Source organism: Notamacropus eugenii, chromosome 4 (assembly GCF_028372415.1).
Source record: "Notamacropus eugenii isolate mMacEug1 chromosome 4, mMacEug1.pri_v2, whole genome shotgun sequence".
NCBI lineage: Eukaryota > Metazoa > Chordata > Mammalia > Diprotodontia > Macropodidae > Notamacropus > Notamacropus eugenii.
The window spans coordinates 1929493-1988660 of NC_092875.1; the positions used below are offsets into that span (position 1 = coordinate 1929493).

General features: G+C 42.7%; 2 protein-coding genes across 3 annotated transcripts; both read left to right on the forward strand.

Moving 5' to 3' along the window:
- Positions 1–15630: 15630 nt before the first annotated feature.
- LOC140502734 (uncharacterized) lies at positions 15631–31763 on the forward strand. Its single transcript, XM_072606680.1, is given in 6 exon segments — positions 15631–15977; positions 16182–16239; positions 17774–17900; positions 23147–23242; positions 27507–29428; positions 29430–31763. Coding segments are annotated over 5 exon segments (2253 nt in total). The 5' UTR covers positions 15631–15977; positions 16182–16203; the 3' UTR covers positions 29502–31763.
- LOC140502749 (uncharacterized) lies at positions 25536–39665 on the forward strand. 2 transcript variants are annotated; one of them, XM_072606722.1, is made up of 2 exons: positions 25536–25616; positions 37793–39665. In XM_072606722.1, the coding sequence occupies exon 2, from the start codon at positions 37834–37836 to the stop codon at positions 39226–39228; it is 1395 nt and encodes a 464-aa protein (XP_072462823.1). In that variant the 5' UTR covers positions 25536–25616; positions 37793–37833; the 3' UTR covers positions 39229–39665. The 2 variants fall into 2 exon arrangements, with proteins under 2 accessions (XP_072462823.1, XP_072462822.1); XM_072606721.1 differs by lacking the exon at positions 25536–25616 and adding an exon at positions 29516–29997.
- Positions 39666–59168: the final 19503 nt, after the last annotated feature.

The window sequence follows — 59168 nt, forward strand, 5'->3', positions numbered from 1 at the left end:
TATGTGCTAGTCCCAGCAGAAAAATAGTACAATTAAATTTTAACCTTTAATTCTCATCTTCCATGTGTCAATTAGATTTTGAATGTGAATTTTGTATTTTTATGCCTTTTAAAATCCTGCTCCTATTGTGAATTCCTATCGATATACACTTCGGGCCCTTTCACATGGATGATTCATTTTGGAAGGAGACCTTGTTGTGAAATTCAGTAGACTGATGCCTTAAAAGGGATGTTCATGCTGTGGTAACAATGGTTAGGGTCACAGCTGAGCCTCTGAATCAAATCACTGGAGGTCTAGAATGAAGATAAAGGAAAATGTAGAAAAATATTTTTCACAGGTTGTTCTAAAGGTTTTTCTGGTTCATCCCCTTGCCAAAATGTCATATTGTTCATGTTGCTTTATTACATATTTCAGGGATTTCGTCATTCATTTGTCATAGTGAGACCTGGGATTTCTTGTATTCTCCATATGTCGATTTGAAGAATACACTGTGGAAACTAACTTAGCAAAAAGAAAAATCATGCACCATATACCTACTTAGGTTGCTTTCAGCTCCAATAGTCTACGATTTTCTTTTCTTTCCTATTCCATCATTGGAATGACAAGTACAAATCACTATCATGGGAAATTTCATAAAAGACTTCGCATTGCGTTTTTCTTTCCTCCATGTTTCTCCTTTACTCACTGTCTTCTAGATAGTAGCAGTAGAAGTATAGCAAGAATGATATATGTTAACAATTATAATCAATAGGTTTTTTTGGATGCGTTAAGTTAGCTCATTTGTGAACACGTAGAAGTAAAAACCTTGACTGGATGAGGAGGTTAACCACTTTTGCTCATAGTACATGACTTACAACTTATCTGGAGTGTCATGCCACACCATGGCTGTAACGTCTAGCTAATGTTTAAGATTATTGTTGTGTCCCAAGTGAAACTCATACCTCATTTGCACTTTTGCACTTTATGAAAACTTTCTTCTCTTTGAATAAGGAAAATGTGCAATTAAAAATGTAATTCATGCATCTCTCTTTTTTAAAATGTTGATATGTTTAATTATTTTCTATTACTCTTGGCATTTTAGAAGTTCATCTGATGGACAATACAAATTTTCTTTTCATTCAGAAATAATGATAGGTTAGAACTAATCTGAGTTTCTGATAAAGACCCATAAGGATATGCCCTGAGACTCACAGGTAATAAAATCAGCCCCATATTTATAGTCACTCATTTTACTTATTGCCAAGCCTAGAGGCCTGTATTGGGCTACCCGAGTCTTTCTTACCTGTCCCAGGTCTTCGGTTGGCCAAACCGGATAAACGTATGAGAGAAAGGACGTTCCAGAGTCGAACAGGGGTTGAGCTTTATTCTCAGCCCAGACCTCCTGTTCCTCTGGCTTTATTACTGGCAATTGATTCCTCATCCCTGCCCTTTTCCCAGGGGTTTGGGAAACTTCTCTCCACTTTCTCTCCTTCCGAATCTAGGATTCGGGACTCGCTTCTTTCACAGCCCCTTCCGGGTGTACCCCAAAAGCACCCAGGATTATCTATGCTCCCAATCCCTGTTGGGGCGCCAACTGCCAAGCCTAGAGGCCTGTATTGGGCTACCCGAGTCTTTCTTACTTGTCCCAGGTCTTCGGTTGGCCAAACCGGATAAACGTATGAGAGAAAGGACGTTCCAGAGTCGAACAGGGGTTGAGCTTTATTACAGGGTCTAGTTACAAGTGCAGGAGGATCTTCCTTAGGAGGAAGGGGGGGAGATTTCCTAAGGAGGCTAGGATTAAGGGATTGGAAGTAGAAGTACAAGCAGGGAGAGAGGGGGAGGGGAGAGAGGAAAGAAGAGGAGCGGAGCCTACTGTCCTCTTGGCTCCACACGTGCTAAGAGAGCTTTTTGGGCTTCCTCAATCCTACTTAACCTTCAGCCGCACAGTTTGCATCTCAATACCGTGCTGTTAGGTAACTAGGTGTGCTCCAATCCGGGACAATCTCGAGGGCAGGGAGACTCCACCCATCACGTATCTCCCGGGGAGAGGCGGAAATACCCGAGCTAGCCGAGCTAGCTCAGTCTGACCTTCTCGAACCCCCGCTGTTCATGGAGGGCCTCGTAAGACTCTAAGATTTAGAAGTCCCACTTTTACCCGCCCGAGACCGTCCACACGGAATTGAGCTTCCAATCCCAACATATCCCCTTCTTTGTTTTGCGCGGAGCGCACCTGGCTCTAGAGCAAACAGTGGCTGGAGGCTGAGTGGATTAGGAAGGCCTTTAGCATATGAGTACCCTACAACAAGACTTCATTCACACAGAAATCTGCAACTAGCACAACTGACAAAGGGAGGCATCAAATAAAACAAAGATGAAACTAAATGGCTGAGTTACAACAGGGGAAGTGCAATCAACTAATCCCAAATCATATTTTAAGAGGAGCAGCTGGTGTAGGCGCCTTACATCACCACTCCCTTAATCTTGCAAATGGATCTATACAAGTGGAAAATTGGTCACCTCCTCCCCACCCAAGTGTCCTGGGTTTGTGATATCAAAGTCCTCATTCAGCTGGCGAAAAAAGGATGCCTAGATTGAAGCTGTCAGCAGCAGTGTCTGCGGTTGTGATGAGTGCTGCCTCCTCTCTGGGCAGCAAGGTTAAAGCTGTCAGCAGCAGGCTCAGGTGGTGTATGATCCTTCTCCGGGGTCTCTGGGCTCTCCGCCTTCTGCGTCTCCATCGCCTCTGACATCGGTTCCCACCTACGGATCCTTCTAATGGAAATCCACGCATCACCTTTTCCTGTGGAGACACAAACATACCCTGGACCCCATATTAGTATCTTAAAATGTCTCATAGCTGGAGTAGTATGTGAGCCTTTTGAGACAGCTGTATCAAGCTCTGATTGTATTAGACGACCTTTTCCCCTTCTTTGTTTAGCGAGGATCGCCTTCAAGGTAAAGATGATAAGAATGCATACTGGCTCTTTACTTAGGTATAGCTGCTGCCAGGTGCTTACAAATGCTTCATTAACATCTGTAAGGAACCTGACTTTCCCAGATTTTTTCTTTTTAACAAACACAGGAGCATTCCAGGGTGCTAATTGCTCCTTAACCAGTAGCTGTAGTGCCTGGAGTTTTTCTGGAGTCAGGGGCCATTGCTCCACCCAAATCGGGGTGTCTGACTTCCAATTCAAGGGTGGGGACTCCAGAGCAACAGCAATGGCGCTTACTAAAAATTTGATAACCTCATCCCGAGGCGGCTCATAATGTCTCTGCCCCAGATGTTAAAACTAAGTCCTGGAATCACCAACGGCCATACGGTCCTTTGGCGATCCTCTGCCTCCCACTTTACTGGGTGCATTGTCTCTAAGGTATTTTGGCACCCTCCTATTCCCCACACTGGTCTTTGGCTTTCTTTGAGCTTCCAGTGCCGGGGTACTGAGCGACCGCTAAGGCAGGTCCTATCCGCTCCAGTATGGAGCGTGCTATAAGGAGGCGCAGAGGGAAGTATATGCTCTCCTGCCTCGCCTATCCCACCCGCTAGATGGAGCTCCGAGTCTATTTTTTCTTTACGCTCCTTAACTTTCTGCTTGCCTGGGTTCTCCGTCCCTCCCGTGTTCTCCCCTCCCCTCTCTCCGCTTCCACTCTCATTCCAATCCCGCCCTGGCCTCTCCGGCCCTTCCTTCCTTAGGAGGAAGAGGGGGAGATTTCCTAAGGAGGCTAAGCTTAAGGGATTGGAAGTAGAAGTACAAGCGGGGAGAGAGGGGGAGGTGAGAGAGGAAAGAAAAGAAGCGGAGCCCTATTATCCTCTTTGGCTCCACACGTGCTAAGAGAGAGCTTTCAGGCTTCCTCAATCCTACTTAACCTTCAGCCGCACAGTTTGCATCTCAATACCGTGCTGTTAGGTAACTAGGTGTGCTCCAATCTGGGACAATCTCGAGGGCAGGGAGACTCCACCCATCACGTATCTCCCGGGGAGAGGCGGAAATACCCGAGCTAGCCGAGCTAGCTCAGTCTGACCTTCTCGAACCCCCGCTGTTCATGGAGGGCCTCGTAAGACTCTAAGATTTAGAAGTCCCACTTTTACCCGCCCGAGACCGTCCACACGGAATTGAGCTTCCAATCCCAACAACTTATGATTACTTATTGATTCTGACTTTTCTTCTTTATCTATTATACATAAATGAGCGGCAGAAATTTGTCCAAAAATGTAGGAAATCCGTGGACATTAAGTAATTTCACCATAAGAGTAGCAGGAGAATTCAAGTGGTGAGTTATGCCTCATTTACCCTTTATGAAATGTAAAGATGAACACTTTCAAGTCTCTACTCTATACTAACTGTACTCTCTACTCATGAAATTGATAATAATAAGTTGAAATCCAAAGACCTGGGTAAACACACAGATCAGCTTTGTCATTTTAGTCAAAAATACTTCATTTCTTTGTATCTCAGGTTTTTCATCTATGAAACCCTCAAAGGGTTGGACTACAGGACCTTTAAGGTCTCTTCCATTTCTGAATCTAGTATCCTTTGATCTCAAAATCCCTTTCACTTCTTACCATCTAGGATCTAGAGTATTTTACTTAAATTAATACCTATATTATCCCAGCTACTGGAAAGATCCCTTCACTTCCTATAGGCCTTTTTACAGCTATTAATGTTTTTTTAATGCAAAATATAATTCTATATTAGCCATATTGCAAAAAAGGAGGACAAATTTGAAAAATGAAAACCTATATGCTTCAATCTGCACTCAGATTGCTCCCTTGTTTTGAGAGAAAAGTCCTTGGCAATCATCTTAGATCAGAATAGCTAAGTCTTTAAGTTCATCATTGTTACAATGTTACTGTTACTATTTGCGTTCTCTTTGTTTCCCTTTGCATAAATTCACATAGTTTTTCAGGTTTTTCTGAAACCATCCCTCCTCATCGTTTCATATGGGATAATACTGTTCCATTATAATCATATACCATAATTTATTCAGCCATACCCTCTTTAATACGCATCCCTTCAATTTCTAGTTCTTTGCCACCAAAAAAAGAATTTTACAGCTATTATTGTGATAAAAGGAACCAACTTAACCCTTCTCTACCATAAGAACCAGAAAAGGAGAGACTTATGGGAGAAGTGAAAAGGGGAGACTGTCAGGGAAATCAGGTATGTGTATGTGTGCGCATGTGTGGGTATATGTGTGGGTGTGAGTGGAAGATGGGCTGGTGTGGGGAGAAGTCTGAGGCAGGGAGATTGGGAGATTAAGAAGGTGTTTGATAAGTACCTTTTGACTGACTAATTGGCAAGACTTCCAAAATAAATTCCCATATTTAATATAATAATAAAAATACTTAAAGTTTTTTTCATAGAAATGGATACAAGTAAAATATTGCAAGAATAATTTAAAGGGAAAATGAAAAGGCTTCCATTCAGACTGGAACATATGTGACACAATTTTTGTGATCAAGACTATGTTTGGGGGCCAAAACCAGAGGAGATTCAGCCTTTCTTCCCTTGTTCCATTCATACAGTGTTATCTAGTGCCATGACAATGAGCCTAGTGGGCCAACTCAATCTTCATCCTCTCTGTATATTATTTAGGCCCTAGAACAGACAGATAGACAGCTTCTATATGCTCTCAGTTAAGTGCCCAAGCTACGTCCATGAGGGAAAGACTTGGGGTGATTCAGCCCCACTAGGGTTCCTTTCCTTGTTTTAAGCAGAATTTGAAATTTTAACCCCCTTCTGAATGTCTTGACCCTTGGTTCCCCTGATGTTTCATGATCTACATGGTCAGAACCGCCAATCGGTTGCCTAGAATGTTTAGGCAGGACAAGTATTCCCAGTGTTTTTCCACCACTAGGGCCTTGCTCCTGACAGTATTATCTGTCACTGACCTCAGCTGGCACATGGAAGAGGCCAGGGAATTGATGGTTGGCCTCAGGTGCAGTCACCCTGTGGTGAGCCGAAGTGAGGAGCTAGCTACACACGGCATGCCTGCTAGTTCATGGGCTCTGCTGGCTCACCAGGTTGCCCTTACCCCTTCTTTGAAGTGAAAGTTCTGAGAAGAAATCACCAATGACCTATCACTGAGACAGTGAGATGGCCCACTCGATGGAGCCCTATACCTGGAGTCGGGAGGATCTGAGCTCAAATCCAGGATCAGACATTTACTAATTGGGTGACCTAGTCACTTAGCCTGTTTGCCTCCATTTTCTCAACTGTAAAATATAATAGCAACTGCCTTACAGTTATCTTGAAGTTAAATGAGATATTTTATTTTTTCCTTTATTTTTAAAACCTTAAAAATATTTTTATTACCCCATTACATATTAAAACAATTTTAAAAAAGTTTTAAAAAGTTTTGAGTTTCAAATTCTATCCCTCCCTCCTTCCTCTCCCTCCTCTCTGATCAGATATGGGTTATACATGTGCAATTATGTAAAACATTTCAATATTAGTCATTTTGTATAAGACTCAAATAAAAGAAAAAGAATAAAAGAAAGTGAAAAATAGCCTGTTTCCATCTATATTCGAACAATATCAGTTCTTTCTCCAGAGGCGGGTAGTATGCTTCATCACTGAGCCTTTGGGATTGGCTTGGATCATTATATTGCTGAGAATAGCTACATTCACAGTTCTTCATTGTACAATATTGCTATTTCCACATACAACAGTCACCTGGTTCTGTTCATGTCATTCTGCATCAGTTCACATCAATCCAGGTTTTTTGGAAATTATTCTGCCTGTCATTTCTTATAGCACAATAATATTCCATCACAAATATATACCACGCTTGCTTAGCCAGTCCCCAACTGATGGGCATCTCTTCAACTTCCAATTCTTAGTCCCCACAAAAAGAGCTGCTATAAATTTTTTACAAGTAGGTTTTTTCCCTTTTTTTTGGATGTCTTTGGGATAGAAATCTAGCAGTGGTATTGCTGGGTCAAACGGTATGCACAATTTTATAGTTCTGTGGTCATAGTTCCAAATAGCTCCCCAGAATGGTTGGATCATTTAGTGTTCCAATTTTCCCTCATCCCTTTCAACATTCAACATTTTCCTTTTTTTTATCATATTAGCCAATCTGATAGGTGTGAGGTGGTCCCTCAAAGTTATTTTAATTTGCATTCCTCTAATCAATAGTGATTTAAAGCATTTTTTTCATATGATTATATATAGCTTTGATTTCTTTATCTAAAAGCTGCCTGTTCATATCCTTTGACCACTTATCAACTGGAGAATGATTTGTATTTTTTATAAAATTAACTCAGTTCTCTCTATATTTGGGAAATGAAGCCTTTATCAAAGATAGCTTTTGCAAAATTTTTTTAACCAGTTTTCTGCTTTCCTTCTAATTGTGATTGCATTGGTTTTGCTTGTGCAAAACTTTTTAAATTTTACATAATCAAAATGATCTGTTTTGCATTTTGTAATGCTCTCTCTGTCTTCTTTGGTCCTAAATTCTTCCCTTGCCTACAAATCTGACAGATAAATGATTTCATGCTCTCTTAATTTTCTAATTTTGTCATTTCCCCTTTACGTGCAAATCAATTCCCCATTTTGACCTAATCTTGATATACACTGTGAGGTGTTGGTCTATACCTAGTTTCAGCCATACTGCTTTCCAATTTTTTTCAGCAGTGTTGGTGAAATAAGGAGCTTCTGTTCTAAAAGTTTGGCTCTTTGGGTTTATCATATGCCAGCTTACTATGGTCACTGACTGTAATGTAATTTGTACCTAACTTATCCCACTGATCCACCATTCTGTTTCTTAGCCAGCATCAGATTGTTTCGATAATTACCACTTTACAATACAGTTTGAGATCTGGTGTGGATAGACCACCTTCATTCACGTTATTTTTCCATTGATTCCCTTGAACTTTTGTTCTTCCAGATGAATTTTGTTATTATTTTTTGTTCTATAAAATAATTTTTGATAGTTTGCTTAGTATGACATTGAATAAGTAGAATAATTTAAGAAGGATTGTCATTTTTATTATGTTGACTTGGCCTACCCATGAGCAATTAATATTTTTCAAATTGTTTAGATCTGACTTTATTTGTGTGAAAAGTGTTTTATAGTTGTGTTCATATAGTTCCTGAGTTTGTCTTGATAGGTGTAAAGGTAATTTAAATGCAAACTCTTTTATATTCATTAATAGGGCCATGTGACCTGCTGAGTCACATGGAGCCTGTGGTGGGAAGAGTTTGCTGAATGGGTGGAATAGCAAGGATGGAGCTAGAGTGGAACTAAGAGGAAATTAGTCTTGAGAGCAATCAGAGCTAGGAAGGATGCAGTCTGCTGGCTCGTGGGAGTGAAAGAGCTCGTTAGTGATTTTGTTTAAGAGAGCCTGCTTGTGATTTGTTAATGGAGCTGGTTTGTGGAAAGTTTTGTAGGGGGAAGGCTTGGGGATGTATTGTTCTCTGCATTGTTATTGTGTATAGACTTTTGTAACTGTGATGGATTTGACTTTCTGGTATCTGAATAAATGTTTTGGTTCTGCCTTCCATGTGGAGAGTCTGTGGTATCTCGTGATTCAGAATTGCACTGGGTTATTGATGGTCGCAGTAGGCACTGTGAATATTGCATTGGCGCTACAGGAGGTAGACTCCCAAGTATTTTCAATTGTCTAGTTATTTTAAAGGAAATTTCTTTTTATTTCTTGCTACTGGGCTTTGTTAGCAATATATAGAAATGCTGATGATTTATGTGAGTTTATTTTATATCCTACAACTTTGTTAAAGTTGTTAATAATTTCAAATAGTTTTTTAGTTGATTCTCTAGGATTTTCTAAGTATGACATCATGTTATCTACAAAGAGTTATAGTTTTGTTTCCTCATTGCCTAGTCTAATTCCTTTAATTTCTTTTTCTTCTCTTATTGTTAAAGCTAACATTTGTACTACAATATTAAATAACAGAGGTGAATAATGGGCATCCTTGCTTTATCCCTGATTGTATTGGGAAGGCCTGTAGCTTATCCCTGTTACAAATAATGCTTGTTGATAGTTTTAGATAAATATTACTTATCATTTTAAGGTAAACTCCATTTATTCCTATGCTGTTTAGTGTTTTTAATAGGAATGGGTGTTGTATTTTGTCAAAGGCTTTTTTCTGCATCTCTTGAGAGAATCATATGATTTCTGTTGGCTTTGTTATTGATATGATCAATTATGCTGATAATTTTTCTAATATTGAATCAGCTCTGTGTTCCTGGTGTAAATCCCACCTGGCTATAGTGTATGATCCCTTTGATATATTGCTGTAATCTCTTTGCAAGCATTTTCTTTAAAAATCTTCATCATTAGGGAAATTGGTCTATAATTTTTATTCTCTGTTTTGGCTCTTCCTGGTTTAGGTATCAGCACCATATTTGTGTTACAAAAGGAATTTGGTAGGACTCCCTCTTTGCTCATTTTTTCAAATAGTTTATACAGTATTGGGATTAATTTTTATTTAAATGTTTGGTAGGATTCACTTGTGAATCTATCTGGTCCTGGGAATTTTTTCTTAGGAAGTTCATTGATGGCTTGTTCAATTTAATTTTCTAAGATTGGGTTATTTATTTTATTTCTTCTTCTGTTAATCTGGGTAATTCATATTTTTTGTAGCTATTATCCATTTCATTTAGATTGTGAAATTTATTGGCATATAATTGGGCAAAATAGCTCCTAGCAATTGTCTTGATTTCATCTTCATTTATGAGGAATTCACCTCTTTCATTTTTTGATACCAGTAATTTGATTTTATTCATTCCTTTTTTAAATCAAATTAACCAATGGTTTATCTATTTTATTGGTGTTCCTCCCCCATGAAATTAGCATTTAGTTTTATTTATTAGTTCAGTGGTTTTCTTACTTTCAATTTTTTTAATCTCTCATTTCATTTTCAGGATTTCCAGTTTAGTATTTAATTGAGGATTTTTAGCGTATTCTTTTTCTAGTTTTTTAAAGTTCCATGCCCAATTCATTGATCCACTTTTTCTCTATTTTATTTTAAAGAGATAAAATTTACCCTAGGTGCCACTTTGGTTACATCCTATAAATTTTAGTGCATTGTCTCATTGTTGTCATTTTCTTTAATGAATTAGATTATTTAATTTAATTTCCAATTAATTTTTATTCTCTTTCCATTGCCCATTATTGAATGTAATTTTTATTGAATTATGATCTGAAAAGGATGAATTTACTAATTTTGTTTTTCTGCATTTGATTGTGAAGTTTTTATTTCCTAATACATGGTCAATTTTTGTGTAGGTGTCATGTACTGCTGAGAAAAAGCATATTCCTTTCTATTCCTATTGGATTATTTCCAGAGATACATCATATCTAACTTTTCCAGAATTTCATTCACCTCCTTAACTTCTTTCTTTTTTACTTTTTGGTTAGATTTATCTAGTTCTGAGGGAGGAAAGTTGAGGACCCCCACTAGTAGAGTTTTATTATCTATTTTCTCCTGTAATTCATTTAACTTCTCCTTCAGAAATTTAGATGCCATATCATTTGGTGCATATATGTTTAGTGTTAATAGGACTTCATTGTCTATGGGACCTTTCAGCAAGATATAGTTTCCTTCCTTATCTCTACTTCATTAGATCTATTTTTGCTTTTGCTTTGTCTGAGATCATCATTGACACCCCTGCTTTTTGTGTTTTAGCTGAAGCATAATAGATTCTGCTCCAGCCCCTTACCTTTACTGAGTGTGTATCTTTCTGTTTCAAATGTGTTTCTTGTAAACAACATATTGTAGGATTCTATTTTTTTAAATCAGTTTTGCTATCTGCTTCTGTTTTATGGGTGAATTAATCCCATTTACATTTGCAGCTATGATAACTAAATGTGTATTTCCCTCCATGCTATTTTCTCTTGTTTATCCCCCCAATGTCTCATCCCCACCCTTTCCCTCCTCACAAGTATTTTACTCCTGATCACTACCTTACCCAATCTATCCTCCTTTTTTTCAGTCCTCCCTTCTGCTTCTAGTACCCCTGTCCTTTTTTACTTCCTTATAGGGTAAGATAGATTTCTGTATCCAACTGAGTGTATATGTTATTTGCTCTTTGAGCCAATTTTGATGACAGTTAAAGTTTAAGCTTTCTCCCCTACCCCCACATCTTCCCTTCCTTTATAATAGCTTTCTCATGTTTCTTTTACATGGGATAATTTATCCCATTTGATCTCTTCCCCCTTCTTCTTCTTGTACAATTTTCTTTCTTGCCCCTTTATTTTGCTCTTTTTGGGTATCGTTCTACCAAAGTCACCTTATATCACACCTCTGTCTACATATACTCCTTCTAACTGTTCTTATGGTAATAAAGTTCTTAAGAGTTATAAACACTATCTTGCCATATAGAAACACGGTTAAACCTTATTGCATTTCTTATGTTTTGTCCTTCTTATTTCTTTTTTATCTTTTAATATTTCCCTTGAGTCTTGTATTTGGAGGTCAATTTTTTTTTCTTTTTGGCGGCTTGCAGTACTTCCTCCTTGATTTGTGAGCTCTGGATTTGGCTCTGATGTTTCTGGGAGTTTTCATTTTGAGATCTCTTTCAGGTGGTGATCAGTATATATAAAATTCTTTCAATTTCTATTTTGCCCTCTGATTTTAATATATCAGGGCAGTTTTCTTTGATAATTAAAACAACTTTGAAAAATCATTTTGCACCAACCAGATTGAAGGGGAGTGTGACAAATGTTGAAGGGAATGTGGAAAAATTGAGACACATTCATTGTTGGTGGAATTGTGAACTGATCCAATAATTTTGGAGAACAATCTGGAATTACTGTACCAAATAGTTTGGATAATTATTGCCTTATAATATAGTTAAGATGTGGTCCTGATAAACTTCTTTCCTTTACATTTTCCCCATTACTTCATTTGATATTCTTGACTTTTTGTCCTTCCAAATGCATTTTGTTAATTTTTTTTCTACTTCAGTAAAACAGTTTGTTTGGTAATTTAATTGGGATACCACCGAATATATAAAGTAACTTAGGTAAAATTGTTATTTTGAGTATATTGGACCTACCTACCCACAAAGAATTAATATTTCTCCAGTTATTTAAATCTGATTTTATTTGTCTAAAATGTTTTTTATAATTTTGTTTATATATTCCCTGGGTTTGTTTTGGCAGGTTTATTCCCAGTTATTTTATATTGTCCAGAGTTATTTTAAATGGAGTATATGTTAGTGTCTCTTCTTGCAGGGTTCTGTGACAATTAAAAAGGTTCAAGAGTCATAGTTTCTGGGTAATTTAATAATTTTATTAATAAGGCCAGCAGGTTATTAATAAAAGGATGACCATTTGACCATCTCTCTCTTAGATGAAAGACCCTTCTTGGAGGTGGGGCTCAACAGTTATAGGCACTTTGAAGAGCAGGTGTTCCTGAGGGGTGCCTAATTCTGATTGGTTAACTCCAAGGGAGGCGGGTTATTTTGGGGTACAGTGGCTTAGGTACCTCAAATTGCAAAGAAACATCAATTTCTATATCACTTGTCTTGATAATAGGAGAATCTACCTTTCACCAGAACTGTCTGAGTAAACACAGTGAACAGGAATATACTTATTAGCCCAAACTTAGAATTTCTTTTACTGTTTGATTAGATATTGACCTGGGAAAATCTCTAAAAGATATTTCCCATACTGGTGAGGAAGTGGAAGAGGGGAAAAACCTTAGTCCTAATACAACAATAAGTTATTAAATATGAGAGGAAAATCAAGTTCTCACAGTCTTGTTTGTGATATATAGGAATGCTGACGATTTATGTGGATTTACTTTATATCCTGCTGCCTTGCTAAAATTATTGTTTCAACTAATTTACTAGTTGAGTCTCTGGGATTTTCCAAGTCTATCATCATGTCTGCAAAAAGAGATAGTTTTATTACCTCATTCCCTATTCTAATTCCATTTCTTTTTCTTCTCTTATTGCTATTCCTAGAATTTCCAATACAATATTGAATAACATTGATCATAGCAGGCATCCTTGTTTTAACCCTGATCTTACTGGGAAGGCTTCTAGTTTATCCCCAGCTCTCACCTGTTGCTCTAAGATGCTGTAGCATGTCCTATAGCCACACCCAGTAAAATTGTTCCAACAGATTGGCTAAATCAGGTAGAGAGTAACCTGTTGGTGACTTGGGGGGCATCTACCTCAAGTCTGTGAAGATTTTCCTCAGCAGAATGGGTGGACGAGAACAGTTTGTTCTGGTGGCCATCAAAGTGGCTGAAGAAGGCACCACAGAGCCTCAGAGCATGGTCAGACAGTGAAGACACCAAGGTCATCCCACTGCATCCTGGGCCATTGCCAGTTGTCTTGTCTTTTGTCCTGCCACTGGACTGATGATTCTGCAGGACAGCGAGAGTGGGGCCAATAAGTTGGTGCAGCTTTGCCTCACTTCAGTCCAATTCACATGCAAGTCAAGACGTCACTTGGCACATCACTGGTCCTCTTCCAAAATGAAGGACGAACAGCAGCGGCCTCTGCTACAGCCTCTGTGCTGTGTGAGTTTGGGCCAATCCTTCCAAACCTTAACAGTCTAAGTGTCCTCCCTCCCTGGCTGTAGGTGGATTAGTGTGAGAACCTTGGACTAGCTACAAAACACAACGCTGACAGGAGTCAGTGGGAGTCATCCTGCATTTAGCACAGACAAAACGAAATCAGTCAGAGACATGAAGCAGGTGGGGGCAGGGGATATTTTCAGCTTCTTGATTTCTTTCCGATGGGGAAGTGAGGCCTCCAACTAAAGAGTCACCCCCAGAGCTGGGCATTTCTGTGGAACCGTTGGCGGTCTAGGACAGGTTCAGGGAGGGACAGCCAGAGAAGAGCCCTGGGGAGTCGATCATGGAGGAGAGAAATCCTTGTGGCCACGAATGCCACCATCGGTCCTGGTGGCAATCAATACATCAGAAATGTTCATGTGAGACTAGAGGTCTTTCTGCACCTGAGGGGAGACTCCTGCAGAAAGAGCTCCATGTGTCCTCTGAAAACCCCAGGACAGCCTTTTGTACAGGGCCTCTGGCCGTGCCTTCTCAGGCCTGGGGAGGCTACATCTCACCTCAGGGCTCTGGAAAACCCTCAGGGGTTGGGGGGGCAGAAATCTCTTTTTCTATAAACCTCCCCAAAGCTACGCCCCTCCCCCATTAGTACCTTTCTAATATTGATTGGGCAGCATGTGGCATGGTGAATACAGTGTCAGGCCTGGAGTTGGGAAGACCTGAGTTCAAATCCAGCCTTAGACGCTTACTAGCTGTGTGACCCCAGGCAAGTCACTTAACTTTTAGTTTCTTCATCTGTAAAATGAGCTGAAGAAGGAAATAGTAAACCACTTAGTGTCTTTGCCAAGCAAACCACAGATGGGGTCCCAGAGGACTGAACAGATGGCGTCCCAGAGGACTGAACTGACTGATTAGCTTTAATGAAAGGATGTTGACTTCAAAGGTAGAGTGAGACCACATGCTCAGCCCCAGCCCGTCTGGGTTACACTCTCCATGGTGCTGATCTCACCCAGTTCATGTCTGAATGCTGTTACCACTTGTCTGGGGGACCAAAGGGTGCTCCTTGCTGTGAAACTTAGCCTGGACCCGGGGCCTCTGGAAACATGCAGGGTGGCAAAGTGCGGCTCCGCACTGGACCCTGGGCAGCTGGAAGTCAAGGAAGCTGAGGCTGCATCTGCAGCCATGAAGGAGGCTGAGTCCAGCCCCTCTCCTTCCTCAGGACCCCTTGGTGATGGGGCCAAAGGCGTGACTCAGTGAGTGACCAGGAATTCACCCTGAGGGGAGCCTGTGCTCTGCCCAGTGTGGGCCAGGAAGCCTCTGTCCCAGGAGGGCATTCCCCGGGGGCGAGGCTTTGTGCCAAGGGGCATGCTCACTCTTCAGCACAGAATTCACTCCGGAAGAAATCTCGGGTGGTGGGTGGTGGGGATTTAATATTTCTGGAATCTCCCTCCCACCTTCTCTCCGAGGGAGAATGATTCCTGCCCCAGAGAGCATTCAGCCCTCCTCTCCCCCAGCCCCCGGAGCCCCGGGGTACCATGGGGGGGGAGGGGGACCCGAATGCCAACTCCACCCAGACCCCATGTCCCCGAGCTGGCCGGACAGCGGAGAAGCCACCCCGCTGAGAACACGCCAGGGGTCCACTGGCGTGGGCTGGAGGTGAGGACCAGAAGGTGCCTCCAGGACTCGGCTGGAAGGGGCCCTGGAAGGGAGAGGGGCGGAGGCGGGCGGTGTGGACTAGCCCGGGCACCTGCCCGAAGCAGGTCACCCGGCTTCCTCCCTGGCGGCGAGCTCGTTCAGACTAGGTTGAGAGAGGCTGCTCTGCTATGTGCCCCTCTCTGTTCACCCAACCCTATCATTTCTAGGCTCCTCCGTGTCCATCCTGTCCGCTGGACCTGACGGGGGAGGGGACCTCGGCCTTGGTGCCCTCCCCCACCAGGGGGGCGGGATGGCAGGAACATTCTCCCAGCTGTCCTGCAAGGTCCCTCTGCAGAGCCTGGACGACTTCTGGGGAACGCTCTAGGGGACTGGCTGAGGCGGTAGGCTCACGCCGCGCCGAGGACTACATTTCCCAGAAGGCCTTGGGTATCCCGAGGGGAAATGGCGTCCCTTCCTGGTTGGTTGTCGGGGCAACGGCGGAGCGGAGGCAGGGGCGAGCCCACGTGACTTCCGCTTCCTGCTCTTCCGCTCACTGGGCCATCCTCGGAGCCCTGTGCCCGCCCTGTGCCCACCCTGCTACCCTGCGGGGTTGGAGGCGTGGTGATCGGTGCCCGCGGGGGGGGTCGCCGCCCCCTGCCCTCCTCCTGCCCCGCGGGCCCCTCCCCCTTCTGTGCCCCTCCCCCCTCCTCGCCTCCGCCCCTTTCTCCCCTCCCCCATCTCAGGGGGGCTCCCGACACGCTCTGGGCGGGGCCCCTCGGGGGTGTAGGCCTGACTCCGCGCCCCCGCTCCTCCGCCGGCCCGGGGCCTACAGTCGGATCCGTCTCCCTTGGGCCTCGGCCCCCGCCGCGCGAGGTAGGTGCCGTTGGTCCTCACCTAGAGAACGCTGAGGCTCCGGGGCAGCCTCGGGGGGGGGGGGGGGGGGGGGGGGGGAGGTGCCATGGGGGCGGGGCCGGGGCGGCCCCAGGGGAGGGGCAATGGGGCAACGGGGCGGGGCCAGGGAGGGGGTGGGGCGAGATTCTGGCCCGGCCACTCTCACTGTCTATTTCCCGCCCCCAGCTCCGCCCCAGCCCGGACTAGAATGGCGCCCCCACCCCCGCCGGCCTGGGCTCTCCAGGTGAGTGACCTCCGGCCCCTGCTCCCCACCCGGGGTTCCTCCCCCCTCCTCCCCTCTCTCCCCTCCCCCTTCCGCCACCTCTTCCTTTCTCTCCCCCTCCCCCTCCCCCTCCCCCTCCCCTGTCCCCCCTCCTGTCCCACTTGCTTTCTCTATCTGTTACAGTGTATCTTTTATGTTACCGAGCTTTCTTCCAGTGCCCCGCTCCAGAGCGCTGGTCCTTACAAGTGATTGGCACTGGGACCAAACCCCAACGTGCTTTTCCTGCAGACCTTCCTCTGGAGTTTAGCGCTGGGGGGAGGGATGGTGCATGTGGTTTGTCCCAGGATGCCCCATCTCCATCACGGGCGTCATTTGTCTGGGCACCACCGTGTGCGGAGCCATTCCACACTGAGGGGCATCTCTTGTTTCCCGTTCTTGGCTACATGTGTTATTGGCTTCCAGACTTGGAGTCTGTGCTTCAAAGGGTGTGGACGTTGTCATAATTTGCCTTGCATAATTCCAAATGGTTTCCCCAAATGGTGGCACCATTTTGCAGCTCTGCCAACGGTATATTGATGCACCTATACTTCCACTGCCCTCCAGTTGGAATTTTTATCATCCCTGCCAGTCTGCATGTTCTGGTTTGCTCCTCTTATTATTGGCGGTTTGGAGCAGACGATCCTGTGAAGTCTTTGCAGCTGTTGTTTTGAGAACTGTTTGTTTCTGTCTTTTGACCACTTACTGGCTGTTAGTTTTATGAATACTTGTTAATTGTTATACCAAACCCTCATCTGGGAAATTAGATACAGAGGTTCTTTTTCCTATTCAACCTTTGCCTTCATGTCTTGGATGCATTAATATTGTCTGTGTACAATCTCTTCAGGGTCAAGTAGCATGAGTTGTGACTGACCTTTATTATAAACGCCTTCATCGCTTGTTTGCTTAAGAGCGCAGGTCCTTCTCGTAGCTGTGACAGGGACAGAACCTGAGTCCATATCCAGCCTCAGACACTAGCCAAGTGCCTCTGGGCAAGTCCCTTTCATCCCTGCCTGCCTTGGTTTCCTTAGCAGTAATGCTGGGATCGTAACAGCACTTTCCTCCTACTAGTTTAATTGTAAAGCATTATAGATAACCTAGTTCTCCTGATTGTCAGTAAGGATTGGCAGAAGAGAAGGGGTGGGGGTGGGGCTGGTGGGATCCAGGATTGGGGAGGGAGACATGAGTTTACAGGCAGCAGGGTTAGGACAGGTTGAGGGGTGTGGGGGCAGTTTGCTGGAGGAGATGGGCTCCTGGAAGCTGCTTCCCCCCACATCTCTGCCTCTCTTTGCATCCCCTGTATTTAGCCATTCATAATGGGCACCTGATAAATGCTCACTGACTGACTGTTGGCACCTGGGTACAGAAAGTCTTTGATGTTGATTTATCTTCACCCGTGGTAAAGCCAGACCCCTGAGAACAAGCCCCTGCATATTCTCTGGCCCCTTGCCCTGGACCCCTGGGGTCATCAGAGGCCCAGACCCCAGACAAACACAAATAAAGCCCTTTGATGTTTCAGGAGCCAGTAACCTTCCAGGATGTGGCAGTGGTCTTCACACAGGAACAGTGGTGGTACCTGGACCCTTCTCAGAAGGAGCTGTACCGGGATGTGATGCTGGAGAACTACAGGAACCTGGTCTGCCTGGGTGAGGACGGTTTCTCCCTGCGACTCAGGCTCTGTCTTCTCTCCCCTCCTCAGCCCCAGAAGGGTCTTTGTCTCTTTTGGTAAAAGTCCTTTGGCCTCTGAGGGTGCACAGGTGACTATGGGGCATGCTTTGGGCCCAGAAAGTCTCTCCCTCAGTCTTGGACAATATGACAGACACTGTGCTAGGTATGGGGTGAGGGGGGAGAGAGAGGTGGGTAAAGGGAGGGTGGGATATTGACCTCTGCTAAATCAATGCTGATCATTTCTGGGTTGGGGCTGGGAGGAGGTACCAGCACCTTGGGGGGAATCAGTGGGGGTGGTGCTGTGCTGAGCCTTAAAGGGGTCTCCAGGATCCTGCCAAGTGTAGAGGGGAGAGAGGTGTGGAGCCTGGGGATGGAGGGTCCCCTGTGGTTGGAGGCCAGTGGAGCCTCAGCCTGGGAGAGGTCAGCAGGGTTTGCCTTTCATCCTAGAAGAGCATCTTAAGCAGGGGAGCATCATGATCTAATTGTACCTTATGAGTGCTGTTTTGGATTAGGGGAGGGGAGCAGTATCAGGAGGGCCCAGTCACAGTGCCAGTGGCTGCCATGGGTTTAGGTGGATGAGGTGTGATCATAGACCATCCAGTTTACCCAGAGAGACCTCTGGGGATATGGGAGAGAGCACTGTAAAGTGGATGATGGATATGGGGTGGTCACTTGAGGTGACAACAGCAGGGCTAAGGGAATGTTCCTACAGACAGAATGGAACCTGGAGCCTTTTCCTCCTGGATATAGGATGACATCAGCATGAAGCTTTCAGAGCTGCCCTGCTTGTCCCAGTTCTTGTTCTTGCCTTTAAAAAAACACAGCATTCTGTCCATCACCCAGCCCTCTGTCAGGAAGTAGGTAGCCTTCTCCTCGGTTCTGACAGGAATGATTATTAATAACCAGTGATTTGGGGAGATTCAGAGTTTCCCCTGATTTTAAAAAGTTCAGTCTCTTGAAGGACATTGCTGAGAATAAGATTGGACGAATTTTCTTGTTCAGACTCCTCCCACGTAGAGAAGCCCTTGGATTCTGCTCAGGCTGGGGCAGTGCATGAATTCTTTGAATGGGTTACCCAAGGCTGGGGGGAACTTAGAGGTGGATGACATAATTGAAGTTCAGGGCCTGCCCCTTACTGTAGTATTTATTCTCATTAATTTTGGACACTGCTCTTCCAAAAGGCCTTTGAACTGTGAGCCCACTGCCATGATTGTCTTTGGTTTAAGAGGACAGCCAAATGACCATCCTTTTACTAATAAATGTGCTGACCTTACTAATAAAATGACTAAATTACCCAGAAACTGCCTCTTGAACCTTGTAATTGCCACAGCCCCTGACAATATGGTCAGTCATTGCCACAACTACAGTTCTTGGAGCTTCCAGGGTGGTTCTCCTGTTCCCTTGACTTCCATTCTTGCCAACAGCTCAGTAGCATTCCATCCCACTCATGCACCACTCCCCTCATTTCCAGGACTTGGTCACCACACAGTGAGCTGCTGTCAGTCTTTTCCTCATTATGGGCCTTCTTTCTTTTTCTTGGATTTCTTGGGGCTCTATGGCTAATAGCAGAATTGCTTGTCCATAGTTTAATGGACATTTGGGACATGATTCCAAATGCCTTTTCAGAATGACTCCACCAAGAGCATATCAATGGGCCAGTTTTCCTCCGGCCCTTCCAGCAATTGTCATTTCATTTAAGATGCCTTTCTCTTAATTACGAGTAAGCTGGAGCGCCTTTTAATGTCTTTGTTGATAGCTCGGATTTCTTCCTGGGAAAACTACCTTTGACTATTTGTCTGTTGGGGAATGGCTCTTGTACTTATTCACTCATAGGAGTTTTCATAGGAGTTTCCGATACAGCTTGGTTGTCAGACCTTTAGCAGAGAAATTGGCCACAATGAATTTCTCCTAGGTAATCATTTCCTGTCTTGCAGCTTTGGCTTTGCTTGGGCAAAAGCTTTTTAATTTGATGTAATCAAATTTGTCCAGTTTCATTTTATCTCCTCTGGTCATCTCTCAACTTTACTGAGTCAGGAATTCTTCCCCAAAGGTCCTTTTCTTTCTTCTTTGCCTTCTTTGGAGCAGATGCCTGATGATATAGCTTGTGCTGGGATCTTGACAGCTTCATGATGCTAGGACCAGGGCCTGGGCTGCAGATCCAGCTCCAGGTGTGCCCTGACACGCCCATCTTCCCATAGCACCTCCAAGAGTTGCCATTTTTCTCTTGCATTGGTTTTGCCAGGCAGCTGAGTGGGAAATAGAACCTCAGAGTTGTTTTGGTAGGCATTTCTGTTATTATTACTGATTTAGAGCACATTCCAAAGCTACACCAATGTTGCTATACCCCCACCCCTTGCACCAAAAGTCCTTCTCTCTTAGGTATGTTGAGATAAATGTTTTGTTGGTGCTTTTTCTCTTATGTTTTTAAAAGGCTGTCTCCTCCTCCTGTCCCTCTCCTTTCCAAAAGCTCTGATTTATAGTGAACAAGCGTAGTCGAATGCAGTCACACTGTCTGCAGCTCTCGTCTCCTCCATCCCCTGGGGCCCAGAGGAGTTCTTTAGAGTTCTGTTCCCTGGGCTCCATTTCCACTTGAACCCTTTCTTCTCATCCCCAGAATCGATCCTGGTTCTTATTGTGTTGTGATCAGAAAAGAGCCTGTTTGGCATTTTTGTTTTTCTTCATATGCTCAGTTTTTGTAATTCACCCACAGCTGAGAAATGTGTGGACTCCTGTTGGCTAGAGGTCCATCGAATCAGGATAATCATAATAGTGTGCATTTTTCTATAGCACAGATTTTCTGGATATGTATGACACATATATATGACACATATGTATCACAGCAACCCTGGGAAGTGGAGGATAGATGTCTTTTCTGTTCCCTTTTTACAGATGAGAAAACTGAGGCATAGCGGGGGGTTAGATGACTCCCCCAGGGTCATACAGCTAGTAAGTGTCTGGCACAGAATTTGAACTCCTCCTTCACTACGGGCTTAGTGCCACCTGTTGCCCTTATGTCTAACTTCTTCCTTACTTATCTTTTTGGTGGATTTGTCTGAAACTCAAGGGAATGCGTTAAAGTCCCCAGAAATTTTTGTTTTGCTGTCTGCTCCCTGTAGTTTGATTAGCTTTCCCATTAAGTATATTTGGACATCACAAATTAGTGATAATGGACTGGCCTTAGAGCTGGGAAGACCTGGTACAGATTCTGCCTCTGCTGCCTTTGAGTTCTGTGACCCCTGAATTCTGTTTGCTGAGGCAACTCAGAGACTAGAAGTTGCAGAAGTGTAGCATAGGCCTGGTCTATTGTGACCTCTGTGGTTGTTCCAGTCAGTCACATGAGGCTTGATAAGCTCTGCTCTTAATCCCCCCCTTCCCACCCCCCATTAATTTGGGGTGATTTCTTTTTGTTTTTGGCATGGTTTTGTCTTCCTCCATTTTCTGGGTGAGTACATTCCCTTCACACTCATGTTTATGAATAGGAATTATGTTTTTTCTCACATCATCTTCCACTGTATGCTCCCTGCCCTTCTCTTTATGAAGGAAAACTAAATGGGGAAGGAGAAGGCACGGAACTCTTTCCTCTCCCTCCCCCCTCCCCTCCAGTGGGGTCTGAGGGCATTGGCCTCTAACTCTTGAGTGTAGGTCTCCCTCCCCGCCCCGAGCCTGCTTGCTCTTTTCATCTGTTTCTGCATCAGACTCTGTGCTCCTGGGTGCTTAGCCTTCTTGTGGCTCATTGAGAGGAGGATGATTGATGTTCATGGCAAACCTCTCCTTTTGGCACATCCTAATTATGGGAGGAATGCTGAGACCCTTCCTTTTTTTCTTATTGATAAACTAGGGTTTTCCTCTTCCCAGATTTAAGACAAATAAAGAGCCTGAAACTAGGCAGAGGCACCATGTTCCTCTTTGTTTACTGCCTCGGTGACCCCTGAGCTTGCTCCATCTAGCCCTCTTCTGGTCCATTCTCCCCTGGGAACTCTCGTCCTGTGTCTCCCCAGCTTGTAAAACTCCTGGAGGAGGCTGTCTGCATCCCCTTCCTCTCCCCTCGCTCACTGCAGTCCCAACCTCATCTTACCCTCTCAAAGTCCCCAGTGACCTCTAAGAGGCCTCTTCTTACTCTTCATGCTACTTGATCTCTGTGCTGCTTTTATCCCTGTCCATTCCCTTCTCCGTTAACCCTATAACTATGATTGTTCTCCAAAGACTGTGTCTCAGGCCTCTTCTCTGTGTTCCCTTCCTTCTCCCTGGGTTTCAGATATAGATCAGGAGCCTCAGCAGCTCCCTGGTGGACGTCTTGAATTGGATAGTTTATAGACAGCTCAGGTCTCATTGTCTTTCCTCCACAACCTTCCATTCCCTACTCTGAGTTTGTCTGTTCCTGTCAAGGGCATCAGAATCTCCCTGGCTTCTCCTCCCTCCCCTCTCCTCCCTTTCTCCTTCCTTCCTCTCCCTCTTATTTGTCCTCCTCCCTCTTTTCCTCCTCCCCTTCTGTTCACAGAATGTTCTTGCTGCAGTTCAGCAGTTCAATGTCCTCCCTTCCACCCTCAGATCCTGCCTTCTGCAGGATGCCTTTCCTAGCCTCCACACTGCTAGTTCCTTCCCTCTGGCATCACCTTCCATGAACCTGGCTACATCTTGCATGTCTCTCCCATTAGAGTGTGAGCTCCTTGAAGACAGGGGCTGTGACTCGTGTTCTTTGTCTTGTGCTCAGGCCAGTGACTGACTGCTTCTGGGTTTCTATTCCTAGGCCCAGGGCCTGTTCCCTGCTGCAACACTGCAGATTGGGTTCATGGGGGTCTGCCTTAATCCCTGGCTTGGCCTCTTTCTCCTGGTGTCCCACCATGGACACTGGCTTGGGACCCAGAGGGCACCCTCCTGGAAGTGCTTCTGCTTGGATCCCTGCTGCAGGCCAGAGAGGCCAGAGGGCAGGGATGATGCTGGCTTGGGACTTCTTGGGGTGCCATATGGCATTGGCAGGCCTCGATGGGCCCAAGGTCTCACCGACTTCCAGCTCTGGACTCCTCCCACAAGCTTCATTCTCTTCAGGAGCTCTGGGCTGGGCAGGGGAGCTCCTTTGGCTTTCTTTTTTGTTCTTTGGACCTTTTTCTTCTTTGCTGGGGAGTGTTTTTTGTGTATGTGTGTGAGAGGTGGGGGTGGGGCTGGGGCTGGTTGGGACCTTTCATGCCTCTATCTTTACTCCAAGACTCCCCTTTCTTTTCACCAGGACTGGCTGTGTCCAAGCCCGAGATGATCCACCAGCTGGAGCGAGGGGAGGCTCCTTGGAGGCCAGAGGAGAAAACGCCATGGAGAAGCCGTCCAGGTGAGTGAATGACTGAGCATCAGGCAGGTGAGTCCTTGGAGAAGAGCCCAGGCTGTCTGTCTGCCAGGAAGTCCCTTCACTATCACCTCAAGAAGTCCAGCTTCCCGATATGTCTAGGAATGACTTACAACCTCCAGTGGGGGATGGCTCATGGGAGCCTAGAGGTGGCATTGGACCATCCAGCCCTACCTTGTCATTTTAGAGGCCCAGCCAGGGGTAGCGACTTGTCCAGGTTCCAACAGGATTCAAAGCCAGCCCTCCTTTTTCAGAGCCCTGGGGCATTATACCTTCCTGTTGTCAGATTAGCTAAGATGATAATTGGTGGCTCTGCTCACTATTGGAGGAACTGTGAGATAGTCCAACCATTTTGGAAAATCCTCTGAAATTATGGAAGGAATCTCTCTCCCTTAGGGTCATACATTCCCTTTGATACCATGATCTAATTTTTGCCAAGAGTGTATTTGACAAAAATATGAGGACTTTAGTTGTACGGACTAAGACACAATCAAGAGAGATACTGAGAAAACCTACGCCCCAACTAACAGTGTAAATGAAAGCTATTCCCAAATTGAGTTCTGAGGAGTTCTGACAACTTAAAGGGGCCAGTCGTGCCCAGAGGAAAGAGGAGGGTGACGCTGGCTACTGCCCACAAGGGTCACCTGGTGCACACACTTTCTGAAGTGGTTGTGCTTGATCGGTTGATGAGAGGGTTTGTTGTGTGTGGGTATATGTGGAAATGATTTTGATGGTCATCAGAAGTCCATAAATACTTTAATGAATGGGACAGACTGGGCATACTCCCCTCAACAGCATGATTAACACACCCAGACCCATGTAAGAATGAGACAGATGGTTTTGGCAGAATTAGAATAGAATCCAGATGAAAATGTTTAAGGAAAATGAGTAGACATCTAGATTTTGTTATTGATAAGGTGTTTAACATGGTCAAAGAAGCACCAACATTTCACTTACCAGTTTTAACAGTTGAAATAGAATTAGAAAAGGGCCTTCCTCTGGAAGACGCTGAGAACGGCAACTGGAAAATAAAACGTCAGTTGACAAATCCCATTTAAGTCTTAAAACAGGAAATGTGAATGATCTGAATTCTCCCGTTAAGAGAACAAGTTATAGACAGCCAAGAAACAAAGCCCATTTATCATGCTACCTACTGGAGGAATCATCTGCTATCAAAGGGTATGCAAATATGTATAAGTACACACACATATATGTGTATATATTGTTAAATTAAGATTAAATTACATATTTTTAAATTAAAATTAAATTAAATTATTTCAAACACGTGGCCTGTGAATCCCATGTCACCCATAACATTGCTGAGTGCAGCCTGAACTTGTTTAAAATGTAATTAGGAAATATTTAACCAAATAAAAATACAGTAAAACATAAGCAATATTACATTTACAAACTAAGCCAATGAGCAGCCTGCAAGGTTTAGTGACTCCCAAATCTACTTGAATTTGTTACCACTACTCAGTGGCCCCCATTTCTACTTGAGTTTGATCTGAAATATGTCACCGCTGTGAGCTGTGATATTGTGGGAGTGGGAGTACTGATATTTAAATGTGCAATTCACACTAGAAAATGCTGACTAAGACTATTATAAACTAGTCAGAGGGAAATGAATAGCAAATAATTAATCGTTCTCAACTTATATGTATTCAAAAATTTAACCGATAAATTCGAAGAAACATCACTGATACACACATATATACGTATATGCATGCACACACACATATATATATATATGCATACACATACACACACATTTGGACTTTTGCATTCTGCTGTCAGTTTATGACAACCACATTGTAACACGAACTCCCACATCTGAATGGACTGTTTGATTGGAATTCATTTGTGTATGGAAAAAGCATGGCAGATAATGCATAGTGTGGAACGCCTCTAAGAACCAAACACTATTTCAAAGAGAGGTCCTTTAACAAAATTCAGTAAGGGAGAAATGAGACAAACTGTTTTCAGACTATAATGAAATGGAATCAGCATGAAATGATGTGAATAAAAGTTACAAAACTAAATAGGAACTGAAAATGATTATTAAATGTTTAACATTAAATAATTGAAAACAGCAGAATATTTAAAAGAGAATAATAATAACAATACATGTAGAAGTTTGTGTGTGTAGCTGAAACAAGTTTTTGCTGATCATTTTTGTTGTTACATCACCTAGGTTTCCCCTTCATCCCTTTCTTTTCCCCTGCCTCCACTCAGACAGCTATCCCATATAACAAAAAAATATATTTTTTTAACAGAAAAAAAGATGAGTGCCAATTTAAAAGAGAAAGACCCGTTAGCTTGCTTAACATTGGAAGTGAAGAGGCCAGGATACTTGAAGGTAAAATTTTCATAGGTAAAATATTTTGGTAAAAAATATCTAAAAAATGTCCTGATCTCATCGAAAACATTCAACGGAGACAACTTAGGTGATCGATGTTGCAGCGAACATGCAAAATTAACTTTCCCAAATCACCTGTTTGCATTGTGCAGAAATAATCAGGGAAATACCATGTGCAAGTAGATACATGACCAAGATATAAAAACTGTCATCATAAATCAAGTAGAAGATTCAGGGAGGAGGAACCTCTCAGATCTACGGAGAGGGAAAGAGTTAGTTCATGGCCTAACAAGTGATAAGGGGGGAGGTAAGAGAAGATAACATGGACAATTTGGGTTATATAAAATGTAAAAATTTTCATACAAACAAATCTAATGTAATTAAAATTAGAAGGGAACAGAAAAAAAATCATTGCAAGACACATATTTCAGTGATATCAAACATATGTAAAGATTTCATTGGAACTTACAAAACAAAGAGCCATTTTCTAATTGATAAATCGTCAAAGGCCATGAACAGGTATGTTCTAATTCACTAATAATCAGAAAAATGGAAATTTAAGCAACCTTACAAAAGAGTAAAATGGTGACCATTGGAGGAACTGTGGGGACACATGCACCGTGGCACTGTTGGCAGAATTGTGAATTGGTCTAACCATTCTGGAAAGTTGTTTGGAATGATGCCCTTAAAATGACTAAACTCTGAACCAGGAATTCTAAGGTTAGATTGTGAGCTCCTTGAGGGCAGGGACTATCTTTTCCCTCTTTTTTTTATCCCCAGTGCATAGCAGAGTGTCCAGCATGCAGTAAGTGTTTAATAAATGCTTATTTGACTGACTTGGCTGCTAGACGTATACTAAAAGAGTTCAGAGAAAGAGGAAAAGGACCCAGGTGTCTGAACATATTTGGAGCAGCTCTTTAGTCGTAGCAGAAAATGGGAAGCTCAGGGGGTAACCACCTGTTGGGAAAAGGCCAAGTGTTGTGTAAGTGGAGTGAAGTAGTATAAGGAATGACAGAATGGACAGTTTTAGGAGAAGTAGATTTCCCTGTCTGATCAATTGCAGAGGGAAGTTAGGAGAACAATTGAGAAAGACACCTTTGGAAAGGCTTGGAACTTGGAGCAGTGCAGTTCATAAGCCATGAGTCTTGGGGACTGAAGACACACTGGCCTTTCCTTGTTGCATTCAGATGTTAGCTCATGCCACTAGCTTTCTCTGACGCCCTAGTCTTCCTTCTTGCTTTATATCCATCACTCAATTAGGCTCTCATCTGGTCTCTTAAAACAGACTGACAGCCTGGGGTGCCTGAGGCCCCATACACTGGGGGACAGAGACAGGCTGCATCTGCCATTCATTCCTCTCATCTTCGTATCATCGTTCTAAGCAGGAAGAAGACTTAGAGTATGAGCTTTGCCAGGACGCTGAGGGGCAGGCCAGTGAGCCCCTCCCCCTTGATGCAGGCATGCTTTCCCTGTTCTCCACCAGTGATGGTCATCCAGCCTTTGCTTGCATATTTCCAGATCCTGGGAGCTGACTCCATGGTAGGGGTGTGGCAAGAAGACCAGGAGGATGGAGGTTAGGAGACTCCCCAGGATTTTGCTGTGCCTCTGCTACTTAGTTGTGTGACCTTGAGCAAATCACTGACTTGTTCTGAGCCTCAGGTTTCTCATTTAATGTACTAGCTGTCTTCTGTTCCTCCAAAGTTGTGGTGTGGACCAGTGGGAAAGTTTTTCCCAAACTCTGCATAAGCTGACAAACAAGAGGAAGACCCCATTTTTCCCCTACCCTTTAAAGTGTTTTGATAATTATTTCAGGAAGAGACCCAAAAGAGGAGTGTTAAGTGTACAGCAGGTGGGTACAGGTGATGTTTCCATTTTCTTTATTTCTTTCAGATGGGGAGGTGAGGCCTGAAACCAAGGAGTCCCCCCCAGAGCTGGGCATTTCTGTGGAGCAGTTGTCGGGCCAGGACAGACTCAGGAGGCATGGTCTCTGTGTCTCCAACTGGAAAGAAGCCTGGGCATGTGGTACCAGATTAGGGAGACAGCAGAGCATTGAGGAGAGACATCCTCAGCAAGTAGTGAGGGGCCATGAATGTCATGATTATGGCCAAAGCACCAGGCCAGAGCCAAAGCTGTTCTCACAGCATTCACTCCATAGATGGGATACAGAATGTAATAGAATCTCCTCAAAGGAAATATTTTCTAAGTATGATGAATGTGGGGATTCCTTCAATTCTAAATCAGATTTTATTGATTACCATAGACAGCAACCTTATGAGCATAATGAATATGGGAAAGTCATGAAACCAAAGCCATCCATTAGTTTAAGTCATACCAATGACATTGAAGAGAAAACCTCTAAATATGATGCATTTGGGAAGACTTTTCCCTTGAATATACAGTTGATTGGACACCAGAGAGATCATACTGGAGAGAAACTTCCTGAACATAATGAATGTGGGAAGCCTTTAGCCCATAGCTCATCTCTAACTGTCTATCAGAAAATTAGTACTGAAGAGAAACCTCATGAATGTAAAGACTGTGGGAAGGCTTTTGGTCATAGGACACAGCTTACCATACATCAGAGAGTTCATACTGGAGAGAAACCTTATGAATGTAATGAATGTGGGAAGACTTTTGGCTACAAAACTAAGCTTACATTACATCAGAGAATTCATACTGGAGAGAAACCTTATGAATGTAATGAGTGTGGGAAGGCTTTTTGTGTGAGAACAGATCTTACTCAGCATCAGAGAATTCACACGGGTGAGAAGCCTTATAAATGTAATCAGTGTGGAAAGGCCTTCCGCATGAGTAAAGAGCGTACACGACACCAAAGAATTCATACTGGAGAGAAACCATATGAATGTAATGAATGTGGGAAGGCCTTCAGTGGGAGAGGACAACTTACTCGCCATCAGACAATTCATACTGGAGAAAAACCTTATGAATGTCATGAATGTGGGAAGGCCTTTGGTGGGAGAGGACATCTTATTCAACACTACGCAATTCATACTGGAGAGAAACCTTATGAGTGCAATGAATGTGGAAAGGCTTTCAGCCGGAGAGGACATCTTACTCGACATCAAAGGATTCATACTGGAGAGAAACCTTATGAATGTTCTGAATGTGGGAGGGCTTTTAGTCGTAAAGGACATCTTATTGGACATCATAGAATTCATACTGGAGAGAAACCTTATGAATGTAATGATTGTGGGAAGGCTTTTCGCCTGAAAGATCACCTTATTCAGCATCAGAGAAGTCATACTGGAGAGGAGCCTTATGAATGTAAAGAATGTGGGAAGACTTTCTCTATGAGTACAGATCTCATCCGTCATCAGAGAATTCATACAGGAGAGAAACCTTATGAATGCAAAGAATGTGGGAAGACCTTTTATATGAACAGAGATCTTAATAGACATCAGAGAATTCACATTGGAGGGAAACCTTATGAATGTAAAGACTGTGGGAAGGCCTTCCGCCTGAGACATCACCTCATTCAACATCAGAGAATTCATACTGGAGAGAAACCTTATAAATGTAATGAATGTGGGAAGGCCTTTGGCCATAGTACTCATCTTACTATGCATCAGAGAGTTCATACTGGAGAGAAACCTTATGTATGTATTCAGTGTGGAAAGGCCTTTGGCCATAGGCCACAGCTTACTGTACATCAGCGAATTCATACTGGAGAGAAACCTTATGAATGTAAGGAATGTGGAAAGGCCTTCCACCTCAGCAAAGAGTATACAAGACACCAGAGAATTCATATTGAAGAGAAAACTTATGAATGTAACCAATATGAGAAGGTCTTTAGCTGAAGAGGACAATATGAATGAGAAAATTCATACTGGAGAGAAATCTTATGAATGTGGGGGGCTTTCATAAAAAAATTCAAAGGGTAGAGACATGATGACCAGAGACTGTGGGAAAGTCTTCTATGTGAAGATAAATCTTATCAGACATCAGAAACTTCATGAATGAATGTGGGAAGAAAAAATTCATACTAGAATGAAGCTTCATTAATCTACTGAACTGGCAAAGTCTTTGGCTTCAGAAGACTGGTTACTGAACATTAGAGAATTTACGATGCAGAGAAACCATCTGAGCACAGAATTTATTCCACATCAGAGAATTCTTATTAGAAAGGAATCATATAAAGGTGATTACTTTAGAAAGACTTTCCATCTCCAAGATAACCTTATTCAGCATCAGAGAAGTCCTTCTGGAGAGGAACCTTATAAAAAAATCTATGTAGAAAGGCTTCTGAGCACAGAATTTACTTGACATCATGGAATTCATGCTAGAAGAAACCTTATGAATGTGATGGCTGTGAGAAGACCTATGTGGAGACTGCTCAGCCTATACTTGAGAATTCATATTGGTGAGAAAACTTATGAAAGTAATGTAGTGAGACCCAACATCAGGAAAAGAATCACTACTAGTCTATTTATAGGTGAGAGAAGGCCTCCTGCCTGACTGGGCAGCTTACGCACTTAACCCAAATGCTATAGTGGACAAAGACCTCAACAGGGATGTCAGAAGACAGAGCCTTCTTGGCCTCACAGTGTTAATTGTAATGACTTTGAGAAGAGTTTCTGTTTGAGTAGTTCACATCCCACATGAGGGAATTCTTGATAGAAATTTGATGAATGTTAAATGTTCTGGAGATGTTCCTTTATTTAGCTCAGGAATTCTTCACCTTGTGCCATGGGTCTCTTGGGCTGACATGGGTACCTGTTGATTTAAGGGCTTAAAAGGGTTAGGAAAGCTTAAGGACTCCTCAGAATAATGTTGCGAATGAATAACAAAATCCATAGGGTTACAAGGGAAACCAATTATATTGAAATATGAAAAAAAGATTTTTTGAAGTTCTCTGGCCCCAGGTTAAGAACTCCTACTCTAGAAGGCAGGACTGGACTGAGAAGAATATTGTGACCATTTCAATGATTCCATTTTTTATTTTTCTGCAGTAACCTACAAGTCTTTAGAATTCCTCACATTCACAATTTCTCATGCCATGGAGTAATATTCCATTACATTTAATGCCACCGTTTGGCCATTCCTTCAATCAATTTACATTGACACGGTTTCCACTATTTTACCACTACAAAAGATCAGTTAACATTTTTATGGATTTGATTAGGAAGAGGTGGTACCCTGTGTGCTAGATCGTTTAATTTTGGGCTCAGTTCATTCATTTGCCTACTTGCAGTGTTTCTAAAGTGTGTATGTCTGCATGTCTGTATGTAACCATACATGTATAAATGCACACATGTGTACGTACACTGATGGTCAAGCTCTATAGACCATCTACTTAACTTACCATCTAGACAAAAGGTATTCTCTATTCATGTGGTTTTCCCTATGCATGATTAGATCACACTTTTGAGTGATTACAGATCTTATCTAAGTGACTCTACAGGATTGAGTGGCTAGATACAGCTAGTATAGTGCCTCCATGTACAGGAATTCTTGGAGGGCCTCACCGTCCTCTCTAGGAAATCTTTTCACCTTGAACTTAGTGTTGGATCACCTTTGTGACAGTAATAAAGATCAGTGCCTTGTGGGAGGATTTGTCTCCCTTTTTCTTGTCTCACCTGATAGCAGCTTTAGAGGGTCATCAAATATTATTTCGTGGCATTTTTCACAATTTTGATGTGATAATGGGATACGTGGTTGGAAGAGAATCATTAAGCATTTTGCTTAGAGGCAGAGCTTCTGAGGATTGGGAGGAGGCATCAGACCTCATCTTACATATCATGAGAGGAAAACGGTATGGGAAAGAGCTTTGAAAGACCTGATGAGACTAATCAATGAAGTAACGAGTCGATTTCAGAAGACTAATGATAAAGCATTCCTCCTTCCTTTTGCCAGAGAACAGATGTGCAGGATGAGATGTATGATGTCAGGCAGGGCCAACATGTCAACCTGTTTTGCTCTAATTATGTTTTGTAAGGGAGGACTCTTATTCTTTGTGAGGTGTGACCTTGTATGTTTCAATGAACACACTTCAAAAACAAGCTATTCACATTAGAGATTTACAGTTTCACATGAAATATGTTCTTCATATATTGTAATATTCATGTGTGTTGATGTTAAAGTCACAATAAAATAGAAAGGAGAGAATGATACATATTTACAAAAATATGTATATATGTATACATGTGTATATACATATATACTGGTGTATATATATGTGTGTGTGTGTGTATATATATTTATATATGTATATGTATGAGGAGTCAACCTGTGGATTTAGTAACCTTGATTTATAGATAAGTCATTTAAGAGAGAAGTTCCTGGTGAGGAAACGATTTATCCCAATAAGGGTCTAGAAATGGCCTTGAGCAAGGATTTGAAGCTAGATTCTTAGCCATGTGCTAGTAGATCGCTACACTCATGTCACAAGCTGATTGTAGCTCCAAGTAAGTGTGGCTCATATATATATGTATATGTATGCACATATATGTATGTGTGTGTATATCTATATGTATGTATGTATGTATGTATATTTTTTTACCCTTGGGGAGGAGGGACATTGAAGGTGGTGTTTAAGGAGCCAGGCAGGAAGAGGCCTAATGTCTGTCTTTCCTCCATAGCTATAGGTTTAAGGTTATGGAGGTATGAGTTTGGCTGATTCCTGTCGGGAATATCAGGCACTCCAGATATTGGCTTGATTTTATCAGTGACTTTGATGTTCTTGGCTGATTCTGAATAGCTCTGTACTGAGAAGCCTTTTTTCTGGATGTTTCATGATTGTGGAGGGCTGAGGAAAATCTTAAGAATCATGATGTTTGCAGAAGAGCTTATTGTTCAGTCATTTCCAATTGTGTCTGACTCTTCCCGGTCCCATTTGGGGTTTTCTTGGCAAAGATACTGGATATGTTTGCCATTTCCTTCTGCTCATTTGCCAGATGCAGAAACTGAGGCCAACAGGGTGAAGTTAATTGCCCAGGGTCACACAGCTAGCAATGTCTGAGGCCAGGAAGATGATTCTTCCTGATTCCAGGCCCAGCTATCCACTATACCATTTAGCTGAACAGAGGAGCATTATGAAAAACAACCACAGCCACCTGAATACCACATTTCAGGAAGTCATAAGAGAATATTCAATAGAATCATTATATCCACAGAGAGAAAATGTCCAGGTGGTTAACAGAGGGCAAACCCAGCTTTGGACCTGGCTTCTGATTGGCGAGCCTTTCCCTTATTTGGCCAGGCCCTTAGCCCGTTGTGGTACTAGATGTTTCATGTTTGTTCATCCTCAACTATCTTGTCATCTGCTTCCTGCCAATGACCCAACCACACATCAAGTCTCTGCACCTTTGAGTGCTGGAATATCCCCAGTTGCCATTCTCCTTCCTTTTTATGTCTCTCCCCTCCCTCCTCCCCCTGCCCCCAACCTCCTCCTATCTCTGCTTATCTATCAGTTCGTATGGGAACTTTGGCAGAGAATAACTGCCTCTATATGATGACCTCTATATTCCCCAGCTCCTCTTGGAATACTCCCTTTTCTGCGTAGTTTACTAAGATTATGTTGCTAGGTATCTTTGCTATACATTGTCTCCCTCCTCCCCTTCCCAACTACTGTCTCGCTTAGAGCCTCTTCTTTCTCCCTCTGACTCCACAGCAGGCTCCTGACTTTTTTTTTGGCCTGAATCTGATCTCTCCAAAGTTGCTGATGGCCTTTTCTTAAACTTCACCCTTGACTTTGCAGCCTTTGACATTGTCATTGTCTCCCTTCTCACTTGGTTTTTGTTTTCTCCTGGTTCTCTTACCTCTCTGACCATTCCTTCTCAGTGACCTTTGTTGATTTTTTTTTGTCATACCCACAGGTGGAAGTCAGTAAACATTTATTAAGTACCTACTATGTTCCAGGCACTGCATTAGCTGCTGGATCTACAAAAAAAAAAAAAAAAAAAAAAAAAAAGCCAAAGATTCAAGGAGCTCCCAGTCTGATGGAGAGAACATGTGGATAAATAAGCTATAGAAAAGACAAGCTGGAGATAATCTGAGAGAAGGTGCCAGAATGGGTGGGTGGGGGGTGAGTTAGCTGGGCTTCAGAAGAAACCAAGAGAGAATTAGTGAAAATGCCCAGTCAGGAGATGATAGTTTCTTGTTAAAGGAGATGGAGGCAGAGAGACCCACCTGACAGCTATTACCATAGTCCAGGCAAGAGGTCATGTGGTTCTTCACCAAAGAGGAGACGGGGGTATATTGGAGAGATTGGCAGGACTTGGCAACAGAATGGCTGTGGGGGTGAGAATGAGGAGATTAAGATGATGTCTAGGATGTGAGCTTGGGGATTGGGAAGATAGGGGTGACTTTGACAGTAATAAGGAAATTAGGTATTTGTGAGGGGAGGGTTTAGAGTGAAAGATGTTGAGTTTAGTTTGGGACATCCTGAGTTTGAAGGAACTATGGAGCATCTAGCAGAAGAAGTCCACAAGGTGTTTGGAGATGAGAGGTTGGGGGTGGATGAGTAGATATGAAAATCATCAGCATAGAAATGCTGATCACACAGAATAGTACAGAGGGAGAAGATATCCCAGGACAAAGACCTAGGGACCGCTCATGACTAACAGGCATGGCTTAGATGAAGGTCCAGTAAAGAAGACTGAGAAGGAGCTGTCCAGGAGGAGATGCAGGAAAGAACCCAGAGAGGAGAGGGACAGTGTCAAAGGCTGCTAAAAGGTCAAGAAGTATGAGGACTAAGGAAAGGACATTACATTTAGGAATAAGGACATTGTTAGTCACTTTGGAGATAGCAGGTTTGATTGAATGATGAGATTGGAAGCTAAACTATAGAGAATTGAGAAGAGAGTGAGGAGAAGGGAAGTAGAAGCATGTATTGCAGCCAACACCCCCAAATTCAGCCACGAAAGGGAGGAGAGATATATGGGATGATAGTGGGGATAGATCATGTGAGGGGTGGGTCTGTTTGTAGGTGGTAGGGAAGGAGCCAGTAGGTGGAAGAGATTGAAAATAAGAGAGAGGGGGTGATAGAGAAGGCAGTGTGCTGAGGGAGATGGGGTAAAATGGGAACAATTGTGTATGTAGAGGGGTTTGTCTGAACAAGGAGGATTGCCTCTGAGTGAGAAGGGTTGAAGAGAGTTCTATGATTTTCTCAAGGTTCTGTCCTGGTCCATCTTCTGTGTTCTTTCTGTACTCTCATTTGGGAGAATTTCATTGGTTGTTGTGGTGTACACCGTCATCGTCATCATCATTTCTTCAAATGACTCAAGTTTAAGTGTTTATCCCTGGTATTTCTTCTGACCTCCAGGCCTACATCTCAGCCTCCCTGATGCAGAGCTAGAGCTTTAAATGCTCACTGATGGATAACTTGGGATGTGGGAATGCTCGGGGTCCCTTCATCCCAGGGCCTTCTGTTATTTTCCTTTAATTCCTTCTCTGGCTATTCCTTTGACTTGTATTGATCGTTTCTCTGGTTCTGGCAGACATCCTCATATTGATTTGATTGGTTTGTGACACACATTCTTTAGATCTTCTCAGGTCATTCATTTTTTCAAGGGGATGGATGAACCACATGCCCACAGTCCTCTCCAATTATTTTGATCTTCCTTTATTTCTCTAAGTCCTGTTTGATAATTGAAGTTCTCCCAGTCTCCAATAGGAGAAATGAGGAAACACGGTGAATTTGGGAGACTCTGTCTCACCCTGTCTGTGTGATCTTTACAAGCTGGTTTTCTGTCTGAGTCCTTGATGTTCCTTTGAGAATGTATGTTGAACTTTTGCCAGAAATTGGATTCAAGTTCTTTGACCTGGAACTTTCAGATTGCCTTCTGTTCTATTTCTTGAAAATCCCCTTCACTATTGTACCATCTCTGTAATATCTTGGACATCTCTGGCAGTGACTCAGCATTCCCAGTTGCCAGATCTCTCAAGTTTCATAGTTGTACTTCATTTGGGCCTAGAGATGTAAATTCAGAAATGACAGCCAGGTGCTCTCTCTTACCATCTCACTCACTTCAGCTATTGCCTTCTTCCATTGAAGTATTTTCCTTCCTCCTGCACAAACAATATGACTCCAGGAACACAAACAATTGGAGAAACTCTCTCTTATTTGACAAGAACCCTGGAGAAAATGGCCAGGATCATGACTGAGAAGAGACAGACTGGCATCTCACTGTAGTAAATGTCAGATAAATATTAGCTGAGTAGTATTTTCAGGGAAAAAAGAATTGTCATTGGACTGAATGCTGCCCCTTTCACATCTATGCTTAGGGAAGGCATTCACAGCCAAATGAAGGAAAAAGTACATTTAATCCCATAAAATTTAGAAACTTTTAAGCCAAGCAAAACCAATTTAAAAAGAGTAAGAAAAGCAGCTGGCAGGGAAAACATCTTCCGTTGTATTTGTTAGCAGTCCGATGGCTCAGCTGCTTCTGTGGTCATGTGGGGTCTCTCAGTTCTGCTATAACTCAGCATCCATGTTCCTAAAAGTCACTGTGCTCTGCAAATCACATAGGAAAAAAGGGAGTGAGGGGGTGACATTCCAAACTTTGTCACTGACAAAAAATAGGAGCAATAATAATGGTAGCATCGCTTTATGCAAATTAACTGGTTAAAATGCAGAAATATTATCATAAGTACTGCTAGCACATGAGATTCCAGGCTGCTGCCCAGCCTGCACCCTGAGACCCACAGGACCATGCTAACAAAGTCAATTGCTACTGAGAGGATGGCCTCGGGACTGCAACATCAGAGTGAGAGGGATGGGCCTTGGCCATGGCAGCCTGTGGGAGCAGGTGGGATTTGTGGGTACAGACAGAAGATTCAATGACTATGGCACTTTATCTGGAAAAGGACCTGAAGTTTGCATGTGGAAGTGGGCATCACAAGTTTGCAACTTCTAAGCTGCTCTAAAGTGGTGCTATTTTCTGCATTCTCTCTGTATCTTGTGGACAAAAATCTTGCATAAGTAAATGTGAAATTTGAGTAAAATTCAGATTGTTCACTAATATGTTAACTGTGTTGGAACAAATTTGAACTCTCCCAACCAATGTTATAGCAGAATTGACTATACTCATCCATTTCTGAACCTTTTAATTAAGCACCTACTATGGGCCTGGTGAAATTCTGGGTGCTGGGTGCTGGAAGACTGATAGTACAGCAATTCCTGTTCTCAAGGAACTTCTGTACTCATGGAGGAAATATGCACAGTAACTAGATCTAGGATACATACAAAATACATATAAGATCATTAAATACAAGACTGACAATGGAAGACATGAGTAGAAACCCTAGTCACACTACAGTAAGGCTTGATTTGGTCATCATCCCAGTCTCTATCCTTGTTCTATATCAGATCTCAATTAGGTTTTAATCTTATCTCTTAAAATTAACTGACAGACAGTCTGTGTTGCCTTTAAATATCATATCCTGAGTCCCCATCCACATGGGAAAGAAACAGGTAGAATCAGCCATTGATTCCTATCATTGTTCTAAGCAAAAAGAAGACTTAGAATCTGACCTTTGTAAGGATGCTGAGGGCAGGCCAATGAATCCCCCCCCCTCAGTGCAGGCAGCCTTTCCAGGTTCTCCCTAAGCGATGGTCACCCAGCTTTTGTTTGCAGAATTCCAGATCCTGGGAGCTGACTCCATGGTAGGGTAGCAGTGAGGTGTGGCAAGAAGACCAGGAAGATGGAGGTTAGGAGACTCCCCAGGATTTCATTCTGCCTCTGCTACTAATTAGTTGTGTGACCTTGAGTAAATCATTGTTCTGAGCCAGAGGACAGGGTTAGACATGTTAGTAACTGTCTTCTTTACATCCCAAAACAAATGTGAGGATCAATGTGGAAGCGTTTAAAATCTATGAGTGATGATACCAGCCAAGTATTCTGAATTCTGCCCTTTACATTGTGACAATCAATAATTGATGTTTGGAATGGAATAAGCATCTATTGAATGCCTACTGTTTGCCAAGCACTATGTTAAATGCTTTCCAAATATTTCATTTGATTCTCACAACGATCTTGTTATGTATGAGGAAACTGAGGAAGGCAGCAGTTAAATGACTTGCCCAGGGCCATCCAACTAGTAAGTATCGGGTTGGATTTGAGCTCAGGTCTTTCTGATTGCAAGTCTGGTGTTGAACAGAGACACAAAATAGGATTCAGTGTTCAGCTGATATTTCCCTTTTCTTTATCTTTCAGGTGGGGAATCTAGGCCTGAAACCAAAGACTTCCCTCCAGAGATGGTTATTTTTATGGAGCCTTCGTCCCAGCATAGACTCCAGCAGAGCAGTGAAGAGAGGAATTCTCAGGAAGTAAAATGGACCCAGAGGAGAACGCCCCCTAACGTGAGCGGCTGTGGCCCAAACGTCAGGCTGCAACTGCTGCTTTTCTCAAAACAGAGAATCTCTGCAGCAGAGCAACTTTATGAGTGTGATGCACATGGAAAGAACTTCATTGTGTCTTCAGACTCAAGGAAATGTCAGAGAATATCTTCAGAGGAGATAGTTTCCAATTATAATGAATGTGGGGAATCCTTCATTTCTAAACCAGATTTTATTGAATATCATAGACTATATGTTGGCAAGCAGCTTAATGATTATAATGACTGTGAGAGAGCTGTCAACCTCAGCCAATTCATTCACTCCTTTGAGACAAATGGTATTGAAGAGAAAACCATTAACTGGAAAGAACTGGGAGACATTCCTACCCAGAATATTCAGTTTATGGAACATCAGAGAACTCACACCGAACTTCAACCTTATGAATATAGTGAATGTGTGTTGCCTCTCAATCACAGCTTTTCTGTTACTTCCCATCAGAGGAGTTATACTGATAAGAAACCTTTAGTATGCAATGCATGTGAGAATGTCTTCCTCTGGAATGCCCAGTTTCCTCAGCATCAGAGAATTCATGCTAGAGAGAAACCTTATGAATGCCATGAATGTGAGAAGGCCTTCTGCCTGAGAGAATCACTTACAAGACATCAGAGGATTCATACTGGAGAGAAACCCTATGGATGTAATGAATGTGGGAAGGCCTTTCGCCGTAGAGGACAGCTTACTAGACATCAGAGAATTCACACTGGAGAGAAACCTCATGAATGTAACGAGTGTGGGAAGGCCTTCTACCAGAAAGACCAATTTACTCAACATCAGAGAATTCATACTGGAGAGAAACCTTATGGATGCAAAGAATGTGGGAAGGTCTTCCGAGTGAGAACACAGCTTACTCAACATCTGCGTATTCATACTGGAGAAAAGCCTCACAAATGTAATGAATGTGGGAAGGCCTTCAGGCAGAGGGGCCATCTTACTGTACATCACAGGATTCACACTGGAGAGAAACCTTATGATTGTAACGAATGTGGGAAGTCCTTCCGATTGAGTACAGAGCTTACTCGACACCAGAGAATTCATACAGGAGAGAAACCTTACATTTGTAATGAGTGTGGGAAGGCCTTCCGCCTGAGCACAGAGCTTACTCGACATCAGAGGGTTCATACTGGAGAGAAGCCTTATGGATGTAATCGATGTGGGAAGGTGTTCCGTCAGAGCACACACCTTACGCAACATCAGCGTATTCATACTGGAGTGAAGTCTCATAATGTAATTTATGCAGGAAAACCCATTTTCTGAGCACATCTTACTAAACACTGGAGAATTCTGTAGAGAAACCTTTGGAGTGTGATGTGGAAAGACGGATGGTGGTGGGAGCACTATACTATACCTCTCCTCCCACCCCTGTGCAGGATAGGCTGTTTCCCCCTTAAAAATGGACATTTCTTACGTCTGGATTGGTTCAGGACATTAAGGACTTCGACTACTAATGTCACTTCCTCAGCCTCTGAGTACAAAGCAGCCATGAAAATCTAGAAGAGAGGAGCGTGTCTTTTAAAAAATGTTTTTTTAACATTTATTTAAAAAGTTTTGAGTTCCAAATTCTCTTCCTCTAGTCCCTTCTCCAACCATTGAGAAGGCAAGCAATATGGTACCCATTATACATGTGAAATCACACAAAATATTTCCATATTAGGCATGTTGCAAAAAAAATAAAGGGTAAAAGTATCTGTTTCCATCTGCACTCAGTTTCTCTGGTTTTCAGAGGTGGGTAGCATTTTTCTTCGTGAGTCCTTTGGAATCGTTGTGGATAATTGTTTTGATTAGAGTAGCTGTCTTTTACGGTTGATCAGTGTTACAATGTGTTTTCCTGATTCTGCTCATTTCACTTTGTTGTATCAGTTTATAGAAGTCCTAGGTTTTTCTGAAACCATCTTCATTTCTTACAGCACAACAGTATTCCATCACTATTGTGACATTTAAAATGTACTAGGGACATAGTTTCTGGGTAATTAATCATTTTATTAATAGTGCTAGCATACTGTTAATATAAGGGATGGTCATTTGGCCATCTCTCTTAATCCAAAGATGACTCATGACAGTGGGCTCACAGTTTATTTGCTCTTATAAGAGTGGATGTTCCTGAGGGTGGTAATCAACTCTTAACTGGTTAACAGTGAGAGAGAGAATGAATATAACAACGAGAGGTGGACCTGTTCTAATGAGCGAGTAGGGGATATGAGTTTGATCACATCATTTCCTTCCAAATCACCCTCAGTCTCAGAGAAATCTGGACAAATGATCTATATCCCCCCCCAAACCCCCATGTCTGAGTAGAACACAGTGGGCTGCAACTTCACCTTGTAAGGTTGGGTGAGGTAGCAATACCTAGATTGAGGAGAATGTTAATCCTATCTAATATCAGTCAGTTCTGTCTTTCAGAGGCTGAGCCATGAAATGGGAACTTTAGAAGAAGGGGGGGAAACTGGATTTCCCCAAATAATTGGTTACTATTAATAATTTTTCCCATCATATACCACACCTTGTTCAACAAGGCCCCAGTTGCTGGGAATCCCCTCAACTTCCAATCCTTTGGCATCACAAATTGATGTTACAAATATTTTTGTACATGTGAGTGCCTTTCCTTTGGTGTCTTTGGGATATAGATCTAGTAATGGTTAGTTGGTGGTCCTTTGTTCTAGAAGAGCACCAAATGACACCACTATGTTAGAGTCGGGTTACAGTGCATCTGACTGTGGCTGATCAGACTAATGCGAGCTCAGAATGCTCTACCACAAGCAGGCACAAATAGCCCCTGTGAACATTTGGGGTAGATTCTCTAAATTTTTCCATCTTGCATTTCTTTTGAGCTACTTCAATTCTGCTTTGCATACAGAGCACAGCACTTGCTCTGATGTTTGCTGAGCAGTCCTGTGCCAGTGTTTCCCATGTCACACAACTGATTCCAAAGTTCTTCAGAGAGACTTTGAGAGTGTCCTTGTATCGCTTCTTCTGACCACCATTTGAGAGCTTTCCTTGTGTGAGTTCTCCAGAAAATAGTCATTTTGGCAAGTGTATGTTTGGCATTTGAACGATGTCACCAGCTCATTGTGTGGCGCTCTCTGCAGGAGAGTTTGAAAGCTTGGCAATTTAGTTCAGGTAAGAACCTCAGTGTCTACTACCTTATCCTGTCAGGTGATCCTCAGAATCTTCCTAGGACAATTCAAATGGAAGTGATTCAGTTTCCTGGCATGGAGCTGGTAGACTGTCCATGTTTCACAAGCATACAACAATGAGGTTAGTCCAAGAGCTCTGTAGACCTTCAGGTTGGTAGTCAGTCTAATACCTCTTCTCTCCCAAACTTTCCCTTGGAGCCTCCCAAACACTGAGCCAGCTCTGGCAATGTGTGTGTCAATGTGTACATCCCTAGAAAGCATACTGCCAAGGTAAGTGAACTTATCCACAGCATTCAGAACTTCTCTATTTGCTATAATCAATGGTTCCATGTAGAGCCGGTGTGGTGGTGGCTGATGGAGCACTTGTGTGTTCCTGCTCGTTAGCCTGATGTTTTCAGTCATTGTCAAACACCTTCAATGAGAACGAACACAGCATCAAGGTCAGCTACCACACTGATGGTAAATTCTTCATCTTAAAAAGGCTACAAGCCAAGACCAAAGTGGAGGGAGGGTTGGTGCATGATTTTCTGCTTGCACTCAATGCAGCCTCTGAAGCTGAGATGAAACAAAGATGATCAATTCTCTGCTGCCTGTGCTCATTTTTGCCTAGTGATGGTATTGCGGGGTCAAAGGGTTTGATAGCCCTTAGTGCACAGTTCCAAATTGTCCTCCAGAATTAGTTCACAACTCTATCAACAATGCACTAGTGTCCCAATTTTCCCACAGCCCCTCCAGCATTTATCATTTTCCTTTTCTGTCATGTTAGTCAGCCTGACAGATATGTGATGGTATCTAAGAATTGTTCTAACAGGGATTTATCTGATTATTAGTGATTGGAGGGGATGTTTTTTGAGGGCTTAGTTGGTGGACCATGATGGGCGAAGGAGCTTCACTCCATTGAATCAACTTCAGATCTCTGCCATGTTGATCCTTGTTGAATATCCTTCTTTCACCATGGCTAAGGAAATTTTTTTGTTAACTGTTGAAAGAACTACGTTTGAGTGACTTATTTTGTTTCATTATCAAACCTAAACCAGTTGGGGGTTGCTGTCATTCAGGCCCATACCAACACGTGAAAAGCCAATGTACCTGACGCTGTATTCACGTCTGAGAAAACCTTTGTAGACTTAGACTGGGGTTCTGGATTTTTTTATGTCACAGACCCTTTTGGCCCTCTTGTGAAGACTATGGTCTGCTTCTCAAAATAATGTTTTTAATTGAATAAAACACATAGGATCACAAAGAAAAAAATGTTCTAAAATAGAGTTATCAGAATTTTTTTTTAAAAGTTCTCAGAACTCCTAGTCAAGAATCCCTGATCTAGTTACTGTACTAAGGCCAATGAGGCCAGTATAGAGGGTTGGATAATGTTAGCAGAATTTTACTGGGCCAGCCTCTAACCTAGGAATGATGAGACAAAGCAGGCCAGAGACAAGGTGCCAGTAATCACGAAGTGGTTTAATTAATTAGTTTCATTATGAGGGAATTCTCCTGATCAGAATTCCACCTTGCTGTAGTGAAGGCAGAGATTTTATACCTAAATCACAGGTGGGAAGGGAGGACCTGAGTGGTTTCCCACGACAAGTCCAAAATACACATGCTCTGAAATCCTGTGGGAACAGTATTCTTTCAGTTCCTTGGGGGTCATTACTTGGGGCATAAGACAAGCGTTCTGTGGTGGGCACAGGTCCTACAATCTCATATTTGCGTCACTTAAGTATGCAGGCTCTGGAATGCAGTGATTGTGAGTGCGTTGTCAAGAGTTTGATTCAAGTTGCTTTTTAGTCTGACTCCTGTCAGAGTCCCTTGAAAAATCTCAATTATTAGTATATTCATACACATCATATTGATTAATATGAAAATCGTAATTCCTTTCACAGTACTGATACTCCACCTCTACTGCATCCAACACCCACTTTCATAAACCTGCTTAGTGCCACAACTTCCCAAAACCATATAAAATATAAAATCTTCTGGGCTTCCCTTCTGCAACAGATGTTCTGGGGCCATAGGACTTAGAGCTGAGATGGACTTTGGCAATTACCTGGTCAAGTTTCCTTGCTCTCTATGCTGTGATCTAAAGATGTGGAGCAACTTGCCAAAATCCTATAGAGCTGAGCTGGGGTTCAAGCCAACTCCAAATCTTCTCCCTGCCTCAGATTCCTCCCTCTCCAGTCCCACACACTCTGAGGTCAGAGTCCCTGCCTTCCCCATTACAGAAGGGTCAGAAGTGGATGCAGTCACATCCTAGGATACTGAGGTCCCTTGGAGGCTTCCTCAGGTGTGAGGGTGAGGCTGAATGGTCAAGGAGGTGGGCATCCTGCCCTGGCTCAGTGACCATTAAAGCTGTTCCCTGGGATTTCTGTAAATTTCTTGACCCTTGCATTGGATGATATGAAAGCACTTGAAATCCAAGCTTAGATTATGTTTTTGTGCTTGTATGTTTGCGGGCAGATAAAGGTCCTCTAGCAACACTGCCCCCTTTCTGGGGCAGAATGGGGAGATGTAAGAGAGACTCCTACTTTGACTGCAGGGATCATCTTGAGGCTATGCCCTGAGCTGGAGATGTAAGACAGTGCTGGTGCCCCAGGACTCTAAGCAGGATGCATGACTGAGGTTCTGTGATGCTGTGCCACTCTGGCTGTCTCCCCAACTCAGACACTAGGCTGAGGGAGGAGGCACGCTGTCTCTGGAGCTGAGCAAGACAGTCCCCCTTATCATAGATCCAGCGAAGATGTCCTCAGTTGTATCCACATCCCACTTCTCTCCCCACCTCCTGCCCTGCCCCAGCTGGACTGATTCTCTTTCCCAAGTCAGTCACTTCTGAGTCTTTCCACCCCTTCTTTACAAGAAATAAGTTGAGTCAAGCAAAACAAAACAACATGTGCCAAGGGTGATCTGTGAGGGAGTTTGCCAGCCCATCCACACATATGGTGTGTGTCTAGATGTGTACTCGCTCCGACTGGCTTCCTCATTCCAACCTGCCCTCACCCTGGCAGGTCTGGGTTTCCAGGGAAGGATCTCTGCCATGGGGCTATATTTAGACTTTCTAAAGGTCCTAGGGGAACCTCTGTGTTGAGGAAAATGAATACACTGCCCATACCACTCAACTTTCTAGCCTTCAATGAATTGCTTCCATTTACCAAAAAAAAAAAAAAAAAAAAAGGCAGCTACTTACAATCAACACTTTTAGATATGAAACCTAACTATTTACTGAGCGACAAGGCAAAGGAAATCACCCCACAAGTACTCGCATATTAAAGTAAGTGCCAATCCATACATATATGTGGGTCACACTCTCCCATCAATGCACTCTGGGGAAGAGTGGGTGCCCACAGACAACTTGGCAGGGAAGCGCATGAGTGAGGAAAGCTCATGTGTTTGGGAGTAGCTCCCAACTCAGCGGAAGCGGACACAAAGTTCATCCAGCACTCAGGTTGCATATGAACATGAACTTAGTGGGACTGATGTTTTGCAGGAACTGTACTGGGAGTGAACTTACACTCCCCGCCCCCTCCAAGACTGAAATGGAATAGGGGACAAGGTTGTTGGGGAAATGTCTGTACTATGTCCTTACTATATCTTTAAAGTCAGTATCCTTTTAAAATCCTCTGGTCTTCCAAGCCCTTCATAATCCAGCCCCTCTCACCTTTTCAGTCTTCTACTCCCTTCTACCTCCCCACATACTTTTTAATCCAGAGACACTGACCTCCTGTCTGTTCTTTGAAAAATACACTCCATCACCAGATTCGGGGCATTTTCTCGGGCTGAGGAAATTGACTCATTGAGACCCCCTACACTACTTCAATCAATATTAATCAATCTGATATGATTCTATGTGGTAGTGATTATAAGTTCTATATATTGGATCCCAGACCTGTGAGCTGCAGATCACTTGCTTAATCATAGGAAGTTACCTAGAGGTCCTCCACCCTTGTTTTTCCTTGTCATGGTGATCAAGTCCAGTGTGAGAGAAGTGACTCAGTTCCATGGAAAGTCACCCAATTTATTCCCATACCTCTGAACCATTCTCTCTTGTCCAACATGAGCAGGTGACCCTCTTGTGACCACCATATGACCACTTAGTGGAGATGCCCCCCACTTCACTCGACCTTTGACACTCTTGCTAATATTTCATTTTTGGCCCTAAAGAGCAATGTCTATCAACCAATGAGAGTCTGTAATTTGCCATGCCTCTTTTTACTATTTGGGTAAGAATAAGCAACGCATTATTCTACAGTTTGGATAAGTTACATAGGAATATAGTTTCTTTATAATAGGTCAACCTTTGACGCAACATTCATCACTTGTTTCCCAGCTGTGGAGCTCACTTGCACAACCACAAAAATGCTGACCAAACCAAGCCTGGGTGGTGGCACGCCATAGAAAGTCCACCCAATATGTTCATGAAGTATATCTATCACCTGGTCAGTGGAGATGTTCCTGCTTCACCCAACTTGTGACCCTGCTGACCCATCAGTTTTGTTTCTCTTAGTCTATGTATCATATGTCAACCAATAGAATTATTCTGTATTTGGGATCGTTGTTCTTGAATGTCTAGAGCTCTAACCCTAAAAAAATAGGATCTTGGAAGGAGGGGGTAAATCAAATTGCGAGGAAGATCTGAGGTCCACTTCATTAGAGGGGACTATGGACCTTCAATAAGGTGCCATTGTTCAGAGCTACCTCAGTCTCTCTTATTGTAGGGTGGATAATTTTAATCCCCACAAACTGTCCTCCGTACCTGGAATGCTTTTCCTTCTCCTCTCTACCTACTGATGTCCTCAGCTTCCCTCAATTCCCAACTAAAGTTCTGTTTTCTAGGAAGCCTTTCTCAACAGTTTTTTAAAATTCTAATGCCTTCACTCTGGTAATTATTTACTATTTAGCTTAAATATAGTTTGTTTGCACATATTTACTTGTTGTCTTCTCAATTAGATTGTGAGTTCCTTGAAAGTAGGGACTGTCTTTTGTCTCTAGGGCTGAACACAGTGCCTGGCACATAGTAGGTACTTCCTAGATGCTTACTGACTTTTAAAAAGTTGCTCAGTGTTAACTGGTTAAATGGACCTAGAGTACTAGTCCCTGCCACCTAGCAGTAGAGACGAATGCAGTCAGTGATGCTCCAACCAATGGCAGTAAGAGAAGAACAACTTCTCCAAAGATTTTGGGGGATACCCTAGGACTCTGAAGTTGAGATGTGGCCAGCCTGGCTCTGATGTGGTGAACCAGAGTGCACTTGCCATGCTGACACTTGAACAAAATGGAGTCAAACATTTTGGGAGAGTTTTTTGAGACACAGAGACACAACGAAGTTGCTTAATCCTAGGGTTGATAAGGATGCTAGAAGAGGTCTATGAAGGACTTGGAAAGGTAGTCATTAGTTCATGGAAGGGTGAAACAATGGACACTACTCAGCCTGACTTATTCCACCCAATTTACTTATTTTTAACTTTCAACAATTATTTCCATAAATTTTAAATTTTCTCCCCCTCCCTCCTCAAGATTGGTATACAATCTGATATGGGCTCTACACATACATTCCTATCAAACGCATTTTCACGTTAGTCATGTTGTATGGAAGAATTATAATGAATTGGGGAAACCATGAGAAAACACAAAACAAAGCAAAATAAAAAAGAAAATAGTCTGCTTTACTCTGTGATCCCCATTTCTAACAATACAGTTGGTGTCAATGGCATTTTCCATCATGAGTCTTTTGGAATAGCTTTAGGTCCTTGCATTGCTGAGAAGGGCTAAGTCTATCAAAATCAGTCATCACAGACTATGGCTGTATCTGTGAACAGTGTTCTCCTGGTTCTGCTCCTTTCACTCAGCATCAGTTCATATAAGTCTTCCAGGCCTATCTGAAGTCTTCCTATTCATCATTTCTTATGGCACAATAGTATTCCATTACATTCATATACCACAACTTATTCATCCATTCCCCAATTGATGAGCATGCCCTCAATTTCCAGTTCTTGGCCACTGCAAAAAGAACTGCTATAAATATTTTTGTACATGGTGAGGGGGTCCTTTTCCCATTTTTATGATCTCTTTGGGATACAGCCCTTTGGGATACTAGAAGTAGTATTGTGAGGTCAAAGGGTATGCACATTTTTACAGCCCTTTGGACATAGCTCCAAATTTCAGCCTGACTTTTGTGACGACTCCAAACTTTCTGTTCCAGGGATAGTAGGCTAGTGGTTCCCATTGAGAGATTCTTACACCTCCAAGAGGAATTCATGATGATCCAAGGCATTTACAGAAAATTCTTTAACGGTGCCTTGAGCAGTAAATAATCACTCAATTACACAAATAGATTCTTCCTCTAAAACCACAAGCTTGTGCATGTTTGAAGCATCATGGGTTTATTTTGGTAGTGATTCTAAACTTTTGTGATCATGGATATGACAATATTGCAGTTTGTTCAGCAATTACATCAATCTAGGATTTCTCCTTAGCAAATGCCTGACATTCACTCAGCATGCAATTCATGTTGGTGTGCTGTTGACTAACTTCTGATGGAGAATAGGATGTTATTTTGGTTTCTTAACTGGTCATCAAATTATTTACAAACTGCTCAACTTTTGAGCACAGAATAGCTCTCAATAGATGGTTGGGTCCATGTGCATATTCTCATTGATGTTCTATACTATACCTCTGTATGATGCCCTAGAGTTGTCCCCTCACTTCCCTCTCTTCCCCTGTAATCGTAGGTCATCAGCTGGTGTTCATGTGATTGAGATGTTGTGAAATATTAAATAGATATAGAGATAGACATATACAGTTGAAAATAAAGCATTATATGGAGTTGAAGTTTAAGTATATTCGTCATTGATACAGTGCTTGCCATTAGTCAGTAGAAAACTAAATGTTTAAATGGAAGCTAGCTATTCATTTGCGTGACTTGGTGAGCTAGCCATGACTTCTGGAGTCCATGCAACATAGTTATGCAGTATTTAGGCAGAGGGGAGAGTCCAGATGCCATTCTTTTGTTATAAAACAAAAGTCACTTGGAAGAATACATATTTGCATCAATTGTACTAAACAACATTGTCACAGATTTAGAGAATATTAAACATAAAAATGAATTTTTTGTATAAATAGTGTATTTTGTTTCTTAAATTATAGCAGTCCTGATGGATCACTGGATAAGGATAGGTAGTGTACAAAAAAGGATGCTGGAAAACACATTAAAGTATTCATTCAGATTCAGCACACAGAGGTTGGGAAATGAGTGAAAGTTATAATTCTGAAATAATACACAAAAATGTTTGAGATACCACAATGGGCATGAAAAAGAGGAAACATAATGAAGAATAATTGAATTTGGTTTTTCATTTATTAGAAATAATGAAAATCCACAACTGCCATATGAAATTTGTGGAAAAGTTACAAATTGTAGCTTCAGATCTTCTCTTTTGACTATGCTTGTATGAATCATATCAATAAACCTAGTGGGATTTTTTAAGTTGAAAGAACAAGATTTGAAAACATCCAATAATGATTCATTTATTTCTGTGAAGAAAGCAGAAAAGTGATTGAATCTTCATATTTAGTAAGTTCTCAAGTTGCCAAAAATGGGGAGGTTCATGCTGTTGCCAAAAAATGAATTTTGCCACATGTCAAAGTAATTGTCAAGTGAATGGTGACAATTACATGAAGAAGTCGGAGATGATCCCTATTTCTAACAATACAGTTGGTGTATTTGATGATGCTGAATCAATTAATGTAAAGGAGTTTAAAAAAGTGAAAGTCACACCTTGCAATTAGATGAGATAAATTATGTTTGTAACTTAGCCAATTTAATTGTATTTGTAAGATGTTTGCATGAGCCAGCAGAGAGAGCCCTGGGTCTGGAGTCTGGAAGACCTGACTTCAAATACAGTTTAAGACAAAAGGTGCGTGACCCAGGGCAAGTCACTTGACCTCTGGTTGCCTCAAGTTTCCCAATCTGTTAATCCCTCCCTTACTGTACTCTCTCTAATTTCCCTTCTCTCCTTTCCATCCTACTTTCCTGCTGAATGAAAATGTGTATTACTTCTTTTGATCACTTCAGATGAGAGTGAAGTTCAAATGTCAGCCACTCCCCCAAACTCCCCTCTTTGTTTGTAGAGATGTCTATCTTGATTTTGCGAGAAATTTCCCCTCACCTTCCATTCCCTTTCCTTCCGTGGTGTACCCCTCTTCTCTTCTCTTTCTGTTTTTGGCATCATCAATACATAACAGATCCATTCAGGGCCTTGTGTAATTGGACTCCATCTATGATTTCTGATGCATCAAATCAGTTATCAGTTAGCATCACTTAGGCATCCAATGGGCCACATGGGTCATCTGCCCATTTTTGAATGTAACTCATTTATCTTCATTTAGACCTTCATTACTCTTCATTAGAGTTTATCTTTTCATGTTTCTCTTCACTCCTGTTTTTGAACTTCAAAGTTTTCCCCTTCTCTGGTCTTTTCATCCAGAATGCTTGGAAGTCCTCTACATCATGGAAGATCTAAGTTTTCCTCCTGCAGAATTATATTCAGTTTTGCTACCTAAGCTATTGTTGGCTTTAATGCTTTTAGCTTTTGCCTTCTGCAATATCATAATCTAACTTCTGGTCCTTTATAATAGTAGCTGCAAAATCTTGTGGGATCCTAACTAGCTTATTGGCACTTGGATTCTTTCTTTCAGCCCACTTGTGGAATTTTTTGTTTGATCTGGAAGCTCTGGATTTTGACTACAATACTCTTGGAACTTTTCATTTAGGGTTTCTTTCAGGAGGAAAAGGTATATCTTTTCTCTTCCTTCTTGGCCCTCTGGTTTTAACAGATATCGACAGTTTTCTTGAAACAGGATGTATAGGGGCAGAGTCAAGATGGTAGAGTAGAGGCAGGACCCAACCAAATTCTCCCAACATTTTTCTCCAAATAACTTTAAAATAATGCCTTAAATCAAATTCTGGACTAGCAGAGCCAACAAAACGTCAAAGTGAGACATTTTTCCAGCCCAAGACAACTGAGGACATTGCCAAGAGAGGTCTGTGACACCAGGGTAGGGGCCAGCCGGAAGTCTGTGTGGAGGCAGCAGCAGTGGCAGATCTTGAAGGTGGCTGTGACAGCAGCAGAAGCTTTGGGCATTTATCTAAGCCCAGAAATAGTAAAGGGTTTGGACAACTGGTCAGAAAAAGATAATGGGGACTCTTTGCTGGAACTAGGTGCAGCTGGTGCTGATGGGCAACTCTATTGTCCGTATGCATTTCTGGGTCACAGTTCTAGAGTGGAGAGAAGCACTGGGGATCAGGGGCCCAGGTCACAGTTTCAGGGCCAAAAGGAGCACTAGCCATTGTGGCTTTGGAGGAGCAGGGGCCTTTCCTGGGTTACAACCTGGGCACAGACCAGACGACAAGTGATCACACCCCATTCTGGATCACATTATCTTGGAAGCACCCAAAACTTGCAGAACCTCAGAACTAGCTTTGAAAACTGCAGCCCGGAAAAGGGTGAAGATTGGCAAAATGTCTCCCCACTCTAAAGTGAGCAGAACTCCATTTTAACAGATGGTAGAATGGATTAGAAAACAGAATGCAACAATATGTTGTTTACAAAATATACACTTGAAATAGATTGTGCTTCAGCTGAAGTCAAAAAGTCAGGGAGAGCAATCATGATCCCACACAAAGCAAAAGCAAAAATAGATCTAATGAAGAGATAATTAGGCAAAGTACATTTTGCTAAAAGGTACCACAGACAACGAAGTAATATTAAAAAGAAGTTTTACAGCAAGTTTCCCTGATAAAAGTCTTTTTCCTCAAATATATAGGGAACAGAGTTAAATGTATAAAAATAAGAACCATTCCCCAATTGATAGATCATCAATGGATATGAACAGACAGATTTCGGAGTAAGATATCAAAGCTATCTATAGTCATATATAAAAATGCTTTTTATCACTCTTCACAAGAGAAATGTCAATTAAAACAACTCTGGGCTACTGTCTCATACTTATTAGAAATGACAAATTCTAGAAGGAGTGAATTAGATATGTATGCTTATGACCTCTTGATGGAGTTGCGAACTGGTATAACCATTCTGGAGTACAATTTAGAAATATGCCCTCCCCAATTGATAAATGGTGAAAGGATATGAACAGGCAATTTTCAGAGGAAGAAATTAAAGATATCTATAATCATATGAAAAAATGCTCTAAATCACATTTGAGAGATGCAAATCAAAACAACTCTAAGGTACCACATAACACCTATTAGATTGGCAAACATGACAGAACAGGAAAGTCATAAATGTTGGAGAGGATATGGGAGAGTTGGAACACTAATTCATAGTTGGTGGAGCTGTGAGCTCATCCAACCATTCTGGAGAGCGGTTTGCAGCTATGCCCAAAGGGCTATAAAAATGTGCATACCCTTTGACCCAGCAATATCGCTTCTAGAACTGTATCCCCAAGAAATCATAAAAATGGGAAAGGGTCCACATGTACAAAAACATGTATAGCAGCACTCTTTGTAGTGTCCCAAAACTGGAAATCAAGGGGATGCCCATCAATTGTGGAATGACTGAATAAATTATGTTATATGAATGTAATGAAATACTATTGCACATAAGAAATGATGAGCAGGAAGACTTCAGAGAGGCCTGGAAAGACTTATAGGAACTGATGCTGAGTGAAAGGAGCAGAACCAGGAGAACTTTGTGCACAGCAATGACCACAGTGTGTGAGAGTTTTTTCTGTTAGACTTGGATATTCACAGCAATGCAAGGACATAAAAAAAAAAATTCCCGATGGTCATCTAAGGCAAAATGCTCTCCACATTCAGAAAAAGAATTATGGAATTCAATTGCAGAATGTAACAGATCATTTGTGTGTGTGTGTGTGTGTGTGTGTGTGTGTGTGTGTATTATGTTTTGGTTTGTTATATGATTTCTCTCATTTATTTTAGTTCTTCTACACGGCATGAGTATAGTGAAAATGTATTCAATAGGAATGTTTGTGTAAATCCTATATAGAATTGTATGTTGTCTTGGGGGGGGGGGTAGCTAGGGGGGAAAATCTAAGTTTTATGGTAGTTATTGTAGAACATTAAAAATAAATAAAACGAATATATTAAAAGAAAAAGAAATATGCCCAACAGGCTATCAAACTGCGCATACCCTTTGATCCAACAATAACACTACTAGGTGGGGTGTAGGGTGCACTCAGGGCGGACCAGTACCTTGGTGTGGTGGCTGCTGAGCCTTTCTCAGGGCTCTTTCCACCTTTGGTATCTACCTGTTCCACTCAACTCTCACCTGTGGCTCAAAGAATCTGGAGAATGCGCAGCTGCCACAGCCCAGTAAACCGTTTTGGGCCAAGCCAGGTTGAGGGTAACTAAGGGTTCTCAGATCTACTGATGAGTCAGGGGGGTGTCTACCCCAAGCATGTGAAGACTTCCTCTGCTGGAATAGGTGGATGAGAACAATTTGTTCCAACAGCCATGAAAGCAGATGAAGCAGGAGATGTGGAGCGCTTAGAGATTGGTTAGACACCAAAGTTGCCAAGGTCATCCACTGAGCCATCAGCAGCCATCTTGACTCTGTCCTGCCACTGGACTATGATGACTCTGGAGGAGAGAGTGAGGCTGACAACTTCATGCAACTCTGCCTCACTTAAATCCAATTCATGCACGAATGAAAGGACATCACCCACACCATTTTACTATTATGCCTCAAAGTCCTATGGCAACAAGCAAGTGATGAAACAGCAGGTGCAGATACACTGGGAGCTGTAGTCACAACCCTGCACACAGGTGACCCAGGCTGTAGGGTCGTTTCTCACTGGAAGCAGCAGTGGGACTTGGCAGCCCCCTGGGTGTGTGAGCAGACTTTTAAGGATCACACTGCTCACCTCCTGGTGTGAGGAAGGGGCTAGAAAATGTGCCCTAAAAACTGTCTGCTTACCCAACCCTGGCCTGATTACCATGGCAGGCAGGGAGTCCCACTCTGTGGTTAAAACACACACAAAAAAGTACAAAATCTACAAAAACATCTGCAAAGACGATTCCAGTCACCATCGGCACATGGAACGTGCACACACTAATAGACAATGCAAAATGCAGTAGACCTGAAACATGAACTGCACTTGTTGCAAGAGAACTCAACAAGTATCACATCCAAATAGCAGCCCTGAGTGAATCAAGGTTGACAAATAAAGGCCTGCTCACTGAAGTTGGAACTGGATAGACATTTTTCTGGAGTGGCCACAGTGAGCGTGAGTGTGGTGAAGCTGGTGTGGGTTTTGCAATCAAAACTAATCTAGTCAGCAAGCTGTCATGCTTGTCAAAAAGAGCGAATGCCAGGCTCATGACAATGAGATTGCCACTCCCAGGAAAATGCCATGCCACCATCATCAGTGTCTGTGCTCCCACCATGATGAACCATGATGAGGTCAAAGAAAAATTTTACAAAGAACTACAGACCCTTATCATCATTGTGCCAAAAGAGGACAAGCTTATAATTCTGGGTGACTTTAATGCTAGAGTAGGCTCAGACTAAGAGACTTGGCAGGGAGTCCTAGGGAGGAATGGAGTTGGAAACAGCAACAGCCATGGTCATTGACTGTTGAAGACTTGTGTATTGCATGACCTTCTCATCACTAGCACTAAATGTAATAAAACTTCATGGATGCACCCCCACAGCAAACATTTGCATCTAATAGACTATGTGATTGTAAGAAGAAGAGACAGACAAGATGTGAGAGTGACAAAGGCAATGTGTGGTGCAGAGTGCTGGACTGATCATAGACTTATCCTTTCCAAGCTAAATATCTGCATTCATCAAAAGTCCTGCCCGCAAGGCAAAATGACTACCAGAAGAATCAATGTCTACAAATTAGAGCACTTCTCTGAGCGTGAACAGCTTGTTCCTAACTTGGAGGGAAAGTTGAGCCAATACATAATTGGCAACAGTGGAGCAGAAAAGGAGTAGGCAGCTCTCAGAGATTTGGTGTACAGCACTGCATTTGCTCATCTGAGTCAGAACACTCACAAACACCAAGACTGGTTTGATGAAAATGATGGGGAAATTCAGAATCTGATAACCAAAAATGAGAATTCCATAGGATATACCAGCAGGATAGTTCATCCACCTCTAAGAAGGCAGCATTTAATTCCATCAAAAGCAAAGTACAAGCCAAGCTTAGAGAGATGCAGGATTCCTGGCTCAGTAAGAAGGCAGATGAAATTCAGTATTATGCTGATAGTAACAATCCAAAGTCCTTTTATGATTCCCTGAAAACTATTTATGGACCAACAACCTATGGTGCATCACAACTACTCAGTGATGATGGAGCCACATTGATTAGTGATAAGGGCATGATCCTAGAGAGATGGGCTGAACACTTCCATAGGGTTCTCAACAGACCATCATCAGTCAAAGCTGAGGTCATTGACCATTTATCTCAGGTTGAAGTCAGTCCTTCTTTAGCTGAACTTCCAACTGAAGGAGAGGTTTTGAGGGCCTAATTAGGTTCCTTTTATGTGGCAAAGCACCTGGTGCTGATTCCTGCTGAGATTTACAAGGTAGGGGAACCACTGCTCATACAAAAGCTGACTTAAATATTTCAGGTTATATGACAAGAGGAGGTTATCCTCCAGTAGTTCAAGGATGTCTCCATTGTCCATCTCTATAAGGGTAAAAGGAATAGATTGTCTTGTGACAATAACAGGGGTGTCTCTCTCTTAGTCATTACTGGCAGGATTCTTGCTAGAATCCTCAACAGACTGATCCTTCACCTGGAAGATGGTCATATACCTGAGAGCCAGTGTGGCTTCAGAGGGGGCCAAGGAACAGTCAATGTGGTGTTTGCTGCCCAACAACTCCAGGAGAAATGCCAGGAGCAGAACAGAGGTCTGTACACATTTGTAGATCTGATCAAGGCCTTTGACACTGTGAGTCATGAGGACTTATGGAAAATTGTGTCAAAATTTGGTTGTTCAGAGAAGTTCATCAGTATCGTATATCATTTCACGATGGCATGTTTGCTTGGGTTCTAGGTAGTGGACAATGCTCTTGTGCCTTTCCAGTCACCAATTGAGTGAAACAGGGCTGTGTGCTTGCTCCCATGCTTTTTAGCATGATGTTTTCAGCCATGTTGCCAAATGCTTTCAATGAGGATGAACATGGCATCAAGGTCAACTACCATACTTATGGTAAGTTCTCCTATTTGAAAAGGCTAGAAGCCAAGACCAAAACCAAAGTGGAGGGAGTGTTGATGCATGATTTTCTGTTTGCAGATGATTGTGCCCTCAGTGCAGCCTCTGAAGCTGAGATGCAACAAAGTATAGATCAATTCTCTGCTGCCTGTGCTAATTTTGGCCTAATAATTAACACACCACACACACACACACACACACACACACACACACACACACACAAAACACAGGTTTTCCATCCATACATGGAACCATTGATTACAACAAATGAAGTTTTGAATGCTGTGGATAAGTTTACTTACCTTGGTAGTGTACTTTCCAGGGATATACATATTGACAATGAGGTGGATGCACACGTTGCCAGAGCTAGCTCAGTGTTTGGGAGGCTCTGAAGAAAGGTATGGGAGAGAAGAGGTATTAGACTGCCTACTGTAAGGGGCATTGACCGCCACACCATCTGGGACGCCACACTGACGGACATCAGGTAAATTGAGTCCGGTGCAGGGAAGGGTGAACAAGATGGCGCTGGAAGGGATGGCCCCACCCTGTCAGGCCTAGAGGCCTGTGTGGGCTACCCGAGTCTTCTTATCTTACCTCCGAGGTCTTCGGTTGGCCAAAACCGGATGCTCATATGAGAGAAAGGACGTTCCAGAGTCGAACAAGGGTTGAGCTTTATTTCAGGGTCTCAGTTACAAGTGCAGGGGGGTCTTCCTTAGGAGGAAGAGGGGGAGATTTCCTAAGGAGGCTAAGATCTTAAGGGATTGGAAGTAGAAGTACAAGCGGGGAGAGAGGGGGAGGGGAGAGAGGAAAGAAGAGAAGCGGAGCCTACTGTCCTCTTGGCTCCTCACGTGCTAAGAGAGCTTTCAGGCTTCCTCAATCCTACTTAACCTTCAGCCGCATAGTTTGCATCTGAATACCGTGCTGTTAGGTAACTAGGTGTGCCCAGATCCGGGACAATCTCGAGGGTGGGGAGATCTCTCTCCCATCACGTTTCTCACGGGAAGAGGCGGAATTACTCGAGATAGCTCGGTTCACCTCGATTCCCAGCCGTTTCCTGGGGGGGTCTCGTGAGAGCTCTAAGATTTAGAAGCTCCCACCTTTACCCGCTTGAGACTGTCCACACGGAATTGAGCTTCCAATCCCAACACCACCCCTGGTTTGTGTTTATCAGTATAGTTCCAGCTTGTGTTCATTACTATAGCTTTGGGTTTGTTTGTGTGTGTTACCATGGTTCACTGGGCTAGCTGGCAAAGACTATATAATCAGAGTGCTTGCTTGAATAAATCGGAGTTGCTTCATGACCCGCTCTCCCTCCTCATTCTTTTACTCGTGAGCTCCACAGGAGGACAAGCAGCCTGCTGGTCAGGCATAAGACTTGCTCCTCTCGGTAAGCTATGCCATCACAATAGCAGCCTACCAAACCGAAAGTTTACAGAGCTGTTGTGCTGGCCTCATTGTTGTATGCCTGTGAAATATGGAAAGTCTACCAGCATCATGCCAGGAAAGTGAATCGTTTCCATTTGAACTGTCTTAGGAAGATTCTGAGGATTATTGGGCAGGATAAGGTACCAGACACTGAAGTCCTTGCTTGAATTAAACTGCCAAGTATTCGAACTATGCTTCAGAGAGCACAACCCCAATGGGCTGGTCACATTGTTTTATTGTAAAATGTATGCTTGTCAAAAACACTATTTTATGGAGAACTCTTATGGGGCAAGTGATCACATGGTGGTCAGAAGAAGCAATACAAGGACACTCTCAAGGTCTCTCTCAAGAACTTTGGACTTGATTATGGGACATGGGACAGTGGCACAGGACCATTCAGCATGGGGTGCCCACATCAGAAAGGGTGCTATGCTCTTTGAGGAAAGCAGAATTGAGACAGCACAAAGGAAACCCAGGATGCAAAAATTTAGAGTAACCACCCCAAATGTTCATGCACACTATCTGTGCCCAATCTATGGTAGAGCATTCCGAACTCATATTGGTCTGATCAGCCACAGTGGGACACACTGACACTTCACTTCAACATGGTGATGTCATTTTGGTCCTCTTCGAGAATGAAGGACAACAACCAACACCAGCCCTACTAGTCTATACCTCCAAAAGATAAAAGAAACTGGAGAAGGATCTATATGTACAAAAAATATTTAGAGCTACCTTTTTTTTTTACAGTAGCCAAGAACTGAAAATTGAGGGGTTACCTATCAATTGGGGCATAGCTGATCAAATTGCTGTATAGGATTGTGATGAAATACTATTCTGTCATACGAAATAACAGAGGGTGGTTCAGAAAAACCTGGGAAGACCTAGATGAACTGATGCAAATTGAAGTGAGCAGAACCATGGGAACATCGTATACAGCCACAGCAACAATGTAACAATGATCAACTGTGAAAAACTTAGCTACTCTGATCAAGACAGTGATCCAAGAAATTCCAAAGGACTCTTTTTGAAGTGTTACTATTTGTCTCTAAATATGCTGAACTCTGAGTGCAAATTGCCATGTAATTTTCTCTCTTTTTCTGTTTTTTTTTGTGTGATATGTCTAATATAGAGGTATTCTTTGCATGATGTCATATATATGTATACATATATATATATACATATATATATATATATATATATAAAATTGATCACGTGGTTTGCCTTCTTAGTGAGTAGGAGTGGGGCAGTTGGGAGAGAATTTGGAACCCAATTTTTTAAAAATGTCAACAATTGTAAAATTTAAAACTGGAATAAAAATTAAAAAAAAAAAACTAAAACGTGATGTTCAGCATCCCCTTCGCGCATCAGGGTGCATGTGCAAGGGTTGCTCTGCTGAGCACTGAGCTCCAGCTCTTTCTTCCAGGAGAAGACCCAGTGACCTATCCTCTCCCTCTGCCACTGGGCTGATGGGGTGTAATAGTAATCTGAATTGGAAAATCTTTCCTATTCATTAATAGGCCCATTAAGTCACATGGAGCCTGTGGTGGGAGGAGTTTGTTGAATGGATGGAGCAGGAAGAGGCTGAGTTACAGCAGAGTTGAGAGGAAGTTAGTCTCAAGAGCCCTCGGAGCTAGGAGGGATGCAGGCTCTTGGGTAGCATGAGTGATTTTGTGATTGATTTTGTTAAGAGAATATGCTTGTGATGTGTAATGGACCTGGTTTGTGGGAAGTCTAGCAGGGGGAAGGCCTGGGGATGGTGTTGTTCTCTGCATCGTTATTGTGTATAGATTTTTTTTTGCTGTGATGGATTTGGGTCTGAATAAATGTTTTGGTTCTGTCTTTCATGTGGAGAGGGTATGGTATTTTACAATTCTGAATTGTGCTGTGATATTCATGGCTGCTGTGGGCACTGTGAATATTGCACTGATGCTACATGGGGCCTGGGTCAGGGCCAAGGTGGTAGCGGTGAGGCTCGCTTCTGGCACTCGGATACCCAAGATGTGACAATTGAGAATGTAAGTGTGGCTACTGCTGCACCTCCATGGGGGTGGTGGGTGGATAATGCAGAACTATGTTGGTATCTTTCCAAGGTCCTGGAATTTTAGGATGTTTTCTTAGATAAAGGGCAGGGTAAATCTTATGAAAAAGTGGTAAAGATTTTGGCATCCACAACTCCAGAAGAGATTTTGGAGAAATTGAAAAGGCAAGTAGAAGTTCCCTAAAACCAACCAAAAAAGCCAAAAATGAACATTATCTTTTATGTAACTTTAAAAAAAAATAGTAAATTTGTAAGGAGAACCTAGATGATACTTTGTCTAGTGCTTTGAAGAAAAACAGGTCTCTGAAAATGCCCTCCATGGAAAGCTGGAAATGTCAGAATAACACGTAACTAAGCAAACTGCAGCCAAACTTCAGTTACTACTGGAAATACTCAAACC

Excerpts from the sequence above, each read along its gene's own strand:
- LOC140502749 (XM_072606721.1), top strand. The coding sequence starts at position 29,931 with ATGAATGTGATGGCTGTGAGAAGACCTATGTGGAGACTGCTCAGCCTA. Across the intron at positions 29,998-37,792 it reads ATACTTGAGAATTCATATTG|GTGGGGAATCTAGGCCTGAA; the intron begins GTGAGAAAACTT and ends TTTATCTTTCAG.